This window comes from Aegilops tauschii, chromosome 7, assembly GCF_002575655.3.
Source record: "Aegilops tauschii subsp. strangulata cultivar AL8/78 chromosome 7, Aet v6.0, whole genome shotgun sequence".
Taxonomy (NCBI): Eukaryota; Viridiplantae; Streptophyta; class Magnoliopsida; order Poales; family Poaceae; genus Aegilops; species Aegilops tauschii.
Window position 1 is genome coordinate 465155988 of NC_053041.3, and position 71667 is coordinate 465227654.

General features: G+C 48.4%; 2 protein-coding genes across 2 annotated transcripts; one reads left to right on the forward strand and one right to left on the reverse strand.

Annotated features, from left to right (window-relative positions):
* Window positions 1–15812: 15812 nt before the first annotated feature.
* Window positions 15813–20649, reverse strand: LOC109734400 (double-strand break repair protein MRE11). The gene is made up of 19 exons (XM_073506044.1): window positions 20597–20649; window positions 19817–19967; window positions 19576–19733; window positions 19358–19448; window positions 19115–19234; window positions 18924–18992; window positions 18740–18831; window positions 18544–18646; window positions 18348–18455; window positions 18189–18251; window positions 18054–18125; window positions 17830–17907; window positions 17687–17749; window positions 17525–17588; window positions 17314–17396; window positions 17041–17154; window positions 16874–16957; window positions 16605–16751; window positions 15813–16138 (listed from the first exon to the last, which is right to left on the reverse strand). Exons 1-19 carry the CDS (start codon window positions 20647–20649, stop codon window positions 16100–16102), a joined length of 1752 nt encoding a protein of 583 aa, XP_073362145.1. The 3' UTR covers window positions 15813–16099.
* A 4079-nt stretch (window positions 20650–24728) lies between these two features.
* Window positions 24729–26804, forward strand: LOC109734399 (sm-like protein LSM7). The gene is made up of 5 exons (XM_020293606.4): window positions 24729–24852; window positions 24982–25063; window positions 25661–25732; window positions 26170–26222; window positions 26416–26804. Exons 1-5 carry the CDS (start codon window positions 24850–24852, stop codon window positions 26518–26520), a joined length of 315 nt encoding a protein of 104 aa, XP_020149195.1. The 5' UTR covers window positions 24729–24849; the 3' UTR covers window positions 26521–26804.
* Window positions 26805–71667: the final 44863 nt, after the last annotated feature.

Sequence of the window (71667 nt, forward strand, 5' to 3'; positions counted from 1 at the left end):
AAAGCATGTCTATAAGCTGCCTAAAAGATCAAGGAGCTTGTTGGGTCGAAGCTTCCGGCTCATCCCTCTCCGCTCCTCCGGCTGTTCCCATGACCTGGAAGGTTGATGATTTCCAGTCAATGCCGCTCAAAGCCTCAAATTGAGCCTCATCATCAATTAACCCGGCCGGGTCAACTTCTGGGGCAAAGGTGTGCTTACGAGTCGGCGGAATCAGGCTGATTGCTTCATAGCGTGGAGTTGGGATCCTCTGATTCTCCGCGTCATAACTCGGCTGATACTTGGTAAGATCTGTATCATTCCCAATCAAGGTAGCCACCGGGCGCACGATCTTCACACAGGCGGCGAAGTCTTTCTGGTCAAAGGGAGTACCGTCTTCCTTCAGACTGGGGTATCCAAGAGCAATGTCGGCCGGGTCTAGCTCCGGGAGAAAAGCCTTGGCCCGGCTCAGCGCAGCTATAGCTCCGGCTCTTGCAGAGGCCCGTCTTAGCTCTTGGAAGCGCTGAGGAAGAACGGCAAGCCGCCTGAGGACGTCCGCCAGGTGAGTCGGAACCTCGTTGGACAGAGCCACAACGGCTAACGCACGCTGTGACCCGGTGTAGAGTTGCTCCACCAAGGTGTACACGGCCTTCAGCTTGGTCAGAACATTCTGATTAAGGTTGGAGCTTCTGGGACCTGTTTAACAAAGTCAGGTAAGCCAATGGCAATAGTGGGACTTATGAGACATAAAGAATGTAAACTTGATTAAAAGCTTGCAGAATGACTTACCGAAGATTGCGGAGACCATCTGGGTCACATGGCGTTTTAAGCCGGAGAGTTCGGCGGTTCTCTCAGTCAGAGCAGCCTCTGCTTTTTCGGCCCGGCTGAGCAAGGCAGTTCTCTCCTCAGCCCAAGTCTTTCTTTCCGTTTCAAATTTCTTCTTCATCTTTTCCTGTGCAGCAACACTGAATTCAAATTTGGCATTGGCCTTCCGGGTCTCAGTTTCCTGAGTCTTCAGGTGGTTCTTCAGCTCAGAGATTTCAGATTCCAATTTCTTGCAGGCAGCCTGTACAAATTCCGGGTTACAGTTTGAGTAGTTATCACACAACATTAAAGTCCCAAGCACTTTGCAAGCAAAGACACTTGACACTTGGGGGCTAATGTATGCTGAAAGATTCTATTTACAATTGCTGGTTCATGAAGGTAAGCCGGAAGTTAAGTCTACAACATATTCTATCATAAGTAGTAGACTTGGGGGCTAGCATGATAAGGATGGCTATGGAGTAAGCAAGAGAGTTGTACCTCAGATTTTTGCTGTATCTGCTTTACCATGTCAATCTCTAGGTCCCGGCTGTTGTGCACTTGACCAATGTAACCAGAAACAATGTCTCCAATGCTCAAGTTAGCATAGTCAGTGATCTCCAGTCTAGCCCTGCGGCGCTCCAGTAGTTCTTCTTTGGCAGAGCATTTGGCCAGCATAGTGGGTCTCCCCGGCTCGACAAACTCTGTCCGGGTGATTACAACATCCGGGTCATCGGCCGGCTGAGCTGGGTTGGGGATCTCCGGGTTAGTAGAAGCCTCTATGACTGGCGGTGGTTTCAGGAGCTGAGGCGGATGGCGGCTCATGAGCAGAAGCCTCCGGTTCAGTCAGGACCGGCTCTTCGACCGGTTTATTCTTCTTCGCCCTCTTGCTGAGCTTTGCTTGAGCACTGAAAGGACAAAAGGTTAGTACAAAAGCATGAGTAAGATAAGCACAACATAAGATGATCATCATTACCCGGGTGCGGTCTTGAAAGCCGGCAGGTTAGATTGCATAGAGCCACCGGAGGAAGGTGAAGTTTCCTGATAGTTTGAATCAGACGAATTGAGCGGTTGACGAGTGACGCCCGCTAAAGGACGAAAAGGGTATAAGTTGGAGATAACCTCGGTCCGGCGCTTCCTTGATGCTTCAGGTAAGCCATAGGAGAGGTCTGCATTCTTGTTGGCCCGGGTTTGTCTCCGGCTCTCATGAATCTGTTGCTTCAAAAGAAATTGAGGATCTTGATAAGCTAAAGGATGGGAAAATCTTACTTTCCGGGTTACTCTTCGGACTTTCAGCCTTGGCAAGGGCTCCGAGTCGGAGGAAAGTATAGTTACCTCTTCAATCACCGGGTTACTTGCTCCGGTGTCCTCCTGTTGTTAATCAGTGTCGATAAGGTGGTTAAGAACAACAAAATAACAAGAGAAGAGCATAAGAATGAAGGGTTACCTCTGACTTGGAGGTGTCCTCCAGATGAAGCAGGTCTGAAGCGCTAGGTTTACTCCCCTTCTTGCGGGGAGCGGCTCTCCTGGCGGCTTTTTTAGCCTTCCTGGCTTTTTTAGCCGCCTCATGATCATACTTGACCTTCCAGAACTTATCGTTAGCCTGAAAAATACAACAAAGATTTCGTAAAGTTCAGAGGAAAACTATTAAAAGGGAAAGCAAGGTGCTCAGGTCAGTGGCTTACCGCTGGAGCCGGGTTAGCTTTGCAGAAGGGGTTTAAGCCTGTCCTCCCGCAGTCTGCCAAGCTCTCGTTCAGGAGGGATTTGGTCATGTCGTCAACGACGTCCTCAGGTAAGTCGTTGGGCTGTGCCGCAGAGGGTCATCCTTTCGGCCCGTGTAATCACACATTAAGCCGGGGCGGCGGCTCAAGGGAATCACCCGCCAAGAAATCCAGACCCGGACCATATCAACGCCGTTGAGGCCATTTCCCAGGAGAGCCTTAATCTTGTTGATGGTGGGGATCAGAGGTTGACGCTCGGCTTGAGATAGTTTGTCTGGCAGGGGGTGATTTGGCTCTAGACGCAGGGCACGAAAGCCGGGCAGAGGGTTCTCATCAGCCGGAGAAGTATCCTGGCAGTAGAACCGTGTCTGGTTCCAGTCCTTTGGGTGGCTTGGCGGCTCAGCATAAGGAAAGAGGCAATCTCTCCGTCGTTGAATGGAGATTCCGCCAAGTTCCAAGCTAGGCCCGTTGGCACACTCGTTCTGGCGGTTCAGATAAAACAGCTCCCTAAAGAGCAGTAGGCTGGGTTCTTCTCCAAGATATACTTCGCAGAATATTTGGAAGTTGCAAATATTTGACACGGAATTGGGTCCTATGTCTTGCGGCCGCAGATCGAAGAAGTTCAGAACGTCTCTGAAGAATTTTGAGCCGGGAGGAGCAAAGCCTTGGCTCATGTGATCAGCAAATATCACAACCTCTCCGTCTCTTGCTTGAGGTCTTTCTTTGGACGGGTTAGGGGCACGATAAGACATGACCTCCTTCTTTGGCAAGTAACCCATCTTCACGAAATCAGCTAAAGTGTCATCGGTAACATTGGATCTCATCCAGTTGCACGTGATGGGTGCCTTGGGAGCCTTGGGCGGCATTGTGAAAGATGAAAGCCTATGACAAAAGGAAAATGTCCGGTTCAACTATAAGCCAGAGGAAGTTTTACAGTTCAGTATTCAAGATGGCGGCTTATGAAGGGGCCTAATGACATATGGTTAATTGTGTCGGGTTATCTAAGCCGCTGTGGGCATCGTCAGTAATTCAAGTTGTTTAAAACTCTATCATAAATGAGCCGGAAATTTCACAGCACATGGCCTCTTTTAAGCCGGAGATGTGAGCCGCCAAAGCTAACAGATGCAATTTTGACTAAGTGTGGCACAAACAAGTTTCACAGATCGCAGTAATTATTTTGGATCAAACGATCGACTAGAAAGAAAAAATTTCTAGACCTAGAAGGCTGATACAGAGAAGTTCGTGAGCTCTAAGGAGATCTCTTTGCAAGTAAAGAGGACATGCTACTGTTGAAAATGGATGCGAAACAACTACCGCAGGAGCTCCGTACTACTTTTGGATCAAACATGACTGTAGTGGAAGAACTACAAGGAAATCGTGATGAACTGCGAAGAACAGGGAAGAACTTGGAAACCCTAATGTAGATCTGACGTTTGAGAAGGAGGAAACTTACGGCTGCAGGTTCGCTGCGGAGAGTCGCCGCCGTTCTCTGGACTGGCTCAGGTTGATGCAGCGGCCGAGGTTGAGGAAGACGAGATGCGCGGCGGCGGCGGCGGAGCTCGAGCGGCAGTACAGTAGCGAGAGGAGGAAGATGACGAAGGCTTATGGGCCGGGCCTATTTATAAGGCACGGCTGATGAATGGGCGCGAGAAACGAGGAGGCCACGACGTGATTATCTAGCCACGAAAACGCCTCGATTTTCAGGATAGCCATTAAAGATGAGATCCGTTGGGATATGACAGAATAAAAAATTGAACTTAATGGAAGATGACGTCATGGCGGGTTATCAGGAATCCAGAAGATGACGTCACGGCGGGTTATAACCTTCGCACAAATATAAGCCGGAAGTTTTTCTCTCAAAGGGATTGAAGATTGACATGAACCGGTTCAAATCAATCTGGGGCCTAATGTTGAGGATATAACCATTAGAGTCACCCGCCTAGGAGGGCCGGGTTACGTCATAATGGTCATCACGCAAAGCCCAGTACCAAACTTGAAGACGACGGGTCAATAATGGGCTTAAGACCCGGAGATGGCTTAAGGCCCATAGTGATAACCGCCGTCATGGTGAAAACTTGTAGTGTAAGGCAGGAATAGTTAAGAGTCCGAGCCGGACACTGTTATGAGCCGGCCGGGACTCTGAGAGCCGCTGGGCGTCGACCTCTCTATATAAAGGGACGACCCGGCGGCGGTTTAGGGACAGGTAAGACCAAATCGATAACCAGGCAGGACGGTTTAGCTCTTGGTCGTCGAAACCCTAATCAATACCACCTCAACTGGACGTAGGCTTTACCTTCACCGTAAGGGGCCGAACCAGTATAACCCTCGTGTTCCTTGTCCCGTTTAACCCCTTTAAGCTTCCTAGCTGCAATGGCTCCACGACTAAGTCCTTGCACGAGGACATCTGACGTGACAATTCCACGACAATGACCATAGTTTGAGGAGTTCATGTATTCACTATGTGTTAATGCTTTGTTCCGGTACTCTATAAAAAGGAGGCCTTAATATCCCTTAGTTTCCATTAGGACCCCGCTGCCACGGGAGGGTAGGACAAAAGATGTCATGCAAGTTCTTTTCCATAAGCACGTATGACTATATTCGGAATACATGCCTACATTACATTGATGAATTGGAGCTAGTTCTGTGTCACCCTATGTTATGACTGTTACATGATGAACCGCATCCGGCATAATTCTCCATCACCGATCCAATGCCTACGAGCTTTTCGCACATTGTTCTTCGCTTGTTTACTTTTCCGTTGCTACTGTTACAATCACTACAAAACCCAAAAATATTACTTTTGCTACCGTTACCGTCACTTCCATATTACTTTGCTACTAAATACTTTGCTGCAGATATTAAGTTATCCAGGTGTGGTTGAATTGACAACTCAACTGCTAATACTTGAGAATATTCTTTGGCTCCCCTTGTGTCGAATCAATAAATTTGGGTTGAATACTCTACCCTCGAAAACTGTTGCGATCCCCTATACTTGTGGGTTATCAGCCGGCAGTAGCCGACTAGGGAATTATCCCAATCCGAATCCCCACCTCCCGCTCCGTCCCATCCGGTGACCGGCAAGCAGCATAGCCATGACCGGTATGACGGAGTGCACGATGCAAGTGTTGGAGGAAGAAGCAGCTTGATGATACGTCTCCAACGTATCTATAATTTTTGATTGCTTCATGCTATATTATATTCTGTTTTGGATGATTAATGGGCTTTGTTATACACTTTTATATTATTTTTGGGACTAACCTATTAACCGGAGGCCCAGCCCAGAATTGCTGTTTTTTGCCTATTTCAGAGTTTCGTAGAAAAATAATTCAAACGGATTCCAAACGGAATGAAACCTTCGGGAACATGATTTTCGGAATGAACGTGATCCAAAAGAATTGGACCCTACGTCAGGACATCAACCAGGAAAGCACGAGGTAGGGGGCGCGCCTACCCCCTGGGCGCGCCCTCCACCCTCGTGGGGCCCACGTTGCTCCACCGACGTACTTCTTCCTCCTATATATACCTACGTACCCCCAAACCAACAGACGGATCCACGAAAACCTAATTCCACCGCCGCAACCTTCTGTACCCGTGAGATCCCATCTTGGGGCCTCTTCCGGCGTCCTGCCGGAGGGGGCATTGATCACGGAGGGCTTCTACATCAACACCATAGCCTCTCCGATGATGTGTGAGTAGTTTACCTCAGACCTTCGGGTCTATAGTTATTAGCTAGATGGCTTCTTCTCTCTTTTTGGATCTCAATACAAAGTTCTCCATGATTCTTGTGGAGATCTATTCGATGTAATCTTCTTTTGCGGTGTGTTTGTTGAGACCGATGAATTGTGGGTTTATGATCAAGTTTATCTATGAACAATATCTAAATCTTCTCTGAATTCTTTTATGTATGATTGGTTATCTTCGCAAGTCTCTTCGAATTATCAGTTTGGTTTGCCCTACTAGATTGATCTTTCTTGCAATGGGAGAAGTGCTTAGCTTTGGGTTCAATCTTGTGGTGTCCTTTCCCAGTGACAGTAGGGGCAGCAAGGCACGTATTATATTGTTGCCATTGAGGATAACAAGATGGGGTTTATATCATATTGCATGAGTTTATCCCTCTACATCATATCATCTTACTTAAAGCGTTACTCTGTTCTTTTGAACTTAATACTCTAGATGCATGCTGGATAGCGGTCGATGTGTGGAGTAATAGTAGTAGATGCAGGCAGGAGTCGGTCTACTTGTCGCGGACGTGATGCCTATATACATGATCATACCTAGATATTCTCATAATTATGCGCAATTCTATCAATTGCTCAACAGTAATTTGTTTACCCAACATAATACTTATGCTCTCGAGAGAAGCCACTAGTGAAACCTATGGCCCCGGGTCTATTTCTATCATATTAATTTCCCATCAACAAGCTATTTCTTTTGCCGTTTATTTTGCTTTCTTTACTTTGCATCTTTATCATAAAAATACCAAAAATCTTATCTTATCATATCTATCAGATCTCACTTTCGTAAGTGACTATGAAGGGATTGACAACCCCTTTATTGCGTTGGTTGCGAGGATTTTATTTGTTTGTGTAGGTGCGAGGGACTTGAGCGTGGCCTCCTACTGGATTGATACCTTGGGTCTCAAAAACTGAGGGAAATACTTACGCTACTTTACTGCATCACCCTTTCCTCTTCAAAGGAAAACCAACGCAGTGCTCAAGAGGTAGCAAGAAGGACTTCTGGCGCCATTGCCGGGGAGGCTTACGCGAAGTCAACTCAAGATTTGACTCCCAGCAAGTAGGCATTTCTGGCGCCGTTGCCGGGGAGTCTACGCAAAAGTCAACATACCAAGTACCCATCACAAACCCTTATCTCCCGCATTACATTATTTGTCATTTGCCTCTCATTTTCCTCTCCCCCACTTCACCCTTGTCGTTTTATTCGCCCTCTCTTTTCCGTTCGCCTCTTTTTCGCGTGCTTCTTGTTTGCTCGTGTGTTGGATTGCTTGCTTGTCACGATGGCTCAAAATAATACCAAATTGTGTGACTTTACTAATACCAACAACAATGATTTCCTTATTACTCCGATTGCTCCTCTTACCAATACTGAATCTTGTGAAATTAATGCTGCTTTGTTGAATCTTGTCATGAAAGATCAATTCGCCGGCCTTCCTAGTGAGGATGCCGCTGCCCATCTAAATAGCTTCGTTGATTTGTGTGATATGCAAAAGAAGAAAGATGTGGACAATGATATTGTTAAATTGAAGCTATTTCCTTTTTCGCTTAGAGATCGTGCTAAAGCTTGGTTTTCGTCTTTGCCTAAAAATAGTATTGATTCTTGGAATAAGTGCAAAGATGCTTTTATCTCTAAGTATTTTCCTCCCACTAAGATCATCTCTCTTAGAAACGATATCATGAATTTTAAGCAACTTGATCATGAACATGTTGCACAAGCTTGGGAGAGGATGAAATTAATGATACGTAATTGCCCTACACATGGTTTGAATTTGTGGATGATTATACAAAAAAATTATGCCGGATTGAATTTTTCTTCTAGAAATCTTTTAGATTCGGCCGCGGGTGGCACTTTTATGGAAATCACTTTAGGAGAATCTACTAAACTCCTAGATAATATTATGTTTAATTATTCTCAATGGCACACTGAAAGATCTACTAATAAGAAAGTGCATGCGATAGAAGAAATTAATGTTTTGAGTGGAAAGATGGATGAACTTATGAAATTATTTGCTAATAAAAGTGTTTCTTCTGATCCTAATGATATACCTTTATCTACTTTTATTGAGAATAATAATGAATCTATGGATGTGAATTTTGTTGGTAGGAATAATTTTGGTAACAACGCGTATAGAGGAAACTTTAATCCTAGGCCGTATCCTAGTAATTCCTCTAATAATTATGGTAATTCCTACAACAATTCTTATGGAAATTTTAATAAGATGCCCTCTGAATTTGAGACTAGTGTTAAGGAGTTTATGAATTCGCAAAAGAATTTCAATGCTTTGCTTGAAAAAAATTCCTTAAAGTTGACGAATTAGCTAGGAACGTTGATAGAATTTCTCTTGATGTTGATTCTTTGAAACTTAGATCTATTCCACCTAAGCATGATATCAATGAGTCTCTCAAGGCCATGAGAATTTCCATTGATGAGTGCAAAGAAAGAACCGCTAGGATGTGTGCTAAGAAAGATTGTTTTGTGAAAGCGTGTTCTTCTAGTTTCTATGAAAATAAAGAGGAAGATCTAAAAGTTATTGATGTGTCCTCTATTAAATCTTTGTTTTGCAATATGAATCTTGATAACGATGAGACTGAATATGATCCACCTTTACCTAGAAGGCGTTCCAAGAATTCTGAGTTTTTAGATCTTGATGCAAAATTTGGTAAAAGTGGGATTGAAGAGATCAAAACTCTAGATATTAATGAACCCATTATTTTGGATTTCAAGGATTTTAATTATGATAATTGCTCTTTGATAGATTGTATTTCCTTGTTGCAATCCGTGCTAAATTCTCCACATGGTTATAGTCAAAATAAAGCCTTTACCAAACATATCGTTGATGCTTTGATGCAATCTTGTGAAGAAAAACTTGAGTTGGAAGTTTCTATCCCTAGAAAACTTTATGATCAGTGGGAACCTACTATTAAAATTAAAATTAAAAATCATGAATGCTATGCTTTGTGTGATTTGGGTGCTAGTGTTTCCACGATTCCAAAACTTTGTGTGATTTTCTAGGTTTCCGTGATTTTGATGATTGCTCTTTAAACTTGCACCTTGCGGATTCCACCATTAAGAAACCTATGGGAAGAATTAATGATGTTCTTATTGTTGCAAATAGGAATTATGTGCCCGTAGATTTTATTGTTCTTGATATAGATTGCAATCCTTCATGTCCTATTATTCTTGGTAGACCTTTCCTTAGAACGATTGGTGCAATTATTGATATGAAGGAAGGGAATATTAGATTCCAATTTTCGTTAAGGAAAGGCATGGAACACTTCACTAGAAAGAAAATAAAATTACCTTATGAATCTATTATGAGAGCCACTTATGGATTGCCTACCAAAGATGGCAATACCTAGATCTATCCTTGCTATTATGCCTAGCTAGAGGCGTTAAACAATAGCGCTTGTTGGGAGGCAACCCAATTTTATTTTTAGTTTTTTGCTTTTTGATTCTGTTTAGGAATAAATCTTTGATCTAGCCTCTGGTTAGATTTGTCTTTGTGTTTTAATTAGTGTTTGTGCCAAGTAAAACCTATAGGATCTTCTTGGATGATAGTTATTTGATCTTGCTGAAAATTCCAGAAACTTTCTGTTCACGAAAACAATTGTTTAAAATCACCAGAACGTGATAAAATACTGATTCCAATTGCAGTAGATCAATAAACAAATTATCTAGGTCTTCCTATTTTGGTAGATTTTTCTGATTTCCAGAAGTTTGCGTTAGTTACAGATTACTATAGACTGTTCTGTTTTTGACAGATTCTGTTTTTCATGTGTTGTTTGCTTATTTTGGTGAATCTATGGCTAGTAAAATAGTTTATAAACCATAGAAAAGTTGGAATACAGTAGGTTTAACACCAATATAAATAAAGAATGAGTTCATTACAGTACCTTGAAGTGGTGTTTTGTTTTCTTTCGCTAACGGAGCTCACGAGATTTTCTGCTAAGTTTTGTGTTGCGAAGTTTTCAAGTTTTGGGTAAAACATTTGATGGATTATGGAACAAGGAATGGCAAGAGCCTAAGCTTGGGGATGCCCATGGCACCCCAAGATAATCTAAGGACACCAAACATCCAAAGCTTGGGGATGCCCCGGAAGGCATCTCCTCTTTTGTCTACTTCTATCGGTAACTTTACTTGGAGCTATATTTTTATTCACCACATGATATGTGTTTTGCTTGGAGCGTCTTGTATGATTTGAGTCTTTGCTTTTTAGTTTACCACAATCATCTTTGCTGTACACACCTTTTGAGAGAGACATACATGATTCGAAATTTATTAGAATACTCTATGCGCTTCACTTATATCTTTTGAGCTATATAGTTTTTGCTCTAGTGCTTCACTTATATCTTTTAGAGCACGGAGGTGGATTTGTTTTATAGAAATTATTATTCTCTCATGCTTCACTTATATTATTTTGAGAGTCTTAAACAGCATGGTAATTTGGTTAAATTGGGAAATTAATCCTAATATGCTAAGTATTCGAGACTAAAAAAAACTTTCTTATGAGTGTGCTGAATACTAAGAGAAGTTTGATGATTGATGATTGTTTTGAGATATGGAGGTAGTGATATTAAAGTTGTGCTAGTTGAGTAGTTGTGAAATTGAGAAATACTTGTGTTGAAGCTTGCAAGTCCCATAGCATGCACGTATGGTAAACGTTATGTAACAAATTTGAAACATGAGGTGTTCTTTGATTGTCTTCCTTATGAGTGGCGGTCGGGGACGAGCGATGGTCTTTTCCTACCAATCTATCCCCCTAGGAGCATGCGTGTAGTGCTTGGTTTTTGATGACTTGTAGATTTTTACAATAAGTATATGAGTTCTTTATGACTAATGTTGAGTCCACGGATTATACACACTCTTACCCTTCCATCATTGCTAGCCTCTTCGGTACCGTGCATTGCCCTTTCTCACATTGAGAGTTGGTGCAAACTTCGCCAGTGCATCCAAACCCCGTGATATGATACGCTCTTTCACACATAAACCTCCTTATATCTTCCTCAAAACAGCCACCATATCTACCTATTATGGCATTTCCATAGCCATTCCGAGATATATTGCCATGCAACTTTCCACCGTTCCGTTTATCATGACACGTTCATCATTGTCATATTGCTTTGCATTATCATGTAGTTGATATCGTATTTGTGGCAAAGCCATCGTTCATAATTTTTCATACATGACACTCTTGATTCATTGCTATCCTGGTATACCGCCGGAGGCATTCATATAGAGTCATACTTTGTTCTAGTATCGAGTTGTAATCATTGAGTTGTAAATAAATAGAAGTGTGATGATCATCATTCATAGAGTATTGTCCCAAAAAAAGAGAAAGGCCAAATAAAAAAAGGAAGGCCCAAAAAAGAAAATAAAAAGGGACAATGCTACTATCCTTTTTTTCTCCACACTTGTGCTTCAAAGTAGCACCATGATTTTCATGATAGAGAGTCTCTTGTTTTGTCACTTTCATATACTAGTGGGAATTTTTCATTATAGAACTTGGCTTGTATATTCCAACAATGGGCTTCCTCAAATGCCCTAGGTCTTCGTGAGCAAGCAAGTTGGATGCACACCACTTAGTTTCTTTTGTTGAGCTTTCATGCATTTATAGCTCTAGTGCATCCGTTGCAAGGCAATCCCTACTCCTTGCATTAACATCAATCGATGGGCATCTCCATAGCCCGTTGATTAGCCCCGTTGATGTGAGACTTTCTCCTTTTTTGTCTTCTCCACATAACCCCCATCATTATATTCTATTCCACCCATAGTGCTATATCCATGGCTCACGCTCATGTATTGCCTGAAGGTTGAAAAAGTTTGAGATTACTAAAGTATGAAACAATTGCTTGGCTTGTCATCGGGGTTGTGCATGATGAGAGCATTCTTGTGTGACGAAAATGGAGCATGACTAAACTATATGATTTTGTAGGGATGAACTTTCTTTGGCCATGTTATTTTGAGAAGACATAATTGCTTAGTTAGTATGCTAGAAGTATTATTGCTTTTATGTCAATATTAAACTTTTATCTTGAATCTTTCAGATATGAATATTCATACCACAATTAAGAGGGTTACATTAAAAAAATTATACTAAGTAGCATTCCGCATCAAAAATTCTGTTTTTATCATTTACCTACTCGAGGACGAGCAGGAATTAAGCTTGGGGATGCTTGATACGTCTCCAATGTATCTATAATTTTTTATTGCTTCATGCTATATTATACTCTGTTTTGGATGATTAATGGGCTTTGTTATACACTTTTATATTATTTTTTGGACTAACCTATTAACCGGAGGTCCAGCCCAGAATTGTTGTTTTTTGCCTATTTCAGAGTTTCGTAGAAAAAGAATATCAAACGGAGTCCAAACGGAATGAAACCTTCGGGAACGTGATTTTCGGAACGAACGTGATCCAGAGGACTTGGACCCTACGTCAAGACATCAACCAGGAAGGCATGAGGTAGGGGGGCGCGCCTACCCCCTTGGCGCGCCCTCCACACTTGTGGGGCCCACGTTGCTCCACCGACGTACTTCTTCCTCCTATATATACCTATGTACCCCCAAACCAACAGACGGATCCACGAAAACCTAATTCCACCGCCGCAACCTTCTGTACCCGTGAGATCCCATCTTGGGGCCTTTTCCGGCGTCCTGCCGGAGGGGGCATTGATCACGGAGGGCTTCTACATCAACACCATAGCCTCTCCGATGATGTGTGACTAGTTTACCTCAGACCTTCGGGTCCATAGTTATTAGCTAGATGGCTTCTTCTCTCTTTTTGGATCTCAATACAAAGTTCTCCACGATTCTCGTGGAGATCTATTCGATGTAATCTTCTTTTGCGGTGTGTTTGTTGAGACCGATGGATTGTGGGTTTATGATCAAGATTATCTATGAACAATATTTGAATCTTCTCTGAATTCTTTTATGTATGATTGGTTATCTTCGCAAGTCTCTTTGAATTATCAGTTTGGTTTGGCCTACTAGATTGATCTTTCTTGCAATGGGAGAAGTGCTTAGCTTTGGGTTCAATCTTGCGGTGTCCTTTTCCAGTGACAGTAGGGGCAGCAAGGCACGTATTGTATTGTTGCCATCGAGGATAACAAGATGGGGTTTATATCATATTGCATGAGTTTATCCCTCTACATCATGTCATGTTACTTAAAGCGTTACTCTGTTCTTTTGAACTTAATACTCTAGATGCATGCTGGATAGCGGTCGATGTGTGGAGTAATAGTAGTAGATGCAGGCAGGACTCGGTCTACTTGTCGCGGACGTGATGCCTATATACATGATCATACCTAGATATTCTCGTAATTATGCTCTATTCTATCAATTGCTCAACAGTAATTTGTTTACCCAACGTAATACTTATGCTCTCGAGAGAAGCCACTAGTGAAACCTATGGCCCCGGGTCTATTTTCTATCATATTAATTTCCCATCAACAAGCTATTTCTTTTGCCGCTTATTTCTCTTTCTTTACTTTGCATCTTTATCATAAAAATACCAAAAATATTATCTTATCATATCTATCAGATCTCACTTTCGTAAGTCACCGTGAAGGGATTGACAACCCCTTTATTGCGTTGGTTGCGAGGATTTTATTTGTTTGTGTAGGTGCGAGGGACTTGAGCGTGGCCTCCTACTGGATTGATACATTGGTTCTCAAAAACTGAGGGAAATACTTACGCTACTTTACTGCATCACCCTTTCCTCTTCAAGGGAAAACCAACGCAGTGCTCAAGAGGTAGCACTTGACGCCGTTGGCCGCCGAGGCAACAACCCGCCGGTGGATCGCCGGCCATCCGACCAGATCCCCGGCAGCTCGCCCGGCCCATCGTGCCACTGGACAGGGAGGCCCACCTCGGGGCCGCCGCCCTAGATCCCAGGCCCTCCACCCTAGATCGGGAGGAGCAGCGCCAACACCGCCACCACAGCCGCCGATAGGACGCCGGCCAGCCGCCACACCGCCGAAGTCTAGATCTGGGCCGTCATGAACCAGATCGGCGCCGCCGCAGCCCAGATCGGGATCACACCCTCGAGCCAGGGAGCCCCGCGTCACCCTTTGACCCGCGAGAGGGAGGAGATGCCCTTAATATATTTCCATCTCCTTTTTCCTGATCTTATTATGTTTCTATCTATCTGTCGTCTTTGATATACTTGTACACAAAGTTGCCTCCATTTGCCATCTTGCGGACGAAGGGCATCTCCAATACCTCCCCGTAAACCGAACAACGCATCCGTCCGCGGACACTGATGCGGAAGCCGACCATCCAAAGCTATCCGTATACATTCTAAATCGGGTTTCAACTAACCGGGCAAATTTCGTCAAACGCGACCGAATTCATCAAAGTTCGGATAGAAAAATAACCTAAATCATCCATAGCATGCACAAAAGTCTAGTACAACAATAGTTTAAATTCAACGATAATTAGTTCAATTCAACAAGATTAACCAAATGTTGAACAAGTTTTTATCGGATGGATCATGTTGTCCCACACATACTGCCCCTTGAGCTTCATCCAACAATGTTTGTCTGTGAGTGAATGAATTGTCATCTCACATGTGATAAATCATGGCAGCGCGTACATGCTACACAACGTGTAGAACAACATGGAGTGAATGAATGAATCAATCAACAAGTTCAACATGAAGAAACAAAGCTTATGATCTCAATGGTGGCCGCGCGCACCGATGACATAGTACAGGCGAGCGGGCACTTGGGTTGTGGCTGGGGACGTCCGACAACGCTTGGGTGGCGGCCAGAGAGGTACAACGGCAGCGTGGGAGCAGAAGGGCGCAGATACAAAGCAAGAGGGAGCAAGGATGAAGTGGAAGAAATGGGACCAAGAGGGGAATTTGATTGGGCCGGAGGTGTTGGAGTCCGGCGTGGTGGCGGTCCGGACTCCCGCAAAGCCCCCCGTTTCCATATGATAGGCCATCCGGATTCCCGCAAAGCCCACCTCGACGACCATCTTTCATATGCGGGAACGCTCCTTCGCACGTGAGCGTTGGAACGAGCGATTTCCTTCCACGCGTTGTCGGTAGCCAGGGACAGAAAGGCCCACCCAAGGCTGCGTTTCAGATCTGAGGAAAAGCCTACATCACGGGATCCTTCCTTACTCTCTCTCCCTCCCGAACTTAATCTCACCACCGCCCCCTGATTCAACGGGTGGGGCCCGGGTGGGGCTTAGTTTCCCTCAAACATCTCTCCCCTGATTTGCTAAAAAGGGAAAGTTCGGCCTGTCCGAAATTGATCGTTGTAGCGCGCGCGAGATAGCAACGCTCTTTCACATGATAGGCCATCCCCATGCCCAAGTGGACCCGCATCAAAATTGGTAAGATCATTTATGACTTAGTTTGGAGCTGTGGCGATAGAAAATCCTAGACTTACGGACAACATGCTAATCTCCCACCACTTTCTCATTTCAACTGTGGGGCCATCTGATTTCCAATCAACAGTTTTCATGTCAGCCTATAGGTTCTAGTCCGTGAGTCTGAGTCCGTAAGTGTAGCAAGGCTCAGTGATGATAGTGAGACAGCCAGAGACGGACACTCGTTTGTGAATAGGAAAATGGTCAAATTTTGATCATTTCAAGTTCGGGCCTCAATGGAGGCCGAGCTCCATTGAGCATTTTCGATCCGTTGACTTAATAAATTATAAAGGATCCGTTAGAGATACTATTGGTCGGCATCAAACCGGAATGGTTTTCAGACAAGAGTAGCGCGAGGCACGCACATAATGCATGCATTCTTCATCGATCTAGGAAGGATCTAACCAAACATTTGAATTTCCGAAGCGAACTGCAGCCTCGAGCGAGGTGGATTCGTGTCCCCTTGGAGCCACCCGTTGATCTCGTTCTCACCGGTTCCTCCTTACCGCGCCATACCTCCCAGCAACCTGCAACGCATGACGACAGGCCACCAAATCAACTGACCGCCAAGTTAACTAACCCTGAAGGAAAATAACCTGAGCATGCACATGAGATCGCACACAGAGGTCGGAGAGGAAGGGCATAGCTCACGATCGCACGCACATGAGGCGAAGGCCGTCCTTTCTTGGTCCCGCGGTCGTCCAATTCCTCCTTCACCGCAGGCGCCGGGATACGGCTGAACGAAGCCAGGTCCGTCTTCCTCCCCCGGGCCGAGGAAGAGGGAGAAGACGCAGAGCCCCCAGCCGTAGCAGGAAAAGGGGCCGGCCGCTTCCGCGGCCTTGCCATCTTCTCATGATGGCACTCTCCATCCTTGCGCACGGAAGAACAGAAGCAGCCCGTCAGCTGAGCTCAACATGCCATCTTGGCGGGAGCAGCGCTGGAATTCTATTGCTTGGCCGCCATGGATAGAATGGAAGAAGAAGGGAGACGTACCGATGTTTCAATGAGCTCATTCGAGTCGTCGCGGATATCTTGGTCCGGATCCGGGGAGCATTTCAGCTCCTCAAATGCGCTGAGCGCCGTGCTGGTTGGGAGGCTCTGGGCGCTTGGGGCCGTTTGGGTTCTTCCCTTCTCTCGTGCCTGCATGTACATTAAGAGGACAAGAATGACACTGTGAAAAATGCCACAATGCCACGACCATTTTCTCTATTTTCTTGTCAGATTAAACCGTATCAAGTATTAACTGACAATGGGAACCACACCTGCATGAACTGATCCAAATCATGTACTGCCATTGCATCTCCATCTTCGATGTCGGTGTCTACCTTGCTGGCAGTCAACATGTTCTGCGAATTTCAAGCAGAGAAATTTCTTTTCAGTTGAGAGTCTATTGGTAGTAGAGTCTGAATATATTGGTAGTTTCGCTTACTATTGCCTCTTCGGTGTTCTTCTGCAGGCAAGAGTGAAATGCCATATTGTCATCCTTGTTGACGAAAACATGCAGGGCAGTGTCCAGGTCATCTAGCCGAAGAACCTGCATATTCTGTAAGAAAATACTAATGTGGCAATATATTTTCATACCGTATATACATTTATTGTTGTAGATATTTTATTATATTTTTCTACAGACTTGATCAAGTATAGAAAAAATTGACTTGGAGCAAAGGTAGAACTTCAGTTCAACTAATTTGTAATGAAGTACCAGGTTAATTTCTGCAACCAGAGCTTCGACCGTGTGTTGATTAAGCTCATTTGGGTAGAGTTCTCTGGAACCGCCAGCGTTATCTGCAAGATTGCAAGTTGCATTTCTCAGATAAAGTCCCAGGTTTGCTTTTGTACTTCACTGAACTTTATTGTAAATATGTCACTTTTCCTTATCATTACAAATTGATTGAAGTTCTAGTTTTGCTGACCTTGCATGTTTTGGCGCCTTTTTGCTGACCTTGAGAAAACAATAATGTCTTGTGGGTTGGCAACCTACAGCGAAAAGTTTGTAAACAAATAAACTATCCAAGTAGTACTACTACTAACAAGGGGGGTCATATCATGAAGTTCCCTCATAGTCCTTGAGATACCTTCCCAACATACTTCTGACCAAACCGCTGTGGGTGTATTGTTAAGAACCCAGTGTAGTCCACCTGTAGGACAAGGGTTTAGGATAACTGGAGAGATAACTGGACATAGCTATCAGAATTCAGAAGTGACCTGATTTCCTTACCTTTATCCTAACAAGTGGAAGTTTGGGCTCTGATCCACTGCCTGCTGTTGTATCATTCTTCTCAATAAGATTGGCCACCTAAAGCAGCTCAGTCAGTAGCCGGTACGAGTAATTAGAGAGTACAAGTTATGAACAATCACAGCTCAGTCGACCAATGTTTGGCCATGTTTCCGACAAAGAAATGGACAAAGTCTGCAGGCCAGCTTATGGAGTTGAAGACCTACTACTTTATCCAAATGTGCGTCCACAGATGCTTCGTCATTGGCGTCGACGTCTGCTTGGTCTTCTAACACAACCTGAATTGCATTCTCATGATGAGATTGTCACTGAACTAAACATGAAAACAAGGATTGGCTTACCTCGGCATATTCAAAAGGTCTAACAGTCTTCAGAGGTATATTAGTTGGCCTGTATTTCATTCCCTATGGAATAGAACATAGGAAATGGTGATGGTTAATACAGCAGGTTGCAGAAGCTTTTACTTTTATTGAATCCGTGATTTTTCAAAACATATTTACGTTTATTTCCAACAAAAGAACATGCTTTTGTTTTGCTTCAGCACTGTTCAGCGATGTGGCAATTGAAGATCCTGGCTGCGTGATGTGGAAACCCATTCCAGGAACCTCCTATAAGTAGTTTATTAGAAGTAGTTAAATGAATAACGATTGACAGAACCCGTAAAAGAAAAACGATTGACAGAATGAAGAACATTACCTTGGGATCAACAAGGCATTCATGCTCATGGCCCCATATCACTAAATCCAGAAAGCTTGGTAACAGACGTTCGTTGATGCCGTTGTCGGGACTTCCCTTCATCCTGACAGTAGTACATAATAGCAAGAGTTCAAAACCCGGTTTAATAAACAACTGTCGTCGAGATCGACCGATCGGTTCAGTCACTTTTGCGTACCTGTTCTGATGAAGAACCAGAATGTTGAACCAGTCAGACAGTGACACATCCTCTGTACTCTCATGTTTCATCCAACCTATTGCACCTGGTGTCTGAATAAGAGCATAAGATGCAATATATCAGCATCAACAAGTTAACCAACCACCCCAGCTGCGACAGTCGACCATTTTACACTGAAATATACCTGAAACATTCTGCTCAATCTTGCATCCCTAACGTTCCCCAAGCCATATAATGCGACAGAAGTTGCACCCTGAAGTAGCACAAGTGCCGGAGCCAGTTAGCAACATGTACTTGGCATTTTACAGACTGCAGAATGCACAGTCGGTTGTAATAACATCTTGTATTATGGGACAGAGGGAGTAGCAAATTGACCTTTTTGATAAGTATAGGATGAATTGACATGTGACCGACGCCAGAACTGCCAAGATCCATCTTTCCAAAGTAATTCACGAAACCGGTGGCGGCAAGGACATCGATGGCTGACATATTATCCTGTGGTAGGCACGTGATGGAGAAAAAAAACGAAAGGTTAAATAAAATGAATTTATAAATTTAACCAATACATATCCTGAGCAGATAAAAATCCCATATGTAACTCTGGATATGCATACATACCACTCCTGTAGGATCATCATGGTCGCCATGGATGGTGAACACAGGCAAGCCGACGTTGATGTTCTGGTCCTCAAAATTCGGTCGACCAAACCTGAAGCATGCATGCATGCAAACTTGGAATCAATGAGAGAAAGAATATACACTGTCCAGAGTTCAGCCGTCGATTAGCTAGGCGACTGGGTAGCTGCTAGCTGATTGGTGCAAGTAGGAGTACGTACAAGTTCTGCAGGCTGGCTGCATGATCACTGACCACCTGGAACTGCACCGGCCGGTCGTGGAGGCAGCGCCGCCTCAGGATCTCGATCGTCTTCACCAGCGTCGAGCGTGACGGCTTGTTCTCGTGGAACAGATTGCCACCGAGAAGCAGGAAATCCACCTGCCAATTAATCATCGTCAACATGCTTATGTATGTAGACATGCAAGGACAAGAAGATCAATCAGTTATTAGTAGTGGTTGACATTGTGTTTCTCTGCCAGTGAGAAGATCTCCTCGAAGGTGTCGAATGAGTCGGATCGGCGTAGCTCGTCCTTCTCCAGGTAGCCGAGGTGGCAATCGGTCGCCACCAATATCCGCAGCGTGCTGCTTCCTCCAGCCTCTCCTGCTGCCTTCCTGAAGAAGAACACCCATGCATGCAACAGCTAACAGCGTTTTAGTAGGTTGCAGGTGGAATTTTTGCGGAAATATACAGCAGGCGTACAGCTGCCAACGCATATGCATTTAGGGTCTGTTTGGGAAGAAAATGGTGTTTCCTAGTCAAAATAGTTTTTTCTTTTGTCAAATTTAACTTTATAAACTTTGACCAACCTTATAGAAACATTTATATTGTCAACATCTACAATATCAAATCAATATTAGTAGATTCAGCCTGAAATATACTTTCATATGATATTACTATATCCAGCGTGTTGTGAATGCTCATAAAGTTTCAATAAACATGGTCAAAATTTACAAGGTTATTTTCCTTCATATATATTTGGTATTAGTATTGTACATGTTATTTTTTCTATAAGCTTGGTCAAACATTAAAAAGTTGGACGCCGATAAGTGCCACACGTGTGGGCATTAGGGGGGTTGTCCACACATTTTGTGTGGTGTATAAAAGAAACAGCCCACACACCCACGTGTGGGCAAAAAAAGTAATGCCCACACACCTCTTTTTTTCCTCCCGATCCCTCTCACACGTGTGCATGTGGGCGAAATAGATAACGCCCACACGCCCCGTACGTCAGGCCTCGTACCTCGTGGTCCCGCACGCCCGTGTGACAATCACCGCGGGTCCCGCAGTTGCCATGGTCCAGACCCTCGTCCATGTTCGTTTAACTGTAGTTGCCATGTCGCTGAACTTCGGTTGCCATGTCGGACAACTACAGTTGCCATGGTTGCTCAACTGCAGTTGCCATGTATGGTCTGATCTACTGCAGTTGCCACGATTTCAAAACTTTAGGAGTTGCCACCCACTAAACACTAGGCAGTTGTCATGTAGCACTACAAAAAGGCATGGCAAAAAAACATGTTCGGGTAAAAGAGAGAGTTGCCATGTGCTCACAAGCACGCTAGGGCAGTTGCCATGTAAAAGAAAGAGTTGTCATCTGCTTACGTGCACGCTACGGCAGTTGCCATGTACCATGCAAAAACACATGGCAACTCGGGTAAAAAGAGTAGCCATCTGCTTACAAGCAAAGCTAGGGCAGTTGCCATGTACCTGCAGAAACACATGGCAAACTGCCAGCTTTGGGTGTGGGCTAGGAGACGGGCGTGTGGGCGAAGTGATAAACACCCACACACCAGCCCCCTCTGCGTGCGTGTGTGTGGGCGAATTGCTAAACGCCCACACACCAGCCCCCCGTGTGGTGAAAAAAGGACGTGTGGGTGACCGGATGAATGCCCACACACCAGCTTAGTCCTACGTAGCACACAAAAACTGCTAGAACGCGCCAAGATTCGTGCAGAATTGGTTGGACGAGAATCCATGCGTGTGCGCGAGTTGCCAGACGCCCACACATGTGGGCGTTAGACTTTTCGAAAAAGTTTGACTTATGACAAATCTAATATTCCTATAGTTCAAACATGCCCTTAAAATGAATACTAGCATCTTTATATTTGGCGAGAAAAAGATGGGACAACAAAGGAAACTCCTTTTAGCTACTGGTTGCCTCGCAAAGTTTCATAAAATGGAAGTTTTTCTAGGATTTCTGCCTTAGAAAAAATAAATAATGATTTTAGACCCATGGAGAAACAATCCACGAACCCGAGGCTTATCTGATGTCAAATTAAGCTTTATCAATTGAGTCCGAAGAAAACTTCAATGACTGATATTCGCAATCCAAAGAAAAACAATCATATAAACCAACAAGCATATAAAATTAAATGAAGATAAATGACGGGCAACAAATTTTAAATGAAAAATTGTTGCTACCACAGGCACAGAACAACGATCTCATTATATCGAAACAAGTGTTTAAAACTAAAAGGATGTACAATGATTCATCAACTCATGTTGAGACGATCTCACTATATCGAGATAAGAGGTGCTTGCACGATGGTTAAAGAAACAAAAACCTAATCCGACCTCGAGCTTTAAAAAATCGGATTGTACACAATACTAATGTTCTATCATCCTCTTCCATCGACACCATTGAAATGGATAAAATGGCATAGTACCACCAGGTGACACCAGTGAAAACTGTTAAAATGCGAATCGAAGCTAGCCAACGGATGGTAAGGGCGTGTCGATATGTTCCTTCTGACAAGAGTTTGAGAATCCACGCATGGTGTCATTTCTTTATCATTTGGAATTTATTTTTATTATAGGGATAATTAAATTTTATCAATGCTATAATTGTAGCTTATAATTTAGGACAGTAAATTTTGCAACTTCCCATCCCTCTTACGTCTTGATCCCCCTGGGCCATCCAATTTCGTGATTCGGTCGTTCTTGGCTGTTGGATCACCTCCGAATGATGTCGTAAGCGCAGCTATTCCGGTAGAAAAATCGCATGCTGCTCGTTGATTCGGGTTACGGGTCCACAAAGATTCGGTAGCCTACAATTGGTACCCATCCACCTCGCGACAATTCGCTCGTCAATACACCCCCACCCCACCCACCCCTATTAACCTCTCCAAGAAAAGTTTTGAAAGGCACATAAGGTTGTGGTATAAATCAGTTGTTGGTAGGAGGAGGAATCACTGTGATTCTATTAACAAAGCGGCTCTCACCTGTAGTGGTATGATAAAGGAATTCTAGAACCCTAGGAAGAGAAAATCAACTAATATGGTTACTTGTATGATGAAAGGAATGAGAAGTCGGCTTTATTATTTAGGCATGAAACATACATAAATTGTTTCAAAATCGTATCAGGAGAAACCCTCACTTGAACCCTACAAAACATTGTTGGTTTTAGCCAAATGTTGGAATGTGGCTAAGTTATGTGATTTGTTTATGGTTGGGGCACTCTAATGATATAGACTTACCTTTTTAGTTTACCTTTACATTTATCATCCTCTATAGGAAAATGCAACTGAAAGAAGAATATGGCATTCAGGTTAATGTTGTTTGTCTCTTCTTCATTTCCTTTAGTTACCAATTTTGTCTACGGTCGACATCTATAGGCAATCATTTATTAGATCCTACATTGTCAAGAGTCCCCAAGTTGCTACTCCAAATATTTCTTCAATTTTGGTTCATTTGATTCCGGAATGTTACTCACTTGGACAACCACATAGTTTATGACATGGAATTTTGGTTAACAACTTTGGTTCCAAAACTCGAGAAATCTTACCTCTTGATCAAAGTTTGGTGGGGATGTCGTCCAAAGTCCAGAACTTATGTTAACAAGAGGTTCAATATAGATACAACATGATGGCATTGTGTCTGCCATTAGGACGTACCGCTCTATAACCCAGTGATTTTTTTTCGTCCGGAATGTTAATCTCGTGTAAAGCCTCAGTGCATATTGTGATCCTTTTTCTTGTTATCATCTCTTTCTTCACAATACGGATTAACAGATGGTTCCTTGTAGCATTGAGGTATATATGATACTAAGTAGTGTGCTACCATGAGCAACTATACTAGTGTGCTACCATGAGCAACTATATAATTTGTCAAAAAAAAAAGCAACTATACTAGATGTTGGTATCGGTTCACAACATTGTTATCGATTGTCCAGCTCAACTATACTAGATGTTGATATCGGTTCACAACATTGTTATCAATTGTCCAGCTTATGTGTGTGTTACACATACACATTTATATGACTCCGCATTGATGTCACGAATCAAGAGCATATTGGGTCTTGCTCGTGCCACCTTATATTTACATAAATTCCTATCGTTGCATTGGACAAATGAACGGGCACGACAATGCGCAATATCAATGATTTAGTAAGCTATGTATAGATGATCAGTACAGCTAGCCGCATAAAGATTTTGGGCAGCAGTTCATCCATGCATGTCAGTAGAGCAAATTAACTTGATATGCAAGCCCAGATGCATGTTATACTGATCCGTCATATGGAGGTGGGAGGGACCATGAACAGTATGAGGAATCACAGCCATTCAGCAGTACGTGTACCTCCAAGGCTCCAACCCTATATTTCCCATCGTTTGTGTATGCAGATATTGTACATCCGGCCAGTTGTTTAGACTTTATAATTAGATGCAATGTGTTCTAGACGGATCACATTTTTCCTCCGATAAACCGATATGCTTGTTGGTGAATAGTACCCCCTCCGATCTATAATAAGTGTCGCAGTTTTGAACTAACCTTAGTTCAAGACTGCTACATAATGGATCGAAGGGAATACTAAATTTGTTTTGAACAGGGAGGGGGATATACTGAACTAAATACATGCATAAATATACAGAACTACGTACGGACTGACGAGAACAATGAACCCAAAAATCATACTGAAAACCCCGTAAAATCACGCGGAAGGATTGTGGATCTTATCTACCCATACACGGCGCTTCAACCTTGGGAGCAGCCGCGGCATGAAAACAGTCACAGCCATAGCAAAACTCCAAAGAGGCTACGTACGGAGGGTGAGGCAAAAAGAATGGACTCGATCTGCTAAACGTAATGGCTACGAACTACTCACATCGCTTGCTTCCAGCTGATGGCCGCTGTCGATCGCGGACACCGCCCACCTTCCCGATCTGGAGGTGTGCGAAGTGAGATGGGAAGAGGAGCAGTAGCGAGTGAGAGGGAGTGACAGTTCGGGTGCGTCTGGCTTCCGTTGGAAGGACTAGGAGGAAGGGAAGAGTAGAAGGGAAGGAAGGGCACACGGAAGTGGGCCGCGCTCAAGGCCCTCGGCCGGTGAAACAGGCCCAGCGCATAACCGTCAAAAAATAAACGAATTAAGAGGAAAAAAACTCTAAGAAGGAGAAAAAGTAGTAGGAGAGAGGAGGACAGCACAGCGGCAGAGCAGAGCACCCCTCATCAGCGGCCGCCTCCATCCCTGCTCCGGCGCGCCATCGCCGTCACCGATCGATCATGGTGAGTAAGCTCGGATCGATCGATCAATCCCACTTCTCGCCCGTCCCCAGTCCCGCGCCTGGTGGGAGATTGGAATTTCGATCCCATGTGATTGGAGTGGGTTGTTTGTGTCTTGGTTGTGCTGTGCAGTCGGGGCGCAAGGAGACGGTGCTGGACCTGGCCAAGTTCGTCGACAAGGGCGTCCAGGTCAAGCTCACCGGCGGCAGGCAAGGTCCGTCCGCCCGTACATCCCCCGCCAGATTCCCCCCAACCCCAATTGTTTCAATGCCCTCGTCCGCTAGTTTATATACCATTTTGCCTACAGGACTGCCTGCTCGATTTGGTTTAGATAGTTTGGTACTCTAGAGGGATGTTCATACGCTGGCTCACATGACTGGTTGAACTGTAGTAGGGGTGATGAATTAATGTGAAAATGATTGTGATGGCAGTGGGATAGGTGGCTGTTCGGCATTCGGCGTGACTTGGTTTTAGTTTCATCTGTTCTCATGTCGCGGGATTTGGTACCAGGGCTATGTATACCTTGTCAAGCGAGGATTAGTTTCTGATATGTTGTGTGTGTGTGTGTGTGCGTGTGCGTGTGTGTTGGTTGTTGATCCAATGTCAATATGCATGGTCCTAGAATGATTCCGATTTCCTGAAAGGCCAGAAGGCAGAAGAAACTAGTCTTGTTATCCAGCAGTAAGTCGCAACACAACAAAGGCTGTGAACTTTGGCATTTGTATACATTGTGGCAGAAACTATTGTTGTTGTTGCCTTGCAGTTTATCCCAACGCGACACATGCTGACTTTGGCATCTGTACGCCTGCAGTTACAGGAACTTTGAAGGGCTATGACCAGCTTCTGAACTTGGTGCTTGATGAAGCGATTGAGTTTGAAAGAGGTACAACTCGACATAGGTTAATTTGATCTCGTCTTGTGCCCTTAAAAAGATGCAAAGTTATGCATTTTATTTGGAGCTTGGTCTCGAAAAAAATTACCATAGTTCGTGCATCGCCTTAGTTACCACGACGCTAGCATACTGGTTGACCATACAGAGGACTTGCTGCTATCGCTGCTTGAACAAATGAGGTGGCCAAAATACCATAACTGGTGTCTGCATTTATCAACCAGTAAATACCTAATTGTTGTCTTTTCGTTTTCATTGCGCCAAGATGCTTTTTGTGTTCTTTTGCTCGATGTTCCGTTATCGACTGATAGTGGAACCTGATACCTTTTGGATCGAATGGAAAAAAGAAATACCTAATTGTATTGCACTTGTAAAGATATGGACAATGTCTAATGACTATCACACTTCACCCATGTCATCTTATTTTGCAGAGCAAGACGATCCACTGAAACTGTCGACAAAAACCAGACAGCTTGGTCTCATTGTAAGTTTCTTTACAGTATCGACTTCAGTGCTATCACTCCTCTATTGGTTTGGTTATTGTGATTTCAAGAGTAGTGGATTTCGCCCTCCATGGTTCTTTTTTCCCATGGCGGTTTTTCCTTGAAATATTTTTTGTCAACCATATTCACAATTAAACAGCAATCAAAACATCCTCTAACGACTACTAACTGCAGGTCTGCAGGGGCACAGCGGTGATGCTTGTATCGCCAACGGAGGGAACAGAGGAGATCAAAAACCCCTTCCAAGAGGCTGATGGAGAACAAACCGCTCACTCCTAAGAATGACCTGAGAAGCTGGTTGGTTACCCCGTGGAGAGACTTGTACATTAACTTATAGTAAGAGGTATGGCACTCTATGTTGGAGCACTGGTCGTCTGAGGTTCATATTTGTGCCAAGATGATTAGGAGTCGCACTGGACTGTCATGTGTATATGTTACGGGCCCACCTTGTTGCTCTTCGTACACAACGGCTGTATTTACCCTATGTATTCGCCTATTGTGCTCTCTGACAAACGTTTATGCATATCCCCGCAAAAAAAACATTTATGCATATATCCCCATAACACCGCAGGAGATCTTTTCTTCTTTTAGTTAAAAACCCCTCTCTTTCTTTTCACGTGAAGTTAGACAATTTTTTCTTGAATTATCCGACGTTTTCTACCCTTGTAAATCTCATTTCCTCTCCCCCCTTGTGCATCGCAACCACAAAGAGAGATTATTGATCACCTCACTTGAATTTTCGTGTACTAAAGAGATACAATGCTTAATTTGTAGGCAGAGACATCGGCGTGCAACCTTCATGCGTGGAGTACAATGGGTGACGAGAGCTGTGTAGAACTAGACTGAGTCTGATAGGTAGCAAGATACCTTTTTTTTTAAGAAAAGGCATACGCCCGACTTTATAAATAAAGCCACCAGACAGAGTCATGTCACAACCATCCAAACAACACAGAAGCAAAGCAAAGTTTAAGAAGTATGAATACATGGCAACCGGCCAATCATGACACGCAGGCCAGCCTTGAGTCCAAAAGAACAGGAGATTAAGCCATCCTCCTAGATCGCCGCAGCAGGGAAGAAGCCGTAGATCTCATCTTAGATAATATGTCGTCGAACGCCTCTAGGTCCACCTCCTTAGTCAATAATCTCCACTGCTGCAAAAAGACATTGGCTTTAAATAAGCAATTCACAGGGTTAGCCGGAAAGATGTGCTCGATAGTGAACTTGTTCCTAGTAGTCCACAGTGACCAATAGATCGCTACCCAACCAACCCAGAATAACCTCTTAGCCCGACCGGATAAAGTATTAACACAGCGCCGCAGGTCCTTGAAGGAAGATGGATTTCAACTAACATGAAGCCAATGTCTAATGCAACTCCAAAGGAATTTAGCCAAGGAGCAATGAAAAAATATGTGCTCGGTGTTTTCAAAAGCCCCACATAAAGCGCATCTATCAGAGCCCGGACCGTTCCTCTTCCTAATTTGATCAGCCGCAGGTAGTTTACGACGGAAAGCTTGCCACATGAAAATTTTGATCTTAGGAGGAATACGGGCCAACCAAATATCCTTGAATTTCACTGTATGGGCACCTGAGATAAGTTTGGCGTACGTAGACTTAACTGAGAAACGACCAGAAGAAGAGTGAGGCCAGACAACCGAGTCGTCTTCCTCCGAGAGCAAGGGGAAGCAGACAGTAAGACGTTGCCAATCATCCAACTCCGCAGGAGAAAGGGATCGCCGGAAGTCAAGGTCCCAATTGTGAACCGAGAGCTCAAAGATAGAGATCTCCGGAGCAGAGCAATATGAGAACAGGGTCGGGAAGGCCACCGCGAGAGTGGTATCACCAACCCACCAATCTAACCAAAAGCTAGTCAAGGTCACTTACCATTCCTAACTACAAACTTAACGAGGGACCGAAAGATCGGGCGAACTTTAACAAGCTGACGCCAAAATTGAGAGCCACCTGAGGAAGAAGCGAACATGGGGCTCGAGGAGGGGAAATATTTAGCTGTGAGAAAAGATAGCCAGTGGGGGCGCTCAGGAACATTATTTTCCACCACCATTTTATCATGAGGCACTTGTTCATGACCACCGTGTTAATGATACCTAAGCCCCCCATATTCTTAGGCCTACAGATGAGATCCCACTTAACCATCCTATATTTGCGCTTATTGTCAGAGGAGTTCCAGTAAAAAGCACCCCTATGCTTGTCAGAGCCAGCGTGAATCCCTCCGGACAAGAGATAAAAGCCGTTTAGAAACATCGGAAGGGAGGAAAGGCAAGCATTAGTAAGGGCAACCTTGCCCGCCTGGGAATTATATCGGCCTCTCCACGGCAGGACCCTGTTCCCTACTTTAGTCACTGTTGGGGCAAAGTCTTTTGCCAATAGCTTGAGAGGGGAGATTGGGAGGCCCGGGTATTTGAAAGGGAAAGAACCAAGGGAGCAGTTCAGAAGATGTGCCACTCTCTGAGCTTCAGAGTCAGTTACCCCAGTCACGATAACTTCGCTCTTCGAAAAGTTGATTTTAAGACCCGATAGCGCTTCAAAGCATAGAAGAAGGAATTTCAGATGCGTGAGACTAGCCTCATTAAGTTCAACCATAATAATGGTGTCGTCCGCGTATTGAAGATGAGTGATGCCATTGGGAATCAAGTGAGAACTAACAGGCGTAATGTGACCAGCAAGAGCTGCTCGAGAAAGGATATCAGAGAGAGCATCCGCAACGAAATTAAAGAGAAGGGGGAAGCCGGGTCTCCTTGTCTAAGGCTCCTACCAATGGCAAAGAAATTACTAATCTGCCCATTAACCGCCACAGCCGTGTGGCCTCCCGAGACCAACTGCATAAGACGGTGAACCACCGCACCCTCGAAACCTTTAGCAAGAAGGACTTGGCGAAGAAAATTCCAGCTCACCGAGTCGTAAACCTTCTCGAAGTCAAGTTTGAGTACCACTGCCTTAGTGCCCTTGGTACGCAAGTCATGGACAATCTCATGCAAGCATAGAACACCATCCAGAATAAATCTACCCTTTATAAACGCAGATTGAAAAGGGCTAATGACGCGATGGGCGATCGGAGATAGCCTGGTAGCCAGACCCTTAGCCGGGATCTTCGCAAAATTATTTATTAAGGCAATGGGCCTAAACTGGGAAATCAGGTTAGCCCCTTTGACCTTAGGAATGAGAGTGAGCATCGTGTAATTCAATCTAGAGATGTCAACAGTTCCCAGCCAAAAACCTTGTATAACTGCTTGAATGAGGCCCTTTAACTGAGGCTAGAACTGCCTAAAGAAATGGGTGGAGAAGCCATCAGGCCTAGAGGCCGCGTTAGAGTTGGCAGATCGGATCACATCGAAGATCTCCTCTTCAGAAGGGGGAGTCATCAATCCCTCGTTTTCATCGCTGAAATCTGCTCGAGGGGAGACCAAAAGGTAGACGCCAACCTAAAACCCACCTCGGGTTTAGCAGATAAGAGAGTAGAGAAGAAATGAACCACATGTTGCATAATCACAGATTGATCAGAGACCCTGACACCGTCGATAAGGAGGCTATCGATCAGACATCGCCGACGTCTACCATTTTCGATGGCAAAGAAATAGGCCGTGGGCAAGTCACCCTTTAAAGTCCAGTTAATAGTGCCTCTTTGCTTCCAATACACCTCCTCCTGACGATGGATATCCAAAAGGGTCTCTTCAAGACCGAACCGAATCTGCCACTCGGCCGGGGAGAGGCCCATGTCATCCACGCGAGCATCAAGCGCACCAATTTGAGCAGCCAACCTAACTTTGTCACGCCTTGACTCAACAAAGTGATTTTTAGACCAACCACGAAGGAATCTACGAAGAAAGTAGGAGCACTGATGCCAGTCGTCCATCGGACCAAAAGATCAGCGGTTAGAAGACAGGAAAGACGAAACTTTTGCGCAATCAAGTTAGCAAAACCCTCAACTAGGAGCCAGGAGGCATCGAACTGAAACCTCGGAAAGGAAACCGAACGAGTACCATCATCAAGAATCAGAGGGGAATGGTCCGAGCCCACTATTGCTAGGGCTCTGAGAATGGCACGGGGGAACAACGAGTCCCATCTAGAACACAAGAAAACCCGATCGAGGACAGAACGAATGGAGATGTTTGGCGATTTGTCCAGGTGTAACGGGCCCCGACCCTAGGAATTTCACGTATCGTCGTGTCTTTGATGAAAGCATTAAACGCGTCGGCCAGCGGCCACGAGAAGTTAGAGGAACTCTTATCCGAAGGGTAGCGCATCAGATTAAAGTCTCCCCCAATAAGTAGCGGCAACTCACAAGAGTCTATTTTATTTCGAAATTCATCCAGAAAAATATAAGACATAGAATGGTCAGCCGGACCATATACCACCATGATTTCTAGTAAATAATTAAGGGTACGATGAGACACCACCGTGCTAGCCCAAAAAATGCCATGGTCAAAAGCGACAAAATCAAACAAGTCTCTCTTTGTGCCAAGGAGGATACCACCTGAATGACCAACAGGAGCCACAAAATTCCAATCGAATCTAGCGGTCCCAGAAACGGCTGAGAGCTCATTTGGGGAGAAGGAAGGTTTGAGAGTCTCGACAAGACCAATGATATCAATATTTTCAGAACGGACCAAGTCTTTTAGCTGGTCCCTGCGCCCCCTAGCGCCGAAACCCCTAATATTCCAGAATAGTGCCTTCATCTAAAAGAGAGGTTTTGAATGCGAAGGCTCGACCTGCTAGGAGCCATGCAGGATTTAGCACGTTTACCAGCCCCATGTTTAGAGACAGCCGGGGGAGCCTGACTCCTATCAGATCCCCCCTCATCCCCACCGGCCACAACCAGTGGGGCAATAGATCCCAGCCCGGCCTCCTTGGCTTTAGCGATGTCAGCCTGAGCTATTTCGTTAGCCCTAATAATGCCAAGCAAGGAAGAAGGAGAACCCAAACTAGCATCATAAGAAATACCAACATCTTCTACAATACGAAGCAAATGATCATCGGATTGAGACGGAAGCACTAAACGAACTGGGAGAATGAACAGCGGGGTTAGGAGAGGGGGGCATGGATGCGAACCTGAAGGAGGCAGATCCCTAGCCGCAGCGCGCCGAGCGGCCCGATCAGCAACCCGCTCGCCACTGTTGGAGACGCGACCGCTCTTGCGGGCCGTGGACGCCGGCGAGCACAACGGCGCAGGGCGAGCACGGTAGGGAGACGCCGCAACAGAAGACGGGCCCGAGGCTGTACCCATATCAGCATCCAGTCTACGGTAGAGCCCAGCCGCAGACTGCCTTGAGTAACCAGACGCCCTGCTTTTAGCAGAGTACTTCTTGACCGATGACTTCTTCTTCTTTTTGGAGGCCAAGGGGCCGGCCGGGGGCAAGTCTTCAATGCCCGAGAGGGAAGGAGAGGCAGGGCGAGCTGGAAGGTTAGAGCACACCGCCGAGAATGGTGTTCCCTTCGCTCCACCAGAAGCCGCGACCCCTCCAACCAAGTCCGGCAGCGAATCATTGGCCCCCCCACCAGCCGGTGCATTCTCCTTCAGCAGGTCCTGGTCTTCTGGAGAGAGCCCGTCCCACTCCGACTGGGTAAAGCGCTGATCATTGCCATGCATAGAATCCTCCGGAAAGCCGTCACCATCGTTGCTCTTGTCATCGTTGCCGGAAGCAGGAGGCGGGGGAGGGGGCGGGGGCAACACCGAGCCCGAGTCACCCTCCACCCGGACCTTGAGCCGGAAGCCTCCAGCCGAGGGGAAGACGTCGATGGAGCCACGGATACAAAGGGGATCAACACACCACACCCGCAGACGGACCGGCCCGAGAATAGCCAACGACTCTTGATCAACCTCAATAGGTTTGCCGATAAGCACCCCGAAAGCCATCAGGAAAGTCGTGGAACGCAAAACAGGAGGAACATCATCAACTAGAACCCATACATCAGACAGGGGAGAGATAGCATTGGAGCCATTGGACGCAGCCTTGACCGAGACTACCAGTTGATTAAGAGGCAGCGTAAAGCTAGTACATGAGGATATCATCCGAAGGCTTTCCTTGGAGGGGAAAGTAGCAGCAAACTCAAAATCCGAAAGCTGATGGATTTGCCAATCCCACCCCCCTCATCCCACAGCAGGATTTCATCGAGAAGGACCTGGGGTGTGATGCGTTTGGACTGGACAGAAATGATGCTAGAGTTGGAGAGCGCTGGTATAGGAGCAACAGCAGGGACCTCCCTATCTAAGGCAAAGAAGGAGCACCCAGGGAGGCCAAGACCATAGTGGAAAAAAGCAGGTGGCTTGGTACGGTTCTGACAGTCCACAGTGAGGTGACCATCTTCCCTACAGATGAGGCAGAAGGGGGGGTTTTGGCATCGGGACTGGAAATGACCAGGATGGTGACACGCGAAGCAGGTGAGAGTAGGGTTGGCGACCTGAGACTGAGGAGGAACGCGACCAGATCCACGAGGGGGAGGGGGGAGAATGCCATCACCAGCCGCGCCGGACAGAGAACCGACGGCCCGCCCAGCAGCAGTCCCAACGGGACAGCGGGCCGGCGCCCCCGACGCACCCGCAGGACGAAGCGCGACGGACCCCGACCAGCCACCGCCGGAGCCCGCAGCGGACCACCTCCCTGGGGCGCAGCACTACGCGAAGGAGGCGGCGGAGCCGGGCCAGATGAGCCAGCCCGACTACCCGCAGCCGCGAACTCCCATGGATCAGCAGAGGCCGTAGTAGATCGAGGCAGAGGCAGCGAAGGATCCGTCGGCCCAGAACCGGAGGCAAGCGGGGGCGAGCCGGCCGCCGCCCCCGCCACCGGAGCACGCGACGCCTGGAGCTTAGCGCGCAGCGCAGCCTCATACTCCAGATCTGCCGCCGCCTTGCCAGATCCGTCACGCCCCCGCTTCTGGCTAGAGACGGCCTGCTAGATGACCCGCGCGAACGATCCATCGTGACCACCGCAGCAAACGAACGGGAGAGGGGAGGGGGAGGAGCCGATCTGGAGAAGAAGCGAATGGGGAAGCGGCGACGACGCAGGTCAGAAGAGGAGGCAGGGAACCCTAGAAATGGGGGAGCCGATCCCTTCCAGATCCATATATATCCGGACCGAGCCAGGCCCGAGCCGACAGGGAGGGCCGAGGGGGCAGGAGGGAGTGGGCCTGGGCCATCCGCGGCCCAGAAACCAGGAGAGGGAGGGGAGGGAAAACGGACACACAATTCAGGGCAGGCACCGACCCAGGCCCACCAGGCCCATCAAGCGGCACAAGGGCCCGCAGCCCAGACACGGAACCATCCACAGACCCCAACGCCAGATCTAGGTCAGACGCTGACGCCCCCGCTGTCGACGGGGCCGGAGCCGACCCCCCAGAGGACGCACAGCGGGGAAGGGAGGAAGAAGAGGACGCCGCTGACACCGCCCCCCCGTCCCTACCAGAGCCCAGGATCCCCCGATCCGGAGACCAGGCCGCAGCATGGCGACGCCCACGGGAAACACGGCGCCAACCATCCCCTCCACCACGACGCCGGGGAGCCGCCCGCACCCTCCAGGCGCAAACTTCCGACGGCGGCCCGTGGCCAAAACAACGGAGAGGCCGCCCACAGGCACCGGACGAGGAGGGGAAGGGGAGGCATCGGAGTCCGACCCCGAATCCTCCAAATCGAGAGCCCAGAACCTGTTGGCCCGAGAAGTAGCGGGAAGGGCGGAGCGAGGCAAGTGCGCCGGGGCGGAAGAGGGGGAGGAGAGCACCGCCAGGGAGGAGCGAGAAGGAGTCGACGGGGAAGAGGGGGGGTAGCAAGATACCTAACCAGACAGTTCGCTCGCGCACTGTCCATATCTACTGTATTTTTTAGGAACACTGTCCCATCTTTATTTCTGAACTGAACAACCATTCATATCAGGCTAGGCATCCAATTTTATTCCGAAGCTTGTAGGTACTTGTACTAGAAACGATATTATTGTGGGTTTAGTATGAATTTGTGGCGATAACTTGTACTAGTACTGCTAGCCAGACGGGGGCTTGCACTAAGGCGGCCGTGCAATCCTTCCATTGTTTGGGAGAGAGGCCCTGAACACCTGGTGGGACCGGTGCGGGGGGCTGTGCCGCGGCCTGGCGCGCTTCCTCCTCGGCCTCGCGCTGCTCGTCCTCAAGGTCGCGCTCGAGCATCTCGAGGCACTCGCCGTTGCGGCGCTCCTCGGCCACCCAGATCTGGCGCCAGTGCTCGAGGTACGCCGCCTCCTGCTCCGGCGTCGCTGTTGGGGAACACAGTAATTTCAAAAAATTCCTACGCACACGTGATGACCCACAAGTATAGGGGATCTATCGTAGTCCTTTCGATAAGTAAGAGTATCGAACCCAACGAGGAGCAGAAGGAAACGACAAGCGGTTTTCAGTAAGGTATTCTCTGCAAGCACCGAAATTATCGGTAACAGATAGTTTTGTGATAAGGTAATTGGTAACGGGTAACAAGTAATGAAAGTAAATAAGGTGCAGCAAGATGGCCCAATCCTTTTTGTAGCAAAGGACAAGCCTGAACAAACTCTTATATGAAGGAAAACGCTCCCGAGGACACATGGGAATTATCGTCAAGCTAGTTTCCATCACGCTCATATGATTCGCGTTCGTTACTTTGATAATTTGATATGTGGGTGGACCGGTGCTTGGGTGCTGCCCTTCCTTGGACAAGCATCTCACTTATGATTAACCCCTATTGCAAGCATCCGCAACTATAAAAGAAGTATTAAGGTAAACCTAACCATAGCATGGAACATATGGATCCAAATCAGCCCCTTACGAAGCAACTCATAAACAAGGGTTTAAGCTTCTGTCACTCTAGCAACCCATCATCTACTTATTACTTCCCAATTCCTTCCTCTAGGCCCAAATAATGGTGAAGTTTCATGTAGTCGACGTTCACATAACACCACTAGAGGAAAGACAACATACATCTCATCAAAATATCGAACGAATACCAAATTCACATGACTACTTATAGCAAGACTTCTCCCATGTCCTCAGGAACAAACGTAACTACTCACAAATCATATTCATGTTCATAATTAGAGGGGTATTAATATGCATTAAGGATCTGAACATATGATCTTCCACCAGATAAACCAACTAGCATCAACTACAAGGAGTAATCAACACCTACTAGCAACCCACAGGTACCAATCTGAGGTTTTGGAACAAAGATTGGATACAAGAGATGAACTAGGGTTTGAGAGGAGATGGTGCTGGTGAAGATGTTGATGGAGATTGACCCCCTCCCGCTGAGAGGATCGATGGTGATGACGATGGTGATGATTTCCCCCTCCCGGAGGGATGTTTCCCCGGCAGAACAGCTCCGCCGGAGCCCTAGATTGGTTCCGCCAAGGTTCCGCCTCGTGGCGGCGGTGTTTCGTCCCGAAAGCTTTCTTATGATTTTTTTCCAGGGTAAAAGACTTCATATAGCAGAAGATGGGCACCGGAGGCCTGCCAGGGGGCCCACGAGGCAGGGGGCGCGCCCAGGGGGGTAGGGCGCGCCCCCACCCTCGTGGCCAGGGTGTGGCCCCCTCTGGTTGATTCTTTCTCCAGTATTTTTTATATATTCCAAAAATTGCCTCTGTGAAGTTTCAGGATTTTTGGAGTTGTGCAGAATAGGTCTCTAATATTTGCTCCTTTTCCAGCCCAGAATTTCAGTTGCCGGCATTCTCCCTCTTCATGCAAACCTTGTAAAATAAGAGAGAATAGGCATAAGTATTGTGACATAACGTGTAATAACAGCCCATAATGCAATAAATATCGATATAAAAGCATGATGCAAAATGGACGTATCAATTCCCCCAAGCTTAGACCTCGCTTGTCCTCAAGTGGAAGCCGATAACGAAAAATATGTCCACATGTTTAGAGATAGAGGTGTCGATAAAATAAAATACGGACATGAGGGCATCATGATCATTCTTATAACAGCAACATATATATATTTAGTCATATGATTTCTTATGCTCAAGTAGTAATCTATTCACAATGTCAAGTATGAATCAAAAACTTCATTGAGAACCAACAAACTATAATCTCAGTCATTGAAGCATTTGCAATTTATCATAACATAGGAAAGAGTCAATATAAGAGCTTTTCAGCAAGTCCACATACTCAACTATCATTTAGTCTTTCACAATTGCTAACACTCACGCAATACTTATGGTTATGGAGTTTTAATCGGACACAGAGAAAGATAGGGGCTTATAGTGTTGCCTCCCAACCTTTTACCTCAAGGGTAATGTCAACAATAATAGTTCATGCTAACTTACATCCAATAGTGTATATATATATATATATATATATATATATATATATATATATATATATATATATATATATATATATATATCAGGATCTTTCCAACACAATGTGCTTGCCAAAGGATAAAATGTAAAAAGGGAAAGGTGAAGATCACCATGACTCTTGTATAAGGTATAAGACAACAGTAGAAGATAGGCCCTTCGTAGAGGGAAGCATAGGTTGTCATGTGCTTTTATGGTTGGATGCACGAAATCTTAATGCAAAAGAACGTCACTTTACATTGCCACTTGTGATATGGACCTTTATTATCCAGTCTGTCGCTTTTATTTCTTCCACATCACAAGATCGTATAAAGCTTATTTTCTCCACACTAATAGGTCATACATATTTATAGAGAAATTTTTATTGCATACAACAATGACAACTTACTTGAAGGATCTTACTCAATCCATAGGTAGGTATGGTGGACTCTCATGGCAAAACCGGGTTTAAGGATATTTGGAAGCACAAGTAGTATCTCTACTTGGTGCAAATAATTTGGCTAGCATGAGGGGGAAAGTCAAGCTCAACATGTTGGATGATCCATGACAATATACTTTATTTCAGATATAAGAAAACATAACCCATTACGGTGTCTTCCTTGTCCAACATCAACTCTTTAGCATGTCATATTTTGATGAGTGCTCACAATCATAAAAGATGTCCAAGATAGTATATTTATATGTGAAAACCTCTCTTTCTTTATTACTTCCTATTAATTGCAACGATGACCAAAACTATGTTTGTCAACTCTCAACAACTTTGATTCATCATACTCTTTATATGTGAAGTCATTACTCTCCATAAGATCAGTATGAGCTCTTTATTTCTTTTTATTCTTTCTATTATTCTTTTAAGATCATAGCAAGATAACCAAGCCCTTGACTTAAAACTAATCTTTATTATATATATATAGCTCTCGGACTCGATTACATAGAAGGAACATAAAGCAAAACTCAAAACTAGATCATACTAAAATTTTGTTCTACTAGATCAAGATATTACTAAAAGGATCGAACTAAGAAAAACGGTAAAGATAGGAGTGTGATGGTGATACGATACCGGGGCACCTCCCCCAAGCTTGGTGGTGAAGAAGATGGTGGTGATGATGGATAGTCGCACATCGAGCATAGGAGATCCTCCAATTTGCGGATAATGCCCTTGAGTGCGGTGATATGCTCCTTTAACAAAATATTTTCACGTGTGAGATACTTGTTTTTTATGCGAGCTAACTCAATCATCTTGAAATCTTCAATCTCTGTTGGGGTAAGAAGTTGTAATGAGGTTGAAGGATGTCTTCGTCTTCTGTTGCCGGAACTTGATCCTCCTTGGCCTTCTTGATCCTATCATCCTTCTTGATCTCCCCGGGTTCCTCTCTCTTCAGCTCTATCTTCAGTAGCCAAGCATCATTGCCCTCATTGTTGGAGGAGGTGGACGACATGATGCCTGGCCTTGACAACTCTGGCAGAAAACAGCTCGAAACAAAAATAGAGGATATTTGCGTGGTACGGTGGCCAAAACCTTCGGGAGATTATATAATGAATTTTTACCGACCAAAAGAAGTATCTTGCAAGAAAACGGAGTCCGGAGAGCACACGAGGTGCCCACGAGGCAGGGGGCGCGCCCTCCACCCTCGTGGACGCCTCGTGTCCTTCCCAGACTACTTCTTATTTTCCTATTTTCTTAAATATTCCAAAATGGAGAAAATTTGCCATTAGAACTGTTTTGGAGTCGGTTTACTTACCGTACCACATACCTATTCCTTTTTGGAGTCTGAAGCGTTCTGGAAAGTGTCGCTTATATATTCCTCCGGGGTTACGGTTTAAATAACATTGGTTTCAACATTTATGGGATTACCTGAGATATAATGTTTGATTCTTTGATCGTTCACCACCTTCGGATTTGTGCCTTCGAAGTTGTTAATTTTTATAGCACCGGAGCGATAGACCTCCTCGATAATGTAAGGACCTTCCCATTTGGAGAGGAGTTTTCCTGCAAAAAATGAGCATCTTTGAAGAGAGTAGGCCAATAAAAACCGGATTGCAATACCTTATGTGCAGTTCTATCTCCAACGTGGTGTCCTCCTTAAGCCTCGGAGTGACACTTGCGTAGGATCTTTAATGTCCTTGGGACACGACATCTTTTCAATAGCATCAACTTTAGCTTTATCAACTTCAATACCTCTTTCAGAAATTTTATGCCCCAAGACAATACCTTCATTAACCATAAAGTGGCACTTTTCCCAATTCAAGACAAGATTAGTTTCTTCACATCTCTGCAAAACTCGATCAAGGTTACTCAAGCAATCATCAAAAGAAGTTCCATATACGGAGAAATCATCCATGAAAACCTCAACAATCTTTTCACAAAACCAGAGAATAGAGCCATCATACATCTTTGAAAGGTAGCAGGTGCATTGCATAAACCAAAAGGCATACGTCTATAAGCAAAGGTACCGAAAGGGCAAGTAAAAGTGGTCTTTTCTTGATCCTCTTTTGACACAGGTATTTGAGAGAAACCAGAATAACCATCTAGAAAGCAAAAATGTGTATGTTTGGATAATCTTTCTAGCATTTGATCAATAAAAGGTAAAGGGTAATGATCTTTTTAGTAGCTTTATTTAGTTTACAGAAATCAATTACCATTCTATAACCTGTAACGATTCTTTGTGGGATCAATTCATCTTTGTCATTAGGAACAATAGTAATACCTCCCTTCTTAGGGACACAATGGATAGGACTTACCCACTGACTATCAGCAATGGGATAAATTATACCTCCTCCAGAAGCTTTAGTATTTCTTTTCTTACCACTTCTTTCATCTTAGGATTCAACCTTCGTTGGTGATCAACAACCGGTTTAGCGTCTTTCTCCACTTTTATTTTGTGTTGGCATAGAGTGGGACTAATGCCCTTAAGATCATCAAGAGTATATCCAATAGCAGCACGGTGCTTCTTCAGAGTTTTCAATAATCTCTTTTCTTCATGCTCTGAAAGGTTAGCACTAATAATAACAGGATATATCTTCTTTTCATCAAGATAAGCATATTTAAGAGTATTAGGTAATGGTTTAAGCTCAAACACAGGATCACCCTTGGGTGGAGGAGGATCCCCTAGGATTTCAATAGGCAAGTTGTGTTTCAAAATAGGTCCTTGTTTAAAGAATACTTCATCTATTTCCCTTCTTTCATTCATAAACATATCATTTTCATGGTCGAGCAAATATTGTTCTAAAGGATCATTAGGAGGCACGGAAATAGAAGCAAGACCAATAATTTCATCTTTACTAGGCAATTCTTTATCATGGGGTTGTCTACGAAATTTAGCAAAATTAAACTCATGAGACATATCCCCCAAAACAATAGTAACAACATCCTTTTTGCAGTCTATCCTAGCATTAATAGTATTCAAGAAGGGTCTACCAAATATGTTGGGACAAAAGTTATCTTGTGGGGAACCAAGAACAAGAAAATCAGCAGGATATTTAACTTTCCCACACAAGACTTCAACATCTCTAACAATCCCAACTGGTGAAATAGTGTCTCTATTGGCAAGCTTAATCGTAACATCTATCTCTTCTATCTCAGCAGGTGCAATATCATGCATAATTTCTTTGTATAAGGAATGAGGTATTGCACTTGCGCTAGAACCCATATCACATAAGCCATGATAGCAATGATCTCCTATTTTAACAGAAATAACAGGCATGCCTACAACAGGTCTATGTTTATTTTTAGTAGCAGATCTAGCAATTCTAGCAGCTTCATCACAGAAGTAAATAACATGACAATCAATATTATCAGCCAAGAGATCTTTAACCATAGCAATACTAGGTTCAACTTTAATTTGCTCAGGGGGTGTAGGTTTTCTAGTGTTGCTCTTACGAACCACAGTTGAAGGTTTAGCATGATCCTTTATTCTAACAGGGAAAGGTGGTTTCTCAATATAAGCAGTAGGAACAACAGGATCAACATTATAAGTGATAGTCTTTTCTTCAACTTTAATAGGTGCAATTACTTTTACTTCAATGGGATGATTATATTTAAACCACTTCTCCTTAGGGAGATCAACATGAGTAGCAAAGGATTCACTGAAAGAAGCTACTATCTCAGAGTCAAGTCCATATTTAGTGCTAAATTCACGGAAAACATCGGGATCCATAAAAGATTTAACACAATCAAACTTAGGTGTTATACCTGACTCCTTACCTTCGTCGAGATCCCAATCTTCAGAGTTGCATTTAATTCTTTCCAATAAATCCCATTTGAATTCAATAGTCTTCATCATAAAAGAGCCAGTACAAGAAGTATCGAGCATGGAGCGATTGTTGAGAGAAATTCGAGCATAAAATTTTTGAATAATAATTTCTCTTGAGAGCTCATGGTTGGGGCATGAATATAACATTGACTTAAGCCTCCCCCAAGCTTGAGCGATGCTTTCTCCTTCGCGAGGCCAAAAATTATATATATAATTACGATCACGATGAACAAGATGCATAGGATAAAACTTTTGATGAAATTCCAATTTCAATCGGCTGTAGTTCCATGATCCCACATCATCACATAGCCCAAACCATGTCATTGCCTTTCCCTTCAAAGATAAAGGGAAGACCTTCTTCTTGATAACATCCTCGGGCATTGTCGGCGTTCTGGGAACGGGGGTCCCCAGACTTGCCTGCTTGCAGCCCATGGCGTGGCTCTGCGAGCAGGCAGGTACGGCCCATCTTCACCAACGAGCATTCGAGAGCCTCGCGAGGGGCCACGCCTCGTGAGGCGGACGACGCAAGACCTCCTCGGGAGTGGCCTTACCAGGCTGGCTCACGAGGGGCGGAGAGATCAAGGCAAGGCAAACCTCGCGAGGTTCTCATGACATGAGCCATGACGACCGAGACCAGGCGGGCGCCAGATGGGCGCGAGGGCGCGCAGTGTCCTTATTTCCTCTTTGGTGCTAACGAGGCAAGCACAGGCGAGGAGTACCGAGGCGTCAAGCAAAGGTTTCCATATCGGTGCAACGAGACCAAGACCAGCAGGACGACAAGACGGAGATCACCATGGAGCCCAAGACGGCGTCACCACCAGAGCCTTTGGCAGGCGAAGACTGCTTTTGTCAAGATAACTTGTACTAGCTGTCCCCTTTTCAAATTGGCCGTTGTGGCATCCCTTCCGGCTCAATATTTGGGGAGAGGACCAGGGCCTCTATAAATAGGATTAGCCACCACAGTAGGAGGCAACAGAGCCTCAGCCATCTCATCTTGGACTAGATCCAACCCATCCTCACACCCACCAAGCACAAGAAAACCTCACCTTAGGAGGCTGTTCTTCCCCTTGTACTGTTCATCCTCAGCCCGAGAGGCAATCCACCACACCACACTGGAGTAGGGTATTACACCACAACGGTGGCTCGAACCAGTATAAATCTTGTGTCCCTTGTGTTGCGAGTTCGTTGAGTTAGCCTGAGAGATCCCGGCGAGGCTGAGGGCGTGATTCGGTAGGGGGAGATCTTCGTGCGCACCCCAGTGTTCGAACCTTGAGGGTTTTTCCGGAACCCGAGATCCAACATTTGGCGCGCCAGGTAGGGGTGCGCCGAAACTTTCCTTCCGTCGCTCCGCGTCCCGTCGTTTCGTCATTTCCATGGCGGACGCTCGCCGAGCTCGCGCTGAGTGCCGGGCCGCCCTCACCGCCCGCGTTGTTCAGACGGCTCCTGTCGGTGGGCCACCCCATCGTTCTCCGTCGCCTGCCGCCACTGGCCCGGCGGGGAACGAGCAGCAAGCCTCCTCACTGCACCCCTTGGTGCGGCGGGACCGCCGTACCGCCACTCCATCGCTGACCCCGGTCAGCTCGTCGTCTCACGCCCGACGCGCTCCCACGGACGCGCAGGCCGCGCTGTGCATGGTGCGCGAACTCCTGCGCTACCGCCCCATCGACGAACTCTACGAGGACTAGCTCGACCGCATCGCCGAGCTTGTCAGCGCCGCAGGGGGCTTCCCTGTGCCGTCCCTCTCACTGCCTCGCCCTTCGCCGGCTGCAGGTGACGAGGCTCATGGAGCGCCTCCACCACCTCTGCCCCAAGACGGCGCCCTGGCGCCCAGGCGTGCGCCCCCCCCCCCCCCCGGCGTGATCCACCGCGTCGGGCGCCCGTGCGCGAAGAAGGAAGCTGCCAAGAAGTCCCTCGTCCACAAGAAAACGCTCCTGCTCTCCCGGCGCCGCTACGGCAAGACCGTGCGCCGCCTGCGCTGGCGGTGCGCGGGCATCAAGGCCAGGCTCCACATCAGCAAAGGGTCCCAGTGGCCACTGCGGGCTGCCGCGCCTTCACCCCCGAGCTGCGTAGCGTCGCCTGGCCGGGCAAATTCAAGCCTGACCTGCCTCCGCGCTACGACGGCACCCCCGACCCCGCAGAGTTCCTGCAGCTCTACGAACTGAGCATCGAGGCGGCCAACGGCGACGAAAAAGTCATGGCGAACTGGTTTCCCATGGCTCTCAAGGTTGGTGCCCGCTCTTGGCTCCTGAACCTGCCTCCAGGCTCGATCTCCTCCTAGAACGAGACGCGTGACCGCTTCGTCGCCAACTTCCAGGGCACTCGCGACCACCCTCCGGCCGCGGGTGACCTGCGCCGCGTCAAGCAACAACCAGGGGAGACCCTCCAGAAGTACATCCAATGCTTCAACAACGTTCGTCTCAAGATCCCTAAAGTGACGGACGAGGCCATCATCTCTGCGTTTTCCGATGGCGTCCGCGATGTCAATATGAAGGAGGAGCTCGCCATCCACGAGGAGCTATGCACATCCCTGGAGCTGTTCAACCTGGCGACCAAGTGCGCAAGGGCTGAGGAAGGGCGCCTTTCCCTTCTCGAGCTCCCAGCTGCCGACCTGGAGGAAAAGAAAGCCAAGGCCAAGGACGTGAAGCGCAAGGGAGCGGCCGTACTCGCGGCAGAGCCGGACACGAAGTGCGGCAGGGACCAGCCTGAGTCATCCAAGAGCAGCCGACCGTTCTGCGCCTTCCACAACGTGCACAACCACAACACCAACAATTATCAAGAGCTCAGGGCCATTCGCGACGGACGCTTCGGTCGACGCCCCAAGCGCAACGACCGAGGCTACGGCCGAGGAGGAGGACGTGGCGGAGGACGTTGGGACGACCGGGCACACGCCAGGAGTGGCACGACCAGCCTCGTGAGGACCGCTAGCAGGATCAGCCTCGCGAGGGTGCCTGGAGGGATCAGCCTCGCGAGGACCGTCCTCAGGGCAATGTTGGGCTTGCTCCGCTGCCGCCACCACCAAGAAGGAACGACGACCACCACCAAGACGAGGGGGCTGGGGGCTTCCAGGAGCCGCGTGCTATCACCTGCATCTTGGGGGGAGCCCAAGCCCCAGCCTCACAGCTCATCTTCAAGCAGTTTGCTCGCGAGGTGAACGCAGTCCTCCCCAAGCTCGAGGCTACATGCCCGCTCAGGTGGTCCAAGTGCGCTATTACCTTCAGCTCAGCAGACCAGCTCAAGTGTGCAGCCACTGCTGGCGCTCTCCCAATGCTCTGTTCACCCGTCATCAGCAACGTGCAAGTCACCAAGACTCTCATCGACGGCGGCGTAGGGCTTAACGTCCTGTCCGTCGAGATGTTCGACAACCTTCAAGTGCCCTACGATCAGCTTCAGCCTACCAAGCCTTTCTCAGGAGTGACCGACGGCTCCACCACCCCCATAGGGCAGGTCCGCCTCCCAGTCACCTTCGGACAGCGCGACAACTACCGCACCGAGCTCATCGACTTCGACGTCGCCCACATCCGTCTACCATACAATGCCATCCTCGGGTATCTAGCCCTGGCCAAGTTCATGGCGGTGACCCACCACGGCTACAACGTCCTCAAGATGCCAGGAAGCGGCGGAATCATCACAGTCCCCTGCGAAGAAAGAGATGCGGTGTGCTCCCTCGAGCGTGCCTTCCAAGCTGCAGCAATCGATGACCCCGACAGCAAGGGCGAGCACCCTCCTGAGGCCATCCCCAAGAAGAAGAAGCAACTGCTCTGCACTGGGCCTCAGGAGAACGGCGCCGCAAGTGGAGCCCCGTCAGGATCAGTGCCCGCGGCCAGGGCGCCTCCCTCCCTCGCATAGGAAGGCGCGCCCGGCGCCCTCCTTGGCAGGGCTCGGGGGCTCTCTTCTGGAGGGCCCTAGACCTTGCCAACATTACGAGGGAGGCGCTCGGGCACCATTTGGAGGCGTGCTTCATGGCATGTTTCCCTCAGGAGAACACAGGGCGAGGAGCGCCCAGCGTTCAGGGGTTCATTACCAAAAGCACCCAGGAATTGCAGGATGCGAGGGCCATATGTGGCAATCGCCGTTCACCTAGCGCAGGCCCCTATCCAGGCGAGGATGCGGGGCTGCGTGTCTGCATCGACGTCCCAGGGCTCAACAGGGCCGCGTCTCAGGAGCTCTTCTGGCCTTCGCGCGTGGGACGCTGCGAGGGCCCACCGCATAGCTACGTTCGCGTGCCATTCGGCCTCCAGAGTGTTGCATCCTCCTACCAACGCGACTTGTTGCGCGTCCTGGCAGCTCAAGGAACCGCCTGGACCCCCAGAGCCTCCCAAGGCTCAGGACCCCGGTGGCTCGTGAGGAGCAACCCCTTCGCCGCGTACCTTCAGCTGCCTCAACATTCCTTCGTCAACAGAATCAGGTGATATTTTCCAAGTTTATTTAGCTGGGAGCGCCCTCAGGGCTGCATCATTCCAAGGCCGCGTGGGTCCGTCCCTGTGGCATGTATCCCTTCTTGTTTATGTCTTTAGCTTACCTTGCTGGGGCGCCCCTCGAGCTGCATCATCCCCAAGCCGCTCGGGACTGACCCGGTGGCATGTATCTCCCCTGCGTTTATTTGAGCCAGTTTGCTTTCCATGCTTAATCTATCTATGACTATCACCTGCTTGATTGTCACCTACCACGGGAGCCGCGCGCCGATCGTCTTTCTTCAGGACCCTTCGCGTGAGAAGGTTACGCACGACGTCTATGCTCGGGCCTGTCCCTGCAGCGTCGATAAATCCAACGGCTGAGCTCTGTCTGGCGGGCCGGTCCCGTTCACGTCACCTCACCTCCTGGGGCCGTTGGTGCTGGGCCTCCTCACGTGATAACCTCAGGAGATTCGTTTGGTGCAGGTTGTCTAACCACCTCGCAGGACCACTGCTACCTCTTTAGCACTGCATTGGTTTTCCCTTGAAGAGGAAAGGGTGACGCAATAAAGTAGCGTAAGTATTTCCCTCAGTTTTTGAGAACCAAGGTATCAATCCAGTAGGAGACCACGCTCGAGTCCCACGCACCTACACAAACAAATAAGAACGTCGCAACCAACGGAATAAAGGGGTTGTCAAACCCTTCACGGTCACTTACGAGAGTGAGATCTGATAGAGATGATAAGATAATATTTTTGGTATTTTTATGATAAAGAGTAAAAGTAAAGAAAGCAAAATAAACGGTGCCAGAAATAGCTAGTTGTTGGGAGATTAATATGATGGAAAATAGACCCGGGGGCCATAGGTTTCACTAGTGGCTTCTCTCAAGATAGCATAAATATTACGGTGGGTAAACGAATTACTGTCGAGCAATTGATAGAATTGAGCATAGTTATGAGAATATCTAGGTATGATCATGTATATAGGCATCACGTCCGTGACAAGTAGACCGAAACGATTCTGCATCTACTACTATTACTCCACACATCGACCGCTATCCAGCATGCATCTAGAGTATTAAGTTCATAAGAACAGAGTAACGCTTTAAGCAAGATGACATGATGTAGAGGGGTAAACTCATGCAATATGATATAAACCCCATCTTTTTATCCTCGGTGGCAACAATACAATACGTGCCTTGTTGCCCCTGCTGTCACTGGGAAAGGACACCGCAAGATTGAACCCAAAGCTAAGCACTTCTCCCATTGCAAGAAAGATCAATCTAGTAGGCCAAACCAAACTCATAATTCGAAGAGACTTGCAAAGATAACCAATCATACATAAAAGAATTCAGAGAAGATTCAAATATTGTTCATAGATAATCTTGATCATAAACCCACAATTCATCGGATCTCGACAAACACACCGCAAAAGAAGAGTTACATCAAATAGATCTCCAAGAGAATCAAGGAGAACTTTGTATTGAGATCCAAAGAGAGAGAAGAAGCCATCTAGCTAATAACTATGGACCCAAAGGTCTAAGGTAAACTACTCACACATCATCGGAGAGGCTATGGTGTTGATGTAGAAGCCCTCCGTGATCAATGCCCCCCTCCGGCAGGACGCCGGAAAAGGCCCCAAGATGGGATCTCACGGGTACAGAAGGTTGCGGCGGTGGAATTAGGTTTTCGTGGGCGCTTCTGATGGTTTGGGGGTACGTAGGTATATATAGGAGGAAGAAGTAGGTCGGTGGAGCCACGAGGGGCCCACGAGGGTGGAGGGTGCGCCCTGGTGGGGTAGGCGCGCCCCCTACCTCGTGGCTTCCTCGTCTGTTACTTGACGTCCACTCCAAGTCCTCTGGGTCACGTTTGTTCCAAAAATCACGTTCCCGAAGGTTTCATTCCGTTTGGACTCCGTTTGATATTCTTTTTCTGCGAAACACTGAAATAGGCAAAAAACAGCAATTTGGGCTGGGCCTCCGGTTAATAGGTTAGTCCTAAAAATAATATAAAAGTGTATAATAAAGCCCTTTAAACATCCAAAACAGAATATATAATAGCTTGGAACAATCAAAAATTATAGATACGTTGGAGACATATCAAGCATCCCCAAGCTTAATTCCTGCTCGTCCTCGAGTAGGTAAATGATAAAAATAGAATTTTTGATGTGGAATGCTACCTAGCATATTTCTTAATGTAATTCTCTTATTTGTGCTGTGAATATTCAGATCCGAAAGATTCAAGATCAAAGTTTAGTATTGACATAAAAATAATAATACTTCAAGCATACTAACTAAGTAATCATGTCTTCTCAAAATAACATGGCCAAAGAAAGTTATCCCTACAAAATCATATAGTCTGGCTATGCTCTATCTTCATCACACACAGTACTTAATCATGCACAACCCCGATGACAAGCCAAGCAATTTTATCATACTTTTGATGTTCTCAAACTTTTTCAATCTTCACGCAATACATGAGCGTGAGCCATGGACATAGCACTATATGTGGAATAGAATGGTGGTTGTGGAGAAGACAAAAAGGAGAAGATAGTCTCACATCAAAGAAGCGTATCAACGGGCTATGGAGATGCCCATCAATAGATATCAATGTGAGTGAGTAGGGATTGCCATGCAACGGATGCACTAGAGCTATAAGTGTATGAAGAAACTAAGTGGGTGTGCATCCAACTCGCTTGCTCACGGAGACCTAGGGTATTTTGAGGCAGCCCATCATTGGAATATACAAGCCAAGTTCTATAATGTAAAATTCCCACTAGTATATGAAAATGACAACATAGGACACTCTCTATCATGAAGATCATGGTGCTACTTTTGAAGCACAAGTGTGGTAAAAGGATAGTAACATTGTCCCTTCTCTCTTTTTCTCTCATTTTTTTTATTTGGGCCTTTTCCCTTTTTTATGGCCTCTTTTTTTTTATTTTTTTGTCCGGAGTCTCATCCCGACTTATGGGGGAATCATAGTCTCCATCATCCTTTCCTCACTTGGGACAATGCTATAATAATGATGATCATCACACTTTTATTTACTTACAACTCAAGAATTACAACTCGATACTTAGAACAAAAATATGACTCTATGTGAATGCCTCCGGCGGAGTACCGGAATATGCAATGAATCAAGAGTGACATGTATGAAAGAATTAGGAATGGTGGCTTTGCCACAAATACGATGTCAACTACATGATCATGCAAAGCAATATGACAATGATGAAGCGTGTCATAGCAAACGGAACGGTGGAAAGTTGCATGGCAATATATCTCGGAATGGCTATGGAAATGCCATAATAGGTAGGTATGGTGGCTGTTTTGAGGAAGGTATATGGTGGGTGTATGATACCGGCGAAAAGTGTGTGGTATTAGAGAGGCTAGCAATGGTGGAAGGGTGAGAGTGCGTATAATCCATGGACTCAACATTAGTCATAAAGAACTCATATACTTGTGCAAAAATCTATTAGTTATCGAAACAAAGTATTACGCGCATGCTCCTAGGGGGATAGATTGGTAGGAAAAGACCATCGCTCGTCCCCGACCGCCACTCATAAGGAAGACAATCAATAAATAAATTATGCTCCGACTTCATCACATAAAGGTTCACCATACGTGCATGCTACGGAAATCACAACTTTAACAAAATTATTTCTCAAATTCACAATTACTCAACTAGCATGACTCTAATATCACCATCTTCATATCTCAAAACAATTATCAAGCATCACACTTCTCTTAATATTCAACGCACTTACAAGAAAGTTTTTACTAATCTTGGATGCCTATCATATTAGGACTACCTTCTCAATTTAAGAAAATTACCATGCTGTTTTGTAGGACTCTCAAAATAATATAAGTGAAGCATGAGAGAACAATAGTTTCTATAAAACAAGACCACCGCCGTGCTCTAAAAGATATAAGTGAAGCACTAGAGCAAAAACTATATAGCTCAAAAGATATAAGTGAAGCACATAGAGTATTCTAATAAATTTCGAATCATATGTGTCTCTCTCAAAAGGTGTGTACAGCAAGGATTATTGTGGTAAACTAAAAGAAAAGACTCAAATCATACAAGACGCTCCAAGCAAAACACTTATCATGTGGTGAATAAAAATATAGCTCCAAGTAAAGTTACCGATGGACGAGGACAAAAGAGGGGATGCCTTCCGGGGCATCCCCAAGCTTTGGCTTTTTGGTGTCCTTGGATTTACCTTGGGGTGCCTTGGGCATCCCCAAGTTTAGGCTCTCGCCACTCCTTGTTCCATAATCCATCAAATCCTTACCCAAAACTTGAAAACTTCACAACACAAAACTTAACAGAAAATCTCGTGAGCTCCGTTAGCGAAAGAAAACAAAACAGCACTTCAAGGTACTGTAATGAACTCATTATTTATTTATATTGGTGTTAAACCTACTTTATTCCAACTTCTCTATGGTTTATAAACTATTTTACTAGCCATAGATTCATCAAAATAAGCAAACAACACACGAAAAACAGAATCTGTCAAAAACAGAACAGTCTGTAGTAATCTGTAACTAACGCAAACTTCTGGAATTCTAAAAATTCTGCCGAAATAGGACGACCTAAATAATTTGTTTATTGATCTTCTGCAATTGGAATCAATATTATATCACGTTCTGGTAATTTGTAACAATTGTTTTCGTGAACAGAAAGTTTCTGGAATTTTCAGCACGATCAAATAACTATCATCCAAGAAGATCCTATAGGTTTAACTTGGCACAAACACTAATTAAAACACAAAAACAAATCTAACCAGAGTCTAGATGGATTATTTATTCCTAAACAGAAACAAAAGGAAAAAAACTAAAATAAAAATTGGGTTGCCTCCCAACAAGCGCTATCGTTTAACGCCCTTAGCTAGGCATAAAAGCAAGGATAGATCTAGGTATTGCCATCTTTAGTAGGCAAATCTTCAATAAGACACCTATAACCCTTAGGAGTTTCTTTCTTTTTATTAATTATCAAACTTCTAGGCACGAAATCGAAAAAATCATTTGTAGCAAATGGTTCCTTAATGATAGCAAAAAGATTGGGATGAACACTTATTGATTTGAGATCCGCAGTTTCCTTACTAGAGGATTCACCCTTATTTTTAGGAACATACATAAGCTTGGCAATTTTGGTAGGAGGATTTGGAGTTTTCTTTACGGAAGAAAAGGCGGTCCCCAAGTTGGTAATGATACCCTCAAGTTTATCGATTCTAGTAGAATCCTGATCTATTCTTTCATTAACTATGGGTTCCTTTTCTTTAAAAAAATTCAAAGTGACTCCTACCTTAGATCCATATTGGGTAATTTGGTTGTGGATCTTTTTATCCAAATTCTCAAATAAATCTACGGTAGCAACTTTATTTTCAATAATTTCAAGTCTTTGCATCACATGCTCCAAAGTTAACATAGTTCCATTAACCAAAAGAGGTGGTGGCCAAACAAATCTATCATAGCATTATAAGAATCAAAAGTATGCCTACCCAAGAAATTTCCTCCGGTAATGGAATCAAGAATGTATCTATTCCAAGGAGTGATGCCTACATAAAAATTGCGAAGAAGAACAGAAGTAGATTGCTTCCTAGTAGATCTATTTTTCGCATTGCAAATTCTGTACCAAGCATCTTTTAGATTTTCTCCCTCCCTTTGTTTAAAATTAAGAACTTCATTCTCGGGAGATAAAGGAGTAGATAAGGGACTAGCCATGACGACAGAGCAAAAAGAAAAACGAACGGAAAAAGAGGGCGAATAAAATGAGAGGCAAATGGCAAATAATGTAATGCGGGGGATAAGAGTTTGTGATGGGTACTTGGTATGTCTTGACTTGTGCGTAGACTCCCCGGCAACGGCGCCAAAAATCCTTCTTGCTACCTCTTGAGCACTGCGTTGGTTTTCCCTTGAAGAGGAAAGGGTGATGCAGTAAAGTAGCGTAAGTATTTCCCTCAGTTTTTGAGAACCAAGGTATCAATCCAGTAGGAGACCATGCTCGAGTCCCACGCACCTACACAAACAAATAAGAACCTCGCAACCAACGCAATAAAGGTGTTGTCAATCCCTTCACAGTCACTTACGAGAGTGAGATCTGAAAGAGATGATAAGATAATATTTTTGGTATTTTTATGATAAAGAGTAAAAGTAAAGAAAGCGAAATAAACGGCGCCAGAAATAGCTAGTTGTTGGGAGATTAATATGATGGAAAATAGACCCCGGGGCCATAGGTTTCACTAGTGGCTTCTCTCAAGATAGCATAAATATTACGATGGGTAAACGAATTACTCTCGAGCAATTGATAGAATTGAGCATAGTTATGAGAATATCTAGGTATGATCATGTATATAGGCATCACGTCCGTGACAAGTAGACCGAAACGATTCTGCATCTACTACTATTACTCCACACATCGACCGCTATCCAGCATGCATCTAGAGTATTAAGTTCATAAGAATAGAGTAACGCTTTAAGAAAGATGACATGATGTAGAGGGATAAACTCATGCAATATGATATAAACCCCATCTTTTTATCCTCGATGGCAACAATACAATACGTGCCTTCCTGCCCCTGCTGTCACTGGGAAAGGACACCGCAAGATTGAACCCAAAGCTAAGCACTTCTCCCATTGCAAGAAAGATCAATCTAGTAGGCCAAACCAAACTGATAATTTGAAGAGACTTGCAAAGATAACCAATCATACATAAAAGAATTCAGAGAAGATTCAAATAGTGTTCATAGATAATCTTGATCATAAACCCACAATTCATCGGATCTCGACAAACACACCGCAAAAGAAGAGTTACATCAAATAGATCTCCAAGAGAATCAAGGAGAACTTTGTATTGAGATCCAAAGAGAGAGAAGAAGCCATCTAGCTAATAACTATGGACCCGAAGGTCTGAGGTAAACTACTCACACATCATCGGAGAGGCTATGGTGTTGATGTAGAAGTCCTCCGTGATCAATGCCCCCTCCGGCAGGACGCCGGAAAAGGCCCCAAGATGGGATCTCACGGGTACATAAGGTTGTGGCGGTGGAATTAGGTTTTCGTGGGCGCTTCTGATGGTTTGGGGGTATGTAGATATATATAGGAGGAAGAAGTAGGTCGGTGGAGCCACGAGGGGCCCACGAGGGTGGAGGGCGCGCCCTGGGGGGTAGGCGCGCCCCCTACCTCGTGGCTTCCTCGTATGTTACTTGACGTCCACTCCAAGTCCTCTGGATCACGTTTGTTCCAAAAATCACGTTCCCGAAGGTTTCATTCCATTTGGACTCCGTTTGATATTCTTTTTTTGCGAAACACTGAAATAGGCAAAAACAACAATTTGGGTTGGGCCTCCGGTTAATAGGTTAGTCCCAAAAATAATATAAAAGTGTATAATAAAGCCCTTTAAACATCCAAAACAGATTGTATAATAGCATGGAACAATCAAAAATTATAGATACGTTGGAGACGTATCAACCACCACAGCAAACAAGAATCAAGACCAGGCGCAACCCGCCTTGAGGTAGGGCCTCGTGAGTCCCGCGCTGGCTCACGAGTGCCTAGACACACCTCGACTAGCCCTGCCGTGCAAGCCACGTGTCAGGGCGGGGCTGTACACACCCCGGGGGCTCTCCGCAGTAGGGAGCCCCCTCCCACGTACTAGTGGAAGCACCATGCTCCGCGCTGGCCGTCGACACTGCCGAGGAGCGGCTATGCCCGTGCAAGTGCGGAAGCGCTATGCTCCGCACTAGTGATAAACAACTGAGGGCGGCCCCACGGCCGTATCAACTTCAGGGAGCCCTTGAGCTCAGTGTCCGGCCTCACCGCAACACCTCCCCTCGGGAGAGTTGCGTGAGCGGGCTGGGCACGGGGGCGGCGCTCGGGTCACGCCCAAGTGTACGCCACCCAACCAGGTCGCCTGGACCTCGTCGTCGCGCGTCCCTCCCGAGACGAGCCTCAGCGAGGGCAAAGGTATGAAGGTTATTTGCACGTCAAGGGGGACTCTTGAGCATCGCGACTCAGGAGCCTAACTCGTCGCGTAGCCCCTCACTCCTTGGTCTCGTCCTGGTCTCTGGACGACCCAACGGCGGCTGAGGTATGTGCGCGGCCGGGCTCTACCGACGTAGAACACTAAGGCTATCCTCGTGTCTCCTTCCTATAAGCTGTTTGCGCATCAAGGGGGACTCCTGTGCATCGCGACTCAGGAGCCTAACTGGTCACGTAGCCTCTCACCCCTTGGTCCCGTCCTGGTCTCCGGACGATCCAACAGCGGTTGTGGTATGCGCGGGGCCGGGCCCTGCCGACGTAGAACGTAAAGCAAATAGGGAGAAAATCGCAAAATCTCAAGAAAATATTACAAGACATATTGTTCTCACAATACCAAACGCAAGTTTAATGCCTTCATGAGGCATGATGCATGTTGCAGGAATAAAACAGGAAAGGAGCCGCAAGTCATCCCTGGACACCACCGACGCCCGCGAGAGGCGGTCCTCCCCTAATGATGTCGCTTTCATCTGGGCCACCGGCCGGAGCTGCAGGAGCAGTGGTGCCTCCGATCGAAGGCGCGGGAGCGAAGGCGCGGAACTTCTGCAGCAGGGCTTCCACCTGACCTTTCACGGCTGCGGCGGCGGCTGCGCAGTGTTCATCAGCCACAGGCTCTAACAGCTCATCAAGGCGAGCGGTAGGGTTGCGAAGATGGAGGTGGCTGAAGACACGCGTCAGCGTAGCTGAAGAAAGGACGCGAGCCTCTCCTTCTACCATGGGGCCGATGCCGTCCACGACTTCCTCGAGCGCCTCGACCAAGTAAGGAAGCAGCTGGGCGGGGCCGTCCTCGTCGGTGGTTAGCGCCTTCTCCAAGCCCTTCTCATAGAGTGTCTCCAGCGCCATGCGAGACCTCTCCTCGAGGAGCGCGAAGGCCGTGCGGTCCTCGGCCAGAACCTTCGCCTTCGCGTCAAGCTCGGCTTCCTCCGCCTTCACCTTCCGCTCCAGCTCTTCCAGTCGGCCGCGCTCAATGGCCTGCGCCTTCCGCGACTGCTCCAGCTCGACATCGCGACCCTTGACGGCGTCCTCCCAGGCCTTCATTTTCTCCTCCTCCGCCTGATGGTTGCAGGCTTCCTCTGCGCGTTCGTTGCGCAGGGTCTTCAGTTCGGCCTCCAGCGCCCGACAGCGACTCTTGGTGGCCTCGACGTCCTTCAGCACTGCCTCGCGAGCGGCCGCTGCCTGGGTGGCTACCGACTTCACCTTCTCAGAGGTCACCACGGCCTGGCTCAGGGCCACCCGAATAGATATGTCGGAACGGAGCCAGCCAGAAACCCGCTCCAGACGCCCAGCCACCAGGAGGGGGTCGGCGCCTTGAAGATCTTCTCGCAGCCGGGTCATCTCAAGAAGAGCGCGCTCCAAGACATCATGGGAGGTAGAAGGACCTGGGATCAGCGGCGCAGCAGCAGGAGGAGGAGAAGGTATTGTCACCATAGCCTGGGAGACTGGGGGCTCCTGAGCCTTGGAGGCTTCGGCAGCCGAGCCGGACACCGGCGCCTCCGGAGCCAGCGAGGCCACGGGGCTGACTCCTCCCGAGGATTCTCCCCCATGCCTCGCGAGGACGACCGGGCCGGAGAGACATGAGCGCCAACGCCGCCCTTCTCCACGGAGGGAGACACAGACGGAGCAGGTGGGTTGGTCCCGGGCGGCACCACCGCTTTCTCCTTCCTCTCTTCGCCGCAGGCGTCGGCCTAATCACGCAGCGGAGAAGCGTCAAGAATCAGCAGCATAATCAAGAACAAGATGGAGCACGAACACTTACTGGTCCACCGCGGTGTAGTCCACCTTCCTTTTGCTGAGCTTGAAGCCCAAGAGCCTCCCAGCCCGGGGCGCAGGCGCACAAGCCCCAGGAGCAGAAGAAGGGGCAGCAGGTGCGCCGAAAGCGGCTCCAGGCGGCGCCAGAACAGAAGCAGCATCCCGGGAGATCAGTGCCGATTGGCCCTCGTCAGGATTACGGGCGGCTCTCCCTTCTCCTGGCGGGCGTCAGCCTCGTCATCGTCAGGAAGGGTGCGGAGGATGTCAGCTTTGCTAAAGGGGGAGGTCTCCCCCATCCCTTAAGGGGTCTCCTCCGAGTCTTCCTCCTCCTCCTCTTCCTCTTCCTCCCTGCGGGACTCACCAGAAGACAGCTCCACCAGCGTCGGCGCCACAGGGGCCCCGGTAGGCGCCGGCGGCACCAGCCCGCGCCCGTCAAAGGTCGGCCTGGCGGCCACGACTTGCGCCCCATCCTTGCGGCGGAACAAGGGAGTGAAGACACTCGGCGGGTACTCCTGGTCGTCCCCGACCAGGAGGCGGAGAGCCACAGCCAGCTCACCGTCGGACAAGGCTTCCGGGCTCAGGCGAACCTTCTCCTTTTTGTCCCCAAGCTCCCACAAGGGGCGCGTACGCGCCTAAAGCGGGGCTACGCGCAGCATCAGGAATTCCCTCAGGAGCATGGCCCCTGTCACCTTTGCCGCCTTCGCATTGCCCAGCTTCAGGTCGGCGTTCATCTGCTCCAGCACCAACGTCACCCGCTCATCGGTGAGCTTCGCGCAAGACCACCCCTTGTCGGACTGGGGCATCTCCGTTGGCAGCATCAAGCGTGGGTGGACGCACTTGGCGTCCATCATGGCCCACTTACTCCTGAAGCCATCGGCCTTCTTCCCAGTCTTCGAGATCGAGTTGGCCTTGCCAGCCACGATGAAATTGGCATGCCCGAACGTGTGACCCTCGTTGATGCGGAGGAAGAAGAAGTGGCGCAGCAGAGCCACGGACGGCATCATGCCGAGGTACTCCTCGCAGTAGTAGGCGAAGATTGACAAGAGAAGGATAGAGTTGGGATGAAGATGTAGCGCCTGCAGCCCGTAGTGGCCAAGGACCTCATAGAAGAAGTCAGAGAAGGGGGGAACCAGCCGTGCGACGATGCTGCTCGTGAAGAAGGGGAAGAAGGTGCTTCCCTCGGGCTCCGGCACGTCAGAGCCGGCCTGAAGCTCAGTCTTCCCACTCTCGTTGCTTTCCCCCGCCATCAGCAAGCGCGTGGAGGCGAGGTTCTTCTCTGAGACATTGGGCGCGTCGAGAGCAGGCTCGTACCAAGCGGCGACGAGGCAGTCTTGACCTTCTGGGGCGCCATTGGTCACTGATGTGAAAGGGGAAGGGAGCAGATCTGGAGATTTCGGAAGCAGGGAGCAAGAAAGGGGATCTGGAGCAAGGCCAAAGGAAGCAATGAGGGAAAGCGCTGTCTACGCCAGCCTTTTGATAGTCGGGCAGTTACCGAGGCGGCGTGGGGAAGCGGAGACGCCCACGTCCAATCAACCGCCAGGTGTCGACCAAGGCCGCAGGCTGTTGGGACCCGCAGCGCTCCGCACTTGCCCTTTGGCTTTGCCTCGAAGCCAAGCCCGAGCGCGCCTTGGGCCCGGGGGTTGTCGGATGTGGGGTTCCAGCAAACCCTCAAGGTTCGAACACTGGGGTGCGCGCGAAGTCTTTCCCTCCTACCAATCTACGCCCAAGCTCGCTAAGGTCTCGCGGACGAACTCGACGAACTCGCAACACAGAAAGACACGAGATTTATACTGGTTCGGGCCACCGTTGTGGTGTAATACCCTACTCCAGTGTGGTGGTGGTGGATTGCCTCTAGGGCTGATGATGAACAGTACAAGGGAAGAACAGCCTCCTGAGGTTGAGGTGTTCTTGTGGCTAGGCTCTCGATCGGATTGGATCAAGCTAAGATGAGATGCGGTGAGACCAGCTCATCCCCTCTCTTTGGTGGCTAGCTCTACTTATATAGGCCCTGGTCCTCTTCCCAAATATTGAGCGGGAAGGGAGCCAACATCGGCGGGCAAATTTGAAGGGGGACAACTAGTACAAGCTATCCTGACAAAAGTGGTCTTCGCCTGCGAAAAGCTCTGGTGGTGACGCCCTCTTGGGCTCCACAATGACCTCCGTCTTGCCGTCCTCCTGGTCTTGGTCTTGTTGCACCAATATAGCAACCCTTGCCTGATGCCTCGGTACTCTTCGCCTGCGCTGACGTCCTTAGCACCAAAGAGGAAATAAGGAGGTTGCGCGCGCTGGCGCCCGCCTGGTTCCTGCCTGGTGTCGTTCGTCATGGCTCACGTCACGAGAGCCTCATGAGGTTTTGCCCCGCCTTGATATCTCCGCTCCTCGTGAGCCTGCCTGGCTAGGCTACTCCAGAACAGGTCTTACATCGTCCGCCTCGCGAGGCTTGGACCCTCGCGAGGGTCTTGGATGCCTTGTTGATGAAGATGGGTCGTACGGCCTGCTGGCTTAGCCACGCTGTGGGCTGCAGGCAGGCAAGTCTGGGACCCCCGTTCCCAGAACACCGACAGTAGCCCCCGGGCCCAAGGTGCGCTCGGGCTGGGCTTCGCGGCGAAGCCAAGGGTCAAGTTCGGAGCACTGCGGGCCCCAAAAGCCTGGGGCCTCGATTGACGCGTGGCAGTTGATTGGACGTGTGCATCTCCGCTTCCCCACGCTGCCTTTGAACCCGCCTAGCTATGCGGCCCCCGCGGTCTACACAGTTATTCCTCCGTCGTCTGCGCCTTGCTTCCCTAATCTCCCTGCTTCCTCGAGACTCTGTTTCTCTTCTCCAATCTGACTTGTGCTCCGCCTGCTCCATCGCCATGGCGCCGAAACAAGCTGAAAAGGGGAAGAGACCTCTATCTCGGCCTACTGCGCCTCCGTCCTTTGCGCCGGCGCTCGGCCAGTTTCGGGTGCTCAACGACAAGGCCATGGACAAGGTGCGCCCGATGCTTGCTTCCAGCTTCAACGCCATTCTCGCCCAATGTGGACCTTGCTCAGCAGCCAGGACCACATGAGGTTCCAGGAATCTGGGCTCCTCCTTGGGACGCGGCAAACAGTGCTCAAGGTCCTGACGGGTGTCCTCTTGCCAGCCGAACTGCCTAGGAAGAACTGTTTGCTGTACCGCTGCAAGAACAAGGATGAATTTGTAGAGAACATGCCTCCCTTTGATGAGTGGGGGCCATGGCCGATTGACCTGGTGGGGCCCCGTGAGAACCCCGTCGTCGTGGTTCCCTTCCTTGCCCCTGGTGCTGAGCTCGCCCCAAGCGACGGTGCAGGTGGGCGAGCTCCGGCGGAGGCCGGTGGCTCGAGTGCTGAGGAGCACGTGCCGAGTGGGGATCATGGGGCATCGTCCTCAGGAGCCTGCCACCCCCCTCCTGAGGCGTCGGTTGCTGAGGAGACGCAGCATGCGACTCTCGAGGCCAAGGCTCCAGGAGCCTCGGGAGGTCGTGGTGAAATGGTGCCCGGCTGTTTGCTGCAACCGGGCACCCCTGAAGATATCCTTCCGAGCTCTTCTTCGGCCCCGCTGCGCACCGGCCGTCACGTCCAGCGTTTCGGTCGTCTTTGTGTGGACTTCAAGGAGCTCCGCAAGAGGAAAGGATCCCCTAGCGGCAGCAACATCTTTGGACCGCTGAAGCGGAGGAAGTACATCGCCGTTGACATGTAAGTATCGTATCGCTGTGGCTCCTTGTGTGCTATTTTTCATTTCCTGGCGTCAGTTCTTCAGGGTTCCTTCCGTCAAGGTGGCAGCGCCTCCTGAGAAACGGCCTCCTCCTTCCTTGACTCCCCCATCGGCCTTGAGCGTTCATGGTCTGCTTATCGCCCCTAGAGCAGGGTCGGTTGGGGGAGCATCTCCGCCTTCGTGGCGCGCTGAGCCCGCAGCTTTGTCACTCCTCCCCCACGGTCTGGCGTGGAGCCTGGTGGGCGTGCCCAGGACCCCTCCTTTGCTCATAGACAGCAACTGGTTGGCTTCGATCTTTGGCTCCTCTTCATGTAGTGTGCCCCGATCAGCTCGGGCTTCTCGCGAGGACTGGCTGACGTCGGGTGCAGCGCCAGCCCCCAGCCCCCTGCCGGGAGGTGGGGCGCCACTTGGCGCCCCGCCCGCTGCCCCGGAGGTGGAGGACGAGGTGGGCCGAGCGTTCGAGCTCGAGCGCGGGCGGAGCGTAGTTCGTCACGAGCTCTTCCAAGAGGCGATGGGCACGATGAGTCGAGTGGGTGAAGAGCTCCCTGGTGTTGACTCGCGCCTTGAGGCTGAAGGTCTCCTGCTGGTGGAGGAGCAGCGCAAGCTGAAGGTGGCCGTCAACCTCGGCCGCTATCAGCGCGACCTTGAGAATGCGAAGGCCGAGGCGTCCCTCAAGATTGCCCATGAAGCGCGCTCGCGAGCCTTGGAAGAGGCTCGCGAGGCTGACTGTCGTCGCGAGGCTGCTGAGAAGCACGCGTGGGAGCTCCAGGCCTGGAGTGCGTCCCTTGAGCAACAGGTGGAGGCGCGCAGGGCCGCTCTTGCATCGCTAAGGGGGACGCCCGCGGAGGATGAGGAGGTACGGAAGCGCGGCGAGGCGCTGGCCCTGGAAGCCGTGGAGCGCGGCCTCGATTTTGGGCGACTGGAGATGAGGGAGCGTCAAGTTGCTCAAGCAGAAGATGCCATCAGGGCTCGCGAGGCCAGAGTCGAGGAGGAGGTCAATCTCCGGGTGGCCGAGGTTCGCGCAGACCTGGGGGGTAGGTACGACCTGAAGCTGAAGCCCGCGGGTACGGAGGATGAGGGCAGGGCCGCTACCCTCAGGCCCAGGTTGGACGAGTCTGAGAGGCGTGCGGAAGCCACGGCTGCCGCCTTGGTTACGGCGCGGACAGACTTGGCCTCCACCCGCGCCGAGTTGCATTCCCTCCGGAGGCGGTTGATGACGCAGAGGCCGTCGCGAGGCAAAACATGGAGGAAGTGCTCCAGCGACGAACGCTGGAGCGCGAGCATGCCCCTGTGCTTCAAGATCTCCGGAACAGGGCCAATATCGTCTTGGGCCATATTCGCGACGTGGAGGCGCCGGCCCCTCACTCGAATGATTATGCTAGCCACCTGACCTTCTTCACCGAGGTGGTGACACGCCTGGAGGCTCGATCTGCCAGAGCTCGCCAGCTTGTGGAGGAAAGGGGTCGTGGCCTGCTCGAGCGCGCTTTCTCCCATGTCTTCAGCCACCTCCTGGATGCCGACCCCAACTTTGATTTCGACGCCGCCATCGCCCCTGTACCCAGGGCTGTCCGGGGCGACCTAGCGCATTGGGTTGAGGACAATATGGACGCGTTGGTCAGGGCCTTCACTTCTGAGGATGACGCGGTGGTGGTCGTCGCAGACGAAGGCGATGTGGTTGACGACGGCGACGGGGGCGTCGCCGATGGTGGCGACGATGCCGATGAAGACGACGACGATGCGAGTGACGCATCCGCGGGTTACGCAGTGAGCGATATTTCAGGCTGATCCCTTGTTCTCCTGTCACTTCATCCTGCGCACAAACTCGGGCGTGGCCCTTAGAAAACTTGTAAGAGCATTTTGAGAGGGGGAGCCCCTCATGTAAGCAAATTGCAGTTTTACTTTCCTATGCGGTGTGAGTTTGTGTTCTCGCGGACTCGTGAATCCAGGTGCGAGTTTTCTGCCATGGTTTACCTTAGTCAGTGCCGGCTTTGAGCTGGGTCACGACACGTCGAGTTTCTGAGAACCCTGCGGAGCTCATCGACCCGTCAGAAGGGGCCCCACTAGAGGTGAGCACCAGTTGTAGTGCTAGCGCGCACTTGGCGTGCGCGCTCTGCGTTGTCCCGCTCGCGAGGAGCTCGTGAGGGGAAAGCGACGGACATGAGTCCCAGACAAAACGAGGTTCAGAAGGCAAGAAATTGCTTTGAACGAGAAAAGGCTCCCCCCGCGCGCATCAATAAAAATTCAACTTCAACTCAAATCCAGATCCAGAAAGCAAAGCTACTTCAACTCAAATCCAGATCCAGAAAGCAAAGCTACAGAGAAAGAGATCCAAAGCAAAAGGCCGCGTCCGGCACCTAGTCTAGTCTTCTGGTCTTCAAGTCTTCTCACCAGCATGGAGCTAAGTGCTGCCACTAGGCGTGGGAGGGAGCCCCAGGGCCTGAGGCCGGCGCTCCTGAGATTCCGGGGTGTGTACAGCCCCAACTCATTATTACGTGAGAGTGTCACGGGCGGCGAGCTTCACAGGCACTGGGCCTTCTTCATAGGTACCGGCCCTGCTTCATATCGCCAGACGAGGGCCACGCCTTTCGCCACCCTCGACCTCCTCTAAGCCGGCCGGTCACCAGGACAACACAAAGGAGGGAAAGAGGACGCCAGCGGTTCCCTCGGCGACCACAGGTCCTCTGCCGGGGGAAGGGTTGTCGAGGCCTCCCCAGCAGAGGGCCTACCTCCGGGTGTCGCCAGACGTCGCACGCCGCGGGGAGGAGCCTTGCTCCTGGCTCCCTCCCGGCGGCCCCCAGCGTGTCTCCCTAGTTGGAGTGGGTGCCGCCGTGCCAGGGTCGTCGATCGACGCTGCAACCTAGTTCATCTGCAGCCCATGGTTAGCGTAAGCCTGTTCCTGAGAGATTAGTGGTACCCTGTAGTTGCCGTTGCCGGCGCGATCGTTGTGGTTCTCCATTGGTTCTTGGAAGGCTTCGGCTCCTAGAGCCCCCTCTCCCCAATCTTCTCCAATGAATGAGTCGGGGTCGTCCTCTGGTGCGTACTCTTGGTCCATCATGCGGGGCACGTAGGCTTCCGGGGCCGTCACCCCGAACACCTCGCCATGGTGCCCCACGCTCCATGTTGCTTGGCCCAGGGTGGCGTCCTGAGGATGGTAGCGTGGCATCCGGCTGGGACCATGAAGGGCAACGCTTGCGCTCGTGCTTGTCGCGGGCGGCATGGGGGAGTCGGAGCCCCTTACGCCATTGGCCGTGCTGATGTTGATGAAGCCCCGGGCGTAGTTGATGGCGCGCGGGCGTGTTGAGGTTCACCGCGCGGCCTTGCAGTGGCCTGAGGGGAAGTCGATAGCAGAAGGGTGGTGCTCCCGACGCCGCTGCATCCAGCAGCTCGGCAACACGCTCCAGCAGCGTATCCCGGCCGCTCTCCATCAGCCTGCATCACAGCAACTCCCTTGCCACTGTGAGTGCTGCCCGCATGTTTTCTTGCTCCCGCCGTGAGTGCGGCACTGTTGCTGCGGCATGACTCGCCGCTCTTGCCGCAGCTCGTACTTGCCGCGGGGTGAGGGTGGATGACGCCTGGCCGCGCTGTCCGCGCCCGGCGGAGTTTGGCGGCGCTCACGCCGCCTGGAGTGCGGGGTCGAGATCTTCATGGGCAGGCGGCGCTGCCCGGGCTGGCCAAGCTGCCCAGCGATCGGAGCCGGCTCTTGAGTCGCCGGCCATCGTGGTTGTGGAGCGTCGACGAGCTGGTTGGTGGAGAAGAAGCTCTGGCGCACCCCCTACTTGGCGCGCCAAATGTCGGATGTGGGGTTCCGGCAAACCCTCAAGGTTCGAACACTGGGGTGCGCGCGAAGTCTTTCCCTCCTACCGATCTACGCCCAAGCTCGCTAAGGTCTCGCAGACGAACTCGACGAACTTGCAACACAGAAAGACGCGAGATTTATACTGGTTCGGGCCACCGTTGTGGTGTAATACCCTACTCCAGTGTGGTGGTGGTGGATTGCCTCTAGGGCTGATGATGAACAGTACAAGGGAAGAACAGCCTCCTAAGGTTGAGGTGTTCTTGTGGCTAGGCTCTCGATCGGATTGGATCAAGCTAAGATGAGATGCGGTGAGACCAGCTCATCCCCTCTCTTTGGTGGCTAGCTCTACTTATATAGGCCCTGGTCCTCTTCCCAAATATTGAGCGGGAAGGGAGCCAACATCGGCGGGCAAATTTGAAGGGGGACAGCTAGTACAAGCTATCCTGACAAAAGTGGTCTTCGCCTGCGAAAAGCTCTGGTGGTGACGCCGTCTTGGGCTCCACGATGACCTCCGTCTTGCCGTCCTCCTGGTCTTGGTCTCGTTGCACCAATATAGCAACCCTTGCCTGATGCCTCGGTACTCTTCGCCTGCGCTGGCCTCCTTAGCACCAAAGAGGAAATAAGGACGCTGCACGCGCTGGCGCCCGCCTGGTTCCCGCCTGGTGTCGTTCGTCATGGCTCACGTCACGAGAGCCTCATGAGGTTTTTCCCCGCCTTGATATCTCCGCTCCTCGTGAACCTGCCTGGGTAGGCTACTCCAAAACAGGTCTTGCGTCGTCCGCCTCGCGAGGCTTGGACCCTCGTGAGGGTCTTGGATGCCTTGTTGATGAAGATGGGTCGTACGGCCTGCTGGCTTAGCCACGCTGTGGGCCGCAGGCAGGCAAGTCTGGGGACCCCCGTTCCCAGAATGCTGACAGGGGCTACTGTCAGCGTTCTCGGAACGGGGGTCCCCAGACTTGCTTGCCTGCGGCCCATGGCGTGGCTCTGCGAGCGGGCAGGTACGGCCCATCTTCACTAACAAGCATTCGAGACCCTTGCGAGGGGCCACGCCTCACAAGGCGGACGACACAAGACCTCCTCGGGAGCGTCCTTACCAGGCTGGCTCGCGAGGGGCGGAGAGATCAAGGCAAGGCAAAGCTCGCGACGTTATCATGACGTGAGCCATGATGACCGAGACCAGGCGGGCGCCAGACGGGCGCCAGCGCGCGCAGTGTCCTTATTTCCTCTTTGGTGCTAAGGAGGCAAGTGCAGGCAAGGAGTACCGAGGCGTCAAGCAAAGGTTTCCATATCGGTGCAACGAGACCAAGACCAGCAGGACGGCAAGACGGAGGTCACCATGGAGCCCAAGACGACGTCACCACCAGAGCCTTTGCAGGCGAAGACTGCTTTTGTCAGGATAACTTGTAGTAGTTGTCCCCTTTCAAATTGGCAGTTGTGGCATCCCTTCCCGCTCAATATTTGGGGAGAGGATCAGGGCCTCTATAAATAGGATTAGCCACCACGGTAGGAGGTAACAGAGCCTCAGCCATCTCATCTTGGACTAGATCCAACCCATCCTCACACCCACCAAGCACAAGAACACCTCACCTTAGGAGGCTGTTCTTCCCCTTGTACTATTGTCACGACCGGTTTTTCAATAAAATAATTATTGAGAAACCAATCCCTGTTACGGACCAGCGAGGAAGAATTCCTTCTCACTGATAGACAATACATTGGTCACAGAAGAAAAATACCAGGAGTACTAAATATAATACAAAGTTGAGCAGAGGCTGCCCAACAATTTATTACAAGCACGCCGATAAAACAATACGGCGGATAGGGTGGAAAACTTCTAACTCACGATAATAACGGTGGTGGAAATATCATCGCGAAGCGAGTGACATGATTCCAGAATACTACAACTCTTCGAGCGTCGGAGTGAGGCTCGAGATGACTTATTGCGGGTGGCGGAAGCGTAAACGATACAAGTGACCAATATCCGGGATCGCGCAGGACTGACTGGGACTCCTCTAGGCGTCGGACGCGCTATCAAACTCTTCATCCAAGAGATCGCCTTCGTCAGCATCTGGCCAAATCAACAAGCCAGGTGAGTACTATGAAAGTACTCGCAAGACAGTTCGGACATAAGGTATAACAAATGCAAACATGAAGCACATGAATAAGTTAACCAGTGCGATCAGACACAGAGATAATAAATACTGGGTGCCAAGTGAGGGTCTGAATGACGCCTCGAGCGGAAACTGCAGAATAGTAATACTGGTGCCAAACGAGTGTCAGAAAGACTCCTCGAGCGGAAAATGCGGAATAATAATACAGGTGCCAAACGAGTGTCAGAAAGACTCCTCGAGCGGAAAATGCGGAATAATAATACAGGTGCCAAACGAGTGTCAGAAAGACTCCTCGAGCGGAAAATGCGGAATAATAATACAGGTGCCAAACGAGTGTCAGAAAGACTCCTCGAGCGGAAAATGCGGAATAATAATACAGGTGCCAAACGAGTGTCAGAAAGACTCCTCGAGCGGAAGATGCGGAACAATAATGCCACAGTCGGGCGTCGGGGCGACACCACATAAAGGGCTTATAACAGAAAGTAAAGACAGTGCATGCCGCAGTCGGACGTCTGCGCGACGTCACATAAAGGGCTTATATTGTAACACAACAATACAATAGTTCGGGAATATAATTTATCACAAGCACGAGACAAATATAATGTTAGTCCATCCACAGGAATAACAATGAAATTGAATTTACCACTTGAGCTTGTTCACCGGGGGCAAGTTTTCACACGGATAGATTTGGATATAAAGTCTACACTACTGATCATGGATACGATGATTTGGAAGGAATTGACTCTGCAGAGTTTGTACTTAACCACAGCCAACGGATTTCAGTAGTCACGGGGACTAGTTCCGTCTACGGTGTTCTGGAAGGAACACGTCTAACCAGTACACACCCAATTTAACCATCCGAAGCCAGGGATCACCCTTGGCAACATTCAGGAAAAACCCTGAGTCGGGGAGGCTACAACCTCGCGTAGCATGGGATCAAATTTCTATACACGCGCTATAAGGGGGTGCCCCCCCTCTCGGTCCCAACCGGAAACACCCATGCCCCCTGACCGAATGACTGGCTTTAATCCTAGGCCAAGGTACCATCATCCCGGCCTCTCTGTTTGGTGTGTACACGAAAAGAGGTTACCAACTTACTAAACCGTATCCTGGCAATGAGACATGCGGTAGCACGGAAAGGGGAAGGGATGATAACACGGCTCCAACCATGTTATCGTCGGGAAAGTCGGATGACACAAGGCTGGCATGCTACAACAGTACCACCTTGCTGCCCTTCATGTCACCACATGATTAGGCCACCTCTCACCAGAGGTCATCGCAACTTTGGAACATGCGGGAAAAGATCGATAACGTGGCTCCAACCACGTTAACATCGAAGAGAGTCGGATGACGCAAGGCTGGCATGCTACAACAGTACCACCTTGCTGCCCTTCATGTCACTACATGATTAGGCCACCTCTCATCAGAGGTCATCGCAACTTCGGAACAACCGGATCGTTGCCTTACAAGCAACGAGGTACTTATCGACACTCTCATGCCACGCACAAACTTTCACATGAACATGCAAAACATCTGCCATATCAAATGTTCAAACATGCTTGCCTGGTTCGGAGAAGTCGGAGTCTAGCTCGGCGAAGTTCGCGGCTCCGTCCCCTCTCCCGGAACCTACGGCAATCACGAAACGGGGTACTAACGTGAAAACCAACGCATGCACAGAAACTTGGCCAAATATTTTTCAAATAAATCCCATAAAAAACTAGACAAAATTTGGAGTTTGACAGAAAAAGAATCACTCAAAAATACCTTTTTATTAAAAAGTTATAAAGGTTTCTGTCCAGGGACCTTTCTGTAATGAAACAGAAAAGTTCCAGGGTTTTAACTGAGAAAACAGAAAACGGTTCGTTTGGAAATGCGCAAGCGCAAGGAGAAAACGTACTTCGCCCGAAGGCGTCAACAGAAAACGGTTCGGGGAAAATAAAACAGAGGCTGACACGCGGGGCCCGCATGTCAGGTTTGAAAGCTCGCCGGCGCCCGAAGACGGCGATGGACGCCGGCGTCGAACCACGGCGAGTTAGGGGAAACGGAGGGTACCAAGAGCTTCAGTGCCTTCTTCCACGTCGGTGGGTGGTGGACTCGTCCAACGGGGAGCACCACGTCGACGGCGACACTATCTCCGGCGGACGGCGGTTCGGGTGAGGTTGGGGAACTCCGATGGAGGGCTGCAAAGTACGAATTGAGGCGCGGGTCAGAACGGGTGATGCAAGGTGAAGCTACTGGCAAGAGAATGGAGGCTGCGGAGCACACACGGGGGCGAATCGGGCTGGATCCCGTGGCGGATCGCGGCGGCCGGAGTCGAGGAAGAAGACCTCCTCGGGGCTCTTCCAGTGGCTAGGCGTGCTCTAGGGGAAGTGTAGGGCTGGTGGGTGCTCGAGTTGAAGCTCGGGGCCCCTATTTATAGGCAGATCGACGGGGTGGCCGTGAACGGAGAATCTCCGGCGAGCGATTACGGCGGAGCAGTGGGTTGGCAGAGGGTTTGAGCGGTCGAGCAGCATCAGTGGATGTTACGGGACCCGTTTTGCAGCTAAACGGAGCTGGTCTTGGCGTAATGGCGTCTGCCCACGGTGAGGTGACCGCACGGGCTCAACGGCGGCAGAGAGCGCGCTCCGCGCCCTGGGGTTCACGACGAGAGCGGCAGCGCATTCGGGGGAGTGGACGGCCACGCGGCGGGCTCCGGTGGTTTGGACGGTGCTGGGTGGAGTCGGCGGCGCCGTGTCTCCCGCTGGCGCCCGCAAAGCCGCCGCCGGCGTCGGTCACGGGGCGGCGCACCTTCTGCTGCTCGTCGCCGACGCCCGCAAGATGCCAGGCACTCGTGCGGTGCAGGAACGAGAGGGCGAGGACGAGGAGCAAGGCGACGCGAGGGCACTGGCGAGATCGATGCCCGTCTCTGAAGAAAACGACAGTGAGCACTGACTGAACTCTGAAGTTAACTGAAACTTGACAGTGACCAAGCATTGCAGGTGTTCGACAGTAGGTTTTTGTAAAGAGATAAATTTTTCTGGAGCTGTAACTTGGTGAGATGATCACTCAGAGCACCCAGGAGCTGCATGAATTTACTTGGAATTTTTGGAGAAAGTTTTGAATGAATTTCACCAAATTTGGCAAATCTGGTCCAAACTTGCAGCTGATGTAGTTTGAAAATTTTGAACTGGAGACCAGTGGATCTTCATGGTTCTAGGTTGAGGGTTCAAAGGACTAGGAGGGGAAAAAGGTTTGGTGGCAAAAATCAAAACAGAAAAAGGAGTTCCTTTGTAAATCTCCAAGTGCTATAAGAGAGGATAGAAATTTATTTGAATAGAATTTGAATGGAAATGATCACATGGGGAGGTTCAACTTGCTGGATTTGATGCAAATCATGATCCAAAGGTGAGGGAAGGGTTAGGAGAGAGGATTTGCACTAATGCCATGGCAAGAAGGAATAGTTGAAAGTGGCAAAGGACTTTCCAAAAGCCATAGTGCAAATTCAAGAAAAGGTTTTCAAAAGTTACCCTCTCAAATGAAAAACATTTTGTCTTGAGCCCACATGAAGAGCAAGAACCCCCAAGGTCAAAGGCAGATCTTGGGTGAATCCAAATAAAATTTTTGCCATAAAAAAATATTTGAGAGTGAGAGTTCTCTTGAAGAAAATTTTTAAATCACTCCCTTTAAGTCAAATAAAAATCTTTTGAAAAATCCAATAAAAACTTGGGTGTCACAACACCTACCCCCTTAGGAAAAATCTCTTCCTCGAGATTTCTGCCGATCCTCAAATAGATATGGATACTCTGCTCGGAGGAAATCTTCCCTTTCCCAAGTGGCTTCATCGTCAGTGTGGTTGCTCCACTGGACCCTGAAAAATTTTGTCGTTTTCTGACGGGTCCTCCGTTCAGACTCTTCTAAAATCTTTACTGGCCTTTCTCTGTAGGTGAGATCTGGTTGCATATCAATGTCCTCATGAGGTACATGTTTCTCCGGGTTACTCACACATTTCCTCAACTGCGAGACGTGGAATACGTCATGGACGTCTGACAGCTCCTTGGGGAGGTCTAGTTGGTAGGCTACTGTGCCTCTTCGTGCCTTTACACAAAATGGTCCAATAAACCTTGGGGCTAGTTTCCCCTTTATTTTGAACTGTTGCAGACCCTTCATAGGAGATACTCGGAGGTATACGGAATCACCAGGCTCAAAGCTGACCTCACGATGCTTCTGATCATAGTAGCTCTTTTGTCGGCTCTGTGCTGTCTTGAGTCTGTCCCTGATTTGTTTTACTTTTTCCTCGGCCTCCTTAAGCATATCTGGGCCGAAGATACGGCTGTCACCTGTTTCTGACCAATTCAATGGGGTACGACACCTCCGTCCGTACAATGCTTCAAAGGGTGCCATTTTCAAGCTGGCTTGGTAACTGTTGTTGTATGCAAATTCGGCATACGACAAACTCTCTTCCCAACTGGATCCATAGGTGAGCACACAGGCTCTTAGCATATCCTCTAGGATTTGGTTTACACGCTCTGTTTGTCCATCTGTCTGAGGGTGGTATGCTGTACTGAAAGCCAGTTGTGTGCCCAGAGCTTGTTGTAGGTGTTCCCAAAATTTGGAGACGAATTGGGTGCCTCGGTCAGATATTATAGTCTTTGGGACTCCGTGCAAGCAAACTATACAGGAGAGATAGAGTTTTGCCAGTCTTTGTGTGGAGTAGGTAGTCTTCACAGGAATGAAGTGTGCAACCTTGGTTAGTCGGTCTGTGATGACCCAGATGGCGTCATTCCCACGCTGTGATCGGGGTAATCCGACAATGAAGTCCATTCCGATTTCATCCCATTTCCACTCCGGTATCTTGTTAGGCTGGAGTAGCCCTGCTGGCTTTTGGTGTTCGGCCTTGATGCGCTGACATGAATCGCAACAAGCAATGAATGTGGCTATATCTCTTTTCATACCGTGCCACCAAAATCTTTCCTGGATGTCTTTGTACATTTTGGTTCCTCCAGGATGTATCGAGTACGGAGCGGTGTGGCTCTCCGTCAAGATCTGTTGCTTGAGTTCCTCAATGTTAGGTACGCAAAGTCTGTCCCGGTACCATAATGTTCCTTCACTGTCCGTGACGAATTCTGAAGTCTTACTACGGTTCATTTTCTTCTTTATGCCTTCGATACTGGGATGTCCCTGTTGAGCCTTCTTGATTTGCTCCACTAGGGTGGGTTGTATCTCCAGGTTCGATATGGTGCCCTCAGAGACTAACATCATGTTGAGCCGAGTGAACTCTCGCTGAAACTCAGGCCTCAAGTTTTGCTGACCGTCACTGTCCGGGCTGGGGTTTCGGCTAAGGGCATCGGCCACTACATTTGCCTTCCCTGGGTGGTAGTGAATACCGACGTCATAGTCCTTGACCAGTTCCAACCAGCGTCGTTGGCGTAAATTCAGCTCTGGCTGTGTGAAAATATATTTGAGGCTCTTATGGTCCGTATATATTTCACAGGATTTCCCAACAGAAAGTGCCTCCACTCCTTGAGTGCATGTATAAGTGCTGCTAGTTCCAAGTCATGTGTTGGGTAATTTTCCTCATGTTTTCGCAGCTGTCTGGAGGCATATGCGACAACTTTGCCATCCTGCATTAGCACACATCCGAGACCTTTTCGGGATGCGTCACAATACACCTCAAAGCTCTTGTGTATGTCTGGTACGGTTAAGACTGGTGCGGTTGTTAGCTTCTTCTTGAGTTCTTGGAAGCTCTGCTCACATGCTTCCGTCCATACGAATTTCTTGTCCTTCTTGAGTAACTGTGTTATAGGTTTTGCCACAGTGGAGAATCCTTCAATAAATCTCCTGTAATATCCGGCCATTCCTAGGAAACTCCGCACATCTGTAACATTCGCGGGTGGCTTCCAGTCCAGTATGGCCTTGACTTTTTCTGGGTCTACGGCCACGCCTTCTTGGTTCAAAATATGGCCCAAGAAACCAACTTGTCTTAGCCAAAATTCGCATTTGCTAAATTTGGCGTACAACTGATGTTTCCTCAATTCTCCCAAAACAATTCTGAGGTGCTCAGCATGTTCTTCTGGTGTCCTTGAGTAAACCAGAATGTCGTCAATGAATACCACCACAAATTTGTCCATGAATTTCATGAATACTTTGTTCATGAGGTGGACGAAATATGCGGGGGCGTTTGTTAGTCCAAACGGCATCACCGTAAACTCGTATAACCCATATCTGGAAGTGAATGCTGTCTTGGGGATATCCTCTGTTCGTACCTTCAGTTGATGGTATCCTGATCTCAAATCAATCTTTGAAAATACTTTAGCTTGTGCGAGCTGGTCAAACAAACCATTTATCCGTGGCATCGGGTATTTGTTTTTGATGGTGACCATATTGAGGGCTCGATAGTCTATGCATAGTCTCAGTGTCCCATCCTTCTTCTTGGCGAACAATACGGGCGAACCCCATGGTGAGGAGCTGGCTCGTATAAATCCCTTGTCCAGTAATTCCTTTATCTGCTTCTTCAACTCCACCAATTCTGAGGGTGCCATTCTATACGGCTTCTTATAAATGGGAGCGGTGCCAGGTGCTAATTCAATGCTGAATTCGATCTCTCGGTCTGGTGGCATACCTGGTAGTTCTTCCGGGAACACATCAGGGAACTCGCATACCACTGGCACTTTTCTTAATTCTGCAATGTCCATCTTGTTCAGCTTTGGTTTCTGTGATCGTGGCCTTTTTTGAGCGGAAACTCTTATAGTCTTGCCGTGATGGTGAGTGAGAATCACTGTCCGATTGAAACAATCGATGAATCCTTTGTTGGTGGTTAACCAGTCCATTCCTAAAATGACATCCAGTCCTTTACTTTCCAACATGATGAGATTCGCGTGGAATGGTAGTCCTTCGAACTCAATGACCACTCCTTGGCAGTAACCCTGAGCAATTTGCTTATTTCCGGGGGACTTGATGATCATAGATTTTTCCAAGGGGAGTATCGGAAAACCATGTTGCGAAACAAAACTCTTCGAAACGAACGAATGGGAAGCTCCAGAATCAAACAAAACCGTGGCAGGTACTGTGTTGACAGGGAACGTACCGAGCACGA

Coding starts and splice junctions, on each gene's coding strand:
- LOC109734400 (XM_073506044.1), bottom strand. CDS start 20,649: ATGGCAACTGCGGGACCCGCGGTGATTGTCACACGGGCGTGCGGGACC. Junction 18,126..18,188: donor GACCTTTTGAATATGCCGAG/GTAAGCCAATCC, acceptor AATGCAATTCAG/GTTGTGTTAGAAGACCAAGC. Junction 16,139..16,604: donor ATGAGCTCATTGAAACATCG/GTACGTCTCCCT, acceptor CATGCGTTGCAG/GTTGCTGGGAGGTATGGCGC.
- LOC109734399 (XM_020293606.4), top strand. Junction 25,733..26,169: donor AGCGATTGAGTTTGAAAGAG/GTACAACTCGAC, acceptor CTTATTTTGCAG/AGCAAGACGATCCACTGAAA. Junction 26,223..26,415: donor CCAGACAGCTTGGTCTCATT/GTAAGTTTCTTT, acceptor TACTAACTGCAG/GTCTGCAGGGGCACAGCGGT.